This window comes from Quercus robur, chromosome 1 (assembly GCF_932294415.1).
Source record: "Quercus robur chromosome 1, dhQueRobu3.1, whole genome shotgun sequence".
Lineage (NCBI taxonomy): Eukaryota > Viridiplantae > Streptophyta > Magnoliopsida > Fagales > Fagaceae > Quercus > Quercus robur.
This window is the reverse complement of record NC_065534.1, coordinates 15,776,743-15,848,831: the sequence shown is the minus strand read 5'-3', so window position 1 is coordinate 15,848,831 and position 72,089 is coordinate 15,776,743. Positions and strand designations below refer to the sequence as shown.

Genomic DNA, 72,089 nt, shown 5'->3' with positions numbered 1-72,089 from the left:
ATCTAATAGAAACATCACACCACCAGGGCATCGTCCTCCAAAACTCCATAAAACCACTCAAGTAACTTTACTCTCCTATCTCTCCCCAAGCATCGGTGCTCTGTTACTGCTCAATAACCTTGTTGAGTACAACTGATTCTTTAAGTTAATCATCAGATTAACTACATTATTATTGAGATCCTCAACTATGATGCTTGGACTTGGGAACAGGTGTCAGGTGCATGTATGTGTTTAGTCCCTAAGATATGTGGCCAAAACGTATGGTATTGATAGAACACACCACATACATATGAAGCAAATACATGATTACTAAATTTATACAGAGCAAAGGATCACAAAGAGAAGTATTTGTAGTATTAGGCAAAGATCAGACACCCCATACACACACCTGTGTCATGTTATGTTAACACAGGTATGACTGCAAATTGAAGGGTCCAAGCAACATAGATCCTCATAATCCAACCATTGTTGTCAACAACCATTTATGGTGTAAAAGATAGGCAACACCATTCCCACGCCACTATTAACTTCTCATGCTCCATATTGAGTGCATGAAAATTAACACATACATGGAAAGTGGATCATGACAAGCCAAAATGTAAGTGCCAATATGATTTACAAGAAAATTACTGACAATAATTGGGAGAAAAAACTGTTAATATCAAAGTTTGGATGGTATCTTCCTAATGAAGTTGCTTATACAATTGCTATGTCATGCCAACTACATTAATAATGTGTTGTAAACCCATGGGTAGAACTCACCCTTGAAAACCGGCTTATAAGGAGAGGGTGTTCAAGAGCTTATAAACACATGTTTAAGTTTACACTTAAGCAATGTGGGACACTAGAATCATAACATACCACCACGTTCTGTAGCCGATGTCCACAACGACTCACTCTAGCGACAATGACCCAATGGTAGCCCTTCCTCTTTTGGTGACTCCACTCACCTATCAATTATTTTAATCTAGCCTCTAGGTCACCCCCTTCAGGATCCGACCACAAAACCGCAACTCATTTGATCCCATATTCAATGAGTTACACCTAATTACTCGGGGTGTTGGTTGGCTCTAATACCAAATGTTGGGAACCCATGGGTAGAACTCACCCTTGAAAACCGACTTACAAGGGGACGGTGCGCAAGAGCTTATAAACACATGTTTAAACTTACACTTAAGCAATGTGGGATACTAAGATCATAACATAATGGTGCACTACATGCCACATATTGCATGGCAAAAGTATAGAAAAACATGAAGTGACCTCCAATATCATAAATGCTGAACTAGAGGTGAGGACTCCACTATGTCATCTATGGAAGAATTGTAACAATTTGATGGTGAATCAAGAACAAGATTCCAACAGACATGATTCAACTAGGTATTCAAACCAAACTGATGACTGTATGACATACAATAGACCATTAAAATGTTCATGGAGGACTTCATCAGTTATAATTTTGTCACATGTGATAAATAATTATGATGCATGAGTTGTGCAGTCACATGATGAATTGGCAACCATTCATGAAGAAAGGGAATCACACAAATTGTCAGCAGAATAAAGTACCAACTTTGACGTCAGGACAAACACCAAATATAGATAATACTATTAAATACTAGAGGGAAAACACACGCAATAAAAAGCACTAAATAAGCAAAAATGAAAAAGGTCATACCTCCCTACGAACTTTAAGTTCCTCCTGAAGAAGCGGTTGGCCATTAAGATATAACATATCAAAAGCAAATATGCAAACATCAACCTTGATATCACTCACATCCACATTTTTACGAGCTCGAGTGCTGAGGGTCTGTCATAATATACATTTATAAGAATACCACTCAGCTCAACAAAGCCTATTGACAACTACTAGGAGCCATGGGTTAACAAATAGATATTTTCACCAAACAAAGAAAATAAATCAATCAAAAGTGCTCTTCAAAAGATTTTAATTATTTTTTCCCTTGAGAATGATGGAAAAGCACAACAGGTAAATAGATGGCCCTGACCAATAGGATAAGGCACATATAGCAAGATGAATATTTTATATGATAAAGCCAAGGCTAACTGGCTAATCCCTATGCAAATATAAAACGTTTTGTGAGACCAAAAATTAACCAAGAAATCAAGAAAACCATAAGAAGTTTTATTACTTTCTCATGACAATTCCAATGAAGCAGAATGAAAGATGTACCAGTCCTAACATCATCTTAAGCATCTTTTTTTTCTTTTTTTTTTGCATCATTCATTATGAACTTCCATATATTATAGTCGATGTATGAAACTAGAAAATGTTTCTAAGAATAAAATCAGCATATAAGTTATAACACTGTCGTCTACGACTTTATTTTATGACATCTCCCTAATTTTTTTTTTTTTAATGGCGTGGAACCTCACCAAGGCAAGGCCCTTTGGACCCAGCCCTGGGGAGTAAACCACATATACACTACCCCACTGGCCCCCCTATCTCCTCCCTAAAACTGAAATTTTTGAACTTGCAGAAACTCAATACTTGTGGCAGGATCCACTACCATGCAACGTAGTTTAATAGGAATATAAAAGTCCGAAAGAATAAAACAACATGAACTGATGTAAATGTGGTTGTTGCTTCAATATGCTTGGGACATTAATGAACAAATGAAATGCCACACATCTTATCAATATGTAATAACATAAAAAAAAATTCAGGGCAGCGTCCAAAATAGGGTCAATGAGCCACTGCCTAGAAAAAAATTATATGCATTCCCCTTTATTCAATGTTCTGACTTCTTCCATTTTGAACTCTGACAGGGTATTGAGACTGAATTCCTGATTAATGCTGAATCATTGCATCTATAAAGAATGATATAGGAATACATCAGTTAAATATGAAGACACTTTACCTGGAAGGGAAGAATAATCTGTTTTTCACGGTTATAAGCAACAAGTTCACAATCCAGAACAAATGATCTAACAGATGACTTCTTTAACCTGCATACTGATGGTAAACATTAGCAACTATAAGGATAACAAACTGTCTACTAATCGACTGAAGTACTAATTTAACATGCAAACACACAGTGAACACCACTTACTCTAACACATAAATTGACTACCAATACAAATGTTATACCCAAGGCTAGCACGTGACATATTGTGAAGAATGGAACTCAATGATGATAAAGTGATAAGAGCAAAAATGATTGGACATTCTATTGGTAACCACAGGGTCTAGTGACATAACATTGTGAAGAAAGGAACTAAATGTCATAAAGTGATAAAAAAAGATATTAAGTGGAGTTGTAGCCTTAGGCTACAACCAAGTTTGTAGCTAAACTTTATCCTAAATAAAAATGTTTTGACATTTTACTGGTAAATGCAGGATCTATTTTTCACTTATGAAAGTTTACCCACAAACAGAGAAATGAGAAACCTGCTCATAATTTGATATTTTATGCAGATTTCAATAGATACAACTAAAACATACATTCAATATAACAGATAGGAAATATCACCTATAACAGAAATCTACCTTGAAACTGCAATGACAACATCAGGAAACTTTCCAGTGTTCCGTTCAGCATTTCGACTGTATATCTCAACCGAACCATTATCCATGTAATGTATCTGTGCCAAATAAAGTAAGTTATTGCACATGACATATACCTTTAACAGTACAAAGTTGGTGGTTAGTTGTTGGACTAGGTCGTATCACCTGGGCACGTTCTCCATCATACTTATATTCACAGGTAAACTCAGAATCCTGAAATTTACGTACAATCTCCTGTACCGTTTTAGTTGGCTTTGCTAGCATAGGTCCGACTGGGACACCAGGTGTAAAGTTACATGTCTTTGGGAGATTCCACACACCACCACTAAGAAGCGCAGGGACTATTTTATCATAGACAGGAAGTAGAGAGTATGCTTGTTTAACAATCTTCACAGCCTGATGCAAGCACAACCATAAAATCTAACTAAAAGAGAACATTAAAGCAAAAAAATACTTATGCAAAGTCAACCAAAATGGCATAATATTTACATCCACTAAGAGTACTTGTAAAATCTAACAAACTCAGTCAAAAACTAAATCTGACAGCAACAAGGAACATATAAAAAAAGAATAAATAAAACGAGGGGGGGAGGTTATCAGTGATATAGAACCACCCTTTTTCTAGCACCTAACAAAAGGGCTATAAGGCAACTGGTCATTGCTCACAATACAAATGAGCTTCACCTGACAAGATAACAGATGTTGCCTCCTTTTATTGGTAATTACATCTACACCCGGGAAGTCTTGAACCCACAACCTCACCCATGTTGGAGAAGATTTTGTTTGAACTAGAGTCTATTGGCACTAGCAGATTTCACCCATTACCACAAGATCTTGACAAAATTCTGTTTCTTTCTAGAACTTATGAGATGTTGGACCTTTCACCAGACAACATTCTCAGACCCTAAGAAGAACTCACTGTACCATAGACTTGTGGACTATCTACCGGCAACCTCCTAAGCTCTTTGCCAACTATTTTCCTATTTCCCTACAACATTGACAAAATATTGGTGCACCACCACTAATGAAATATTATTTCTGGACTTCTTAACCACAATTAAGTACAAATAGTACACATGAACTCAAAACAAATATTTGTATTTTGTTAGTATTTATTTCTAACTCCATGTCAAAAAAATCACATACTTTCCACTTAAATATAATGGCACAGAATACAATGCTATGACCTACCACCAACCTGACCCCAAACGCATACTGCCATAAGATACAGAATAGTTAAAGTGATAGAATCAGTTTAACATCATAAAAACTGTCAAGAGACATGGACGCTTCAAACTCAAGTGTTATCCCTACAAGGTGATGCCTTTTCTAGAACATTTACCTTAGGTAAACATATACACAAAAGGCTTTCCACAGTGTCAGAATACCTGACATACTGCAGCATGTTTCCAGACCTAAAGGACAGAAACTCACCTCTTCTAAAGGAGACTGGATGTTTGGAGGTGGTGTAGAATCTTTTTGGGTATATACAGCAGCTTGACCCAATGCAGCTAATAGAGTCTGCTCTGCCAATCCAATACGCAACTTTGCCTACCAAAAAAAAAAAAAAAAATCATAAAAACTTTAAAAAGAAGAAAGGAGTCAACAAGTATTTTTTGATAAGTAAAGAAAGGAGTCAACAAGTTGATATCTGATAAATGTCCGATTTGCAACCTGAAGTAGACGAATTAGATATTGAGGCTCACAATCGGTGGCAGCAACAAGTAGTCCCTTGATATGGTTTTTTTTCTTCTCTTGACTATCCTTCCCAGATTCCTTTCAAAAGTTCAACATAAGAACAAGTTAATTACAAAAGGAGTACTTTCTAAAACCAATTTTTAACCCCCCTAAATATTAGAGTCCTGAACATTGCCAAACAAACAACAGTGCCTCTAGATTATATGGCACAGGGTATATCCTAATTAACTAACCATAATTCTCTGTTTTAGGATGTGTAAGCCATAACATGGATCACAAACTTGAGAAATCAAATAATTCAGCATTTTTTGCTCTTTCTAAAGTCAGCCACAAAGGAAAAGTCAAAATCCTGTAGTAAGTTGTCCCGGGGGGGGGGGGGGGGGGGGAGATGTGTGATGTTGGGGTAAATAGCATTAAATAATAGAAGAAACCCACAACAAAAGGCTCAACATTTCAAATAACCCAGCTAAGAAGGATGGTGGCAATTTTTAGAAAAGGATGAAAAATAAAAATAAAGCACCTACAGTAGCACATGTGCTAATATATAGAACCAAACTCAATATGGTAGGACAACCCAAACCAACTATCACAACATATATATATTCTATATTCTAAATCGAAATATTAATTATAGCTACAACCAATAGACACATGAATACTTAAAATAAATTTAAAATACCAATAAGCTATAGCTCCACTAGCACTTCTCCCATAATAATTGGTTGGAAGGTGAGGTTGTGGGTTAATAATTAAAAAACATAAGCTTAAAAATTGAGAATTGATATTTCTTGGAGGTGGTGGGCACATTTTTAAAGAACGACCTTTATAGCCCTGACTACCAAAAATTGGCACCAAAATCTACAAAATTCCTAAAATAAGTTTTTATTTTTTATTTTTTAGCATAAGTAAAATTCCTAAGAGAAGTTAAATGAATCCTATCCCTAGTTATAAATCAATTTCAATGTCAAGACATCTTCAATGCACTAAGCACATAGCAATATTCACATTTGTGTCCTTTCCAATTTAAACTCAGATTCTTCTTGTATCCTGCCAAAAGAAAATATACCCTGTGAGCTAACTGCAGGGCACTGCAAGTTCTCTGTTGTGTGAGTCAAATGCCCTGAAAGAACTAAAAAACTCCACCCCTGATAATAATCCTTATCCAAGACAGTCTACTGAATGAGGATTATCATGAATTCATGATCTATTGGGTCCTGCCTTGCAAACCATAATACAAACCTTAAAATAAAGATTTTCTGGGATCAGCTTTTGCCACCCCTAATGGTAATAAATAAAATACTAAGAAAGCATGAAGCCTCATTATGAAAAACATGCTCACAGTCTCCAATTTTGACTTTGGTTGATTCCAAGTATAATCAGTCTTCTGAAACAAGGATAAACCCATTTCCTGAAGCAGTATATTATTGACATCTTCAACAGAAAACCCTAAATTGCATTCACAAATGCTTCACAAATACAAAAGCAAAAGTAAGATATAATTTATTTGAGAAAGGTTATGACTCTGAGAGAAAACAATCCTCATAATACATCAATCCATGCACAAACAATAGAAGTCTAATTCAAAATAATTAGATTTATGAATTTAACTTTGGAAAAGGAGATATTGTACCTTAGCAATGAGCTGGAATGTATTAAAAACCTTGGTAACAGTTAAGGCATCAGGCTTGCGCATCATAGATTGAGATGAACGGCTTGCTTTCGCAACAAGACCCAAGTCTCCCAAAACCTAACAATTTGAACAAAACAAAATAAAGTAAACTTCAAAAAGAAGGCAAAAAGAAGTGAAGTCATATATACCAATAAATCCAAAAATAGGAGTGGACTCACAAAATAAAACAGAACAGATTTGGGATTCTATCAAAATGAGGTTTCTAACCAGCTGGATTTGACAGATGAGGCAGATTGCAATGTGAACAATGTTTACCCATACAAAGGCAGATCTTGTGAAACTTTTATTAATTTCCACACTGACTGGACATAAACAGACAAGCTATTTGTCTGTAGCCTGAATTCATATAATCTGTTAACCTCCATATCACCACCTGACCAAACTAAGTAAAATTTAGACTTAAATCATAAAACAGATACTGAGTCCAGAAGTCTAGCATCAAAAGAACAGTTCTGCCAGAACTTCAAGCCCATTTGGTCATTTTTGCATATTACTTTCCTTGTCCTCAATAACTTTTCGCCTTCTCTATTGTTATTTTCTTATTTCCTACTTATCAAAAATATATATATATACACACACACATATAGTTCTTATTTCCAGCCCTCCTTTTCATTTTGTTTTCAAGAACCCACCAAATGCATTTTCCATGTTTTCTATTTACTTAAAAACTACATTCAAGCAGGCAATTCAAAACTGACATAACACTCACATTGCCAGGCAATCAGCAACCAGAAAGTCGAAGCCCTCCAATATAATTATTAATCTCAATATTCTTGGAGCCCCCCTCCCCCCAAAAAAAGGAGAAGAACTATATGTAGTTATCAACTAAGTCTAGCAGGACAGTTAACTCTGATCCTAGATAAACAAAACAACATGGGCAACCATAATTCTTGATAAAATACCCCCCCCCACTTCAGCTTAAATTCCAACCATGGGCTAGATTCCTACATTTTTGCAATCTTTTCTCTTCCTACAATAATTAAATCAGCATCCACTTGCTACATTTCATCGGCAATTCAAACCTTTCATCTATGCATTCTATTAGTGACTAAAGATAACACACACACGCACACACTTACACTTTATCATACAGCTAGGTAACCGAAATACGAACCGATAAAACAAATGTACCTGGTATTGCTTTTTAACCTGAACCTCAGTCCTCCCAAATGCCTCAGCAAGCGCCTTAATTATGGAAGCATCCCCAATTCCAAGCTCCAACCCTTCGTGCGCCGGGGCAATCCTATTGGCCGAAAGATACACAATCGGCACAAGATCGTCAGGGGTTGTAACCATCACAGTCCTCAGCATATTGCACACAATATCCGTGATCAAAATCCGCCCCGACTCGTTTGAAATCATGTCGAAAACCAAACAAAGAAACATGAACGGAACACGCTCGCCCTCGCCCCAACTCGCCACCGATCTCGGATCGAAATCCCCAGCTTTCTTCTTCAGTTCCGGCATTTTGCTCTTCAATTGCGCAACCCTCTCCTCCACGCTGATCACCTTCGGCTTCTTCTCCGACCCAGACAATTTAGGATCTTGAGCACAGTTTCCATTCTCTTTCACCTGCTTGGATTCTTCGGGTTTCGCGTCGGAAACGGCGTTACCGGGCGGCGAAGAATTGGGGATTTTGGCGGTTTTGGGGTTTTGGGGAGGGTTGGAATCTAGGGTTTTGCGCTTGTTGGGAGAAGAAGATTGGGGCTTTTTCTTGGAGGCGGCGGCGCGTGCGTTGGACATGAGTGCGTCGAAAGCGGAAGGGGGTTTCGACATTGTGAGGTTAGGGTTTTTGGAAGAGAAGGGTTTTGTGGAGACGAGAAAGGAAGAGAGTGTTTTGAGAGCTGAGCGAGAGCGAGAGAGTGAGAGTGAGACTGTGAGAGTGAGAGTGAAGGGTGGTGGTAGTAGTAGCATGAACGTAGTGAGACTGAGAGCATAGAGATTGAGACCAGAGAGAGAGAGGGTTGTGGCGGTTTTGTTAAGAAACGACGCCAACAAATTTAGGGGAAATAGGCATTGGCGGGAAGTATTAAAGATTTTTTTTTTTTTTTTTTTGGTTTATTTTTAAAATGTTGGAGTTTTTTTTTTTAAATATTATTATTACAATAAATATTATTGAATGTACTAAGAATATTAGTTTATGAATTATTTTGAAACAAAGTTTAGGAGAAAAGAGTAATTGATATTTTTAATAATTTTTTTATATTTTTCATAAAAATGAAATTAAACACTTTCTAAAATGGTTTATTAACAAATGCCCTAAAGGGTAAGACATTTATTAATCAGACCCTGTTATTATTATTACCATATTGGAGTTGAAACCAATAAGTTTCTTGAGTCAAAAGCGATAAAGATTTAAACCTTAAATTGAGGTGATTTCAATTCACATTCTGAAATTAAGATTAGACACCATAATTTGCCAATTCTTTTTTATTGATTTAATTCACAATTCAACTCATCATATGATTCAAGATGATATAAAGTTTACTAGCACATTGTAGATTTCAATTTGCTCAATTGATAAATTTTTTTATGATCGAATAAAATAATTAGGCTTCAAATCACATGGATACCTAAAAACCAAAACTATTATCTACTCATAAGGGATAAATATCATGGTGTATTTTAATAAAAAATAAAAAATTATTTTTATTCTTACTATATTTACTAAGGAATATTATACCAATCAAAGAGTTACACAAATATTAATATCTCATTAATCCCATAATCTTTCTCATTTATTTATCATTATGTTATAATTATAACTCTTATGCATTCTATGTGGGGAGTATTATTACTATTTTGAGGGAGTCTAGATAGCCTTATAGGCATAAACAAATACATATGGTTTAAGAAATTCATGTATAGAGTGCTTATGGTTTTTTTGATGTAAAGTATTTTGTGGGCAAAAAAATGTGTTTCTTTGGTAGAAAGGTTTGAGCTTAACCACTTGTTCAAAGTTGGTCAAATAAAATGGATCGATTCTTTCAACTTTTGGTTATGCTTGAGAATATTGTCTCTTTCAGCTTTTGCTCTACTTATTTCACAAGCATAATCAAAATAGAAGCAACTATAAACACCCTGTTGTATAACTTGAACCCATATTCGTCTATCACAACAATACAAGTGGCCCAATACCAAAAGTCTAACCAAATGGAACATAAAGGCTCAAGTGATTTTCAACATGAACTAGCCTTGTATACAAGGCCTCAAGGCAACATATGCAAGGTTGTCCTATGCATACACACTATTTGGTTGGTAGAGCTTTTTCTTTTTTTTTTTTTTTTGAGAATCAACACCGAACACTTTTATTAAGTAGTTGCAGAATCTAAAATAACAAGCTGTTCTGGAACATGCTCCATCCACACTAGTAAAGGAAAAGAAACAATTGCTCTCTTAGCCAAAGCATAGGCTACACAATTACCATGTTGCCTAGTATGAGAGAAAGAGAAGGTTCGAAGCGAACCCACAATAGACAAAGTGTCTTTGATAATCTGGCCAATAGACGGGTGGCCCCAATCTACTGTCCATAATGCCTTGCACACCACTTTCAAGTCCCCCTCAAATTCAGACAACGAGATACCCAGTTCAACAATAAATTTTACAGCCCTTCTTGCAACTAAGGCTTCTACCATCTCCACTGATCCTGGGTAGGTGATTTTTTCAGTAAGGGCCACAATTACCCCTCCCTTTGCATCTCGAACAACAACTCTGATACTTGTCTCCCCTAACTCATTGAACATAGCCCTGTCATAATTTGTTCTATACAAGTCACCCACAGGAGGTCTCCATTTTATACTACCCTTGGAAGATTTTGGTGTAGTCTTCAGAAGTTTCAGCTGAAAGTCTGAGAGGTACTCTTTAGCTGCTTGAAATATTCTATTAGTCGCCAACCCCTTCTCATTTAGTCGCAGCCGGTTTCTATGGTTCCAAATAAACCAAGCCACAACTGCAAACAACTCAAGATTGTCTGTCTGTTGCCCAACCAAGTGGATTAGTTCCTGTACATCCTAAATTCGAGGGTGCTCTGTTCAAACCCAGCTGAAACAGGGAGTCCAAATGTGGTGAAGCAGCTCGCAACTCCAGATGGCATGGAATGTACTCTCCTAGGCCGAGTGGCAAGCACTGCATTTGGCATCATCTAGTATCTTCCTCTTCTTCAAATTTTCCTTTGTTAGCAGAGCATTTAAACAAACTCGCCAAAGGAGCAATTTCATTTTATTTGGGATACATAGCTTCCAAATGCATTTCCAAAAAAGATCATGCTTCAACCTATCTGAGCTCGATGCAACACTTGAATTTTCTTCCTCACAAAGGAGCTTATAACCCGTTTTAACTGAGTACTCACCACTACTATAAGCCGGCCATATTAGACAATCTTTTTGAACTGTCGAACACAATGAGATAGTTTTTATCTGGTCAGCTTCAAAACTCAAGAAATGCTGTTGTAACATGTTCTGATTCCAGGTCCTTGTGTCCGAGTTGATGAGGGCAGCAACTTGTGCACCTTTCAATGCAGGCATATGTGGAGATACCACTTTGGCTGAGCCCTTCCCAAGCAGCCAGTTGTCATTATAAATATTTATACTTTTTCCATCCCCAATCCTCCATCTCATACCCATCGAAATCACCTTCCTGGCTTTGAGGATACTCTGCCAGGCATATGATCCTCCCGTTACTTGAACTTCAAAAATCGACTCTTTTGGAAAGTATTTTGCTTTGAAAACCCGAGAAAATAGGGAATTTTGGTCCTTTAGTAATCTCCAAACCTGTTTTGCCAATATTACATCATTAAATTTTCCCAAGTCTTTGAATCCCATCCCACTTTCGGACTTAGGCTTACATAAAACCTCCAATTTTTTCCAATGAATTTTTCTTTGCCCCCCCCTCCTTTTGTCCCCAAAAGAATTTCCGGATTAAAGCTTCAATTTCATCACAAAGGCCCCCAGGTGGTTTGAAACAATTTATCGCAAAAGTGGGAATTACTTGCACCACCGCTTTGAGCAAAATCTCTCTACCCGCTTGAGACAAAAGCTTCTTTTTCCACCCTTGGAGTTTGCTCCATACTCTTTCTTTTATATAGTTGAGGCTTTCTTTCTTTTTCCTCCCCACCACGGCTGGTAAGCCAATGTATTTTTCATATGCTTTTACCTCAGGTACCTCTAAATAATTGGAGATCTGGGTCTTGGTATCTTCACTTACTGCTTTACTGAAGAAAATGGTTGTCTTCTCCCGATTAAGCTTTTGGCCTGATGCTTTCTCATACAATGATAGAATATTTTGAATAACCTGCAAGTCTAACAAAGAGGCTCTGCAAAACAACAAGTTATCATCTGCAAAAAATAAATGTGAGATTTTTGGCCCCCTCTTACATAAAGAGAAGCCCCTTATACAATCATCAGCTGCTGCCTTTTGAAGCATCCTATTCAACCTTTCTGAACATAACATTAAAAGATATGGAGACAAAGGATCCCCCTGCCTCAGACCTCTTGAAGGTCTAATATCCCCCCTTAGTTCTCCATTCACCAAAATTGAGTATGACACAGTGCTAATACACTCCAATACAAGAGACACCCACTTCTCACAAAAACCCAATTTCTCCATAATTTTCACCAAATAAAACCACTCCACCCAGTCATACGCCTTACTCATGTCTAACATCATAGCCATAAAGCCCCCCTTCTTGGATTTTTGGTTCTTCATATGGTGCAAAGTCTCAAAGGTAACCAAAATATTATCAGTGATTGCTTTACTAGACTGAAAAGCACTTTGAGATTCATAAGTAACACAAGGTAAAAAAATTTTGAGTCTATTTGCTAGCACCTTAGAAATAAGCTTGTAAAGAATGTTACAAAGAGCAATAGGGCGGTAATCTGAAACTCTTACCGGGCTTTTGACCTTTGGGATGAGAGTGATAAAGGTCCGGTTTATTGATGGTGGTATTGAGCCTGTGTTGAGACAAGTGAGAACAGACTCCGCCACTTCATCACCAATGGCCAACCAAAAGTGGCAAAAAAATAGTGGAGGCATCCCGTCTAGTCCAGGTGCTTTTAAATGGTCCATATGTTTTAAGGCAATTTCCACTTCTGCTCTCTCAAAAGGTGCCACAAGTTCTTGGTTCATCTCCTCTGTTACCACCATAGGAGTAACACATAGATTTCCACCTATAAAAGTCCATATTAACCCCTATCGTGGATTTTAAGCAAAAATTATATTTTAAAAAATCACTACAAATGTGAAGATAAAAGACTGAAGGGACTTCTTTATTTTTAGCTTATTTTGTTAACATTTCAAATCAACCAAAACTTCCCTTAGATTGTTCATCCACCAGTCAACTATTTTTTCTAATTCCTTTTGTATTATGTTTGGCCAATTTTTTGTGTCTTATCGATTGAATGGAATGGTCAAGCTTCAAGAGTCTTTGTGTCAAGGTAAGTTTTCATTTTATTTCTTGTTTATTTTCCACTTTTTATCTATTTTTTCCCAAATTTGTTTGTTTTGTTTTAATTTAGTTGACTGATAGTAAGGCAGTAACATATTAAGATTAGAAATGTAGTTTTATTTTTTATTATTATTTTTTTCTTTCTAAATTACGGTAGAAGTTTATGTCTTAGACTCTGTATCTCCATGAGTCTACATAAGAGCATGAGCATCTCCAGTAACCTTTCCAAATTTTTGTACTATTTGAACAGTGAACAATTACATTTACCTTTTACTTATCTACTTTTTCAAATACATTTTTCAACAGATTCTCTATATTTTTCCTATTCTATTTAAATATTATTTCTTCATTCTTTCTTTAATATTTAATTTTTTTGTGATATTTTTTTAACAATCTTGTGTAGCACTTGTGGCAATGATATAATGAGTCGTAGGATTCATCTAATGTTAATGAGAAGTGTTATGTTCCTATGTAGTAAGTTGTTATGTGTTTTAATTTGAACCCATTACTAAAATTATTTTTTTCTCAACTGTACCAATAACAACTCACTATATAAAATTTATTGTGAAAATATTATGGTAACATTTCTCAAATTTAATTTTTTATTTCTTTATTTAATTTTTTCTTCTCTCTTCACTTTTTCCATCCATACGTTTGTTCTTTTTCTTTTATTTTTCTCTTGTTTTTTCTCCTCCACACTCGTATCCCTACTTCTCCTCTTCATATTCATTTTCTACCTTTTCATCTACCTATATCTCTACTTCTCCTCTTTATTTTCATTATTGCTTTTCATTTTCTACCTTTTGGTCTACCTTTATCTCCAAGTGTCTCTCTCTTTCACTTGGACTAAAAACACTAAAACATGCCATTCATCTTCTCATCACATAGAGGGGAAATCACCACTATGCTCCACCAAGGGAGAGAAAAATAGTCATCGTCCTCTGTCCTCTATTTCTAGATATTGTAGGTTAGATTTTTTATTTTTATTTTTAAATTGCTTTGATTTTATTAGCTTTATGAGAAAGAGTTTTCTATGATTAGAATGCATTTTGTATTTTATTCATATTGTGTGTTGGAGTCTTTGTAGCCATTGAGGTTGAAATAAATGCGGAAAATTTAATTTACTGTGCTAAATTTTTTTATTCAAATTTATTCAAGTGTGGATTATTTTATATGAGAAAAATGGTTTGGAGTTGCTACGGTGTTCTTTAGATCAAGAGAACTACCATAGCAACGTCAGAAAAAATTTGGAAAAGTTTTACTATTAAAGAGTTTGTTGGAGCTTATTTTTTGGGTTTGCTCTCCAAAAAATGACTTTAGCTAATCTTCTGAAGATACTCTAAGCACCCTAGAAGGCCTGCATACGCAACATTTGTCATACATACAAATGTCTTTTAAAAGAAACTCAAAACATTCTTGTTTGATTGCTTAAATGTTATTATATGGTTTTGTTTTATCATTCATATATATATGTATACACACACATGTATATATATATATATATGTGTGTGTGTGTGTATGTATATGTAGTGGTATGCCTAAGATATGAAATATATGCTAGAAATATTATCATAGGGCTAATCGTAGCAATATATAAATGTGTCTTGCTTGTGTGATTCAAATGTTTTGTTTTGAAATCATTGTATGATTAGAAAATTTTAGGGGAGTCATAAGCATAATAAGGCTAGTACGTATATTGATGGAGGTCGATTCATTTGATTGGGTGAATTTGGCTACCTAACACTTTCTCAAGTCCACACTATAACTCTAGACCTAAAATATGGTTCTTTAAAATTATGCATAGGGTTTAAAACAATTATGAGACTAAAGCCAATTGTCAACTCCCATTCATGGCCTAATCCCTGAGTTAGTGGCTTGGCCCAATTATTGAGTTAGTGACATACTTTATACTTATGTTCCCCGCCCCCACCCCCACCCGCCCACCCCACCCCACCCCACATCAAGCTACACCCAATTGTAAATAGTCACATGACGCTTAACAACATTAAAAAAGGTTGTGACGCCCTGGGGCGCATACAATGACATTTAAAATCCATGACTTTCAAAAATTTTGTATAAACAACACAATCAAAATAAATTCCATAAGGTTACAAATTTAAATGAATTGAATGATTTAATTATAAATGAAATTATATTACCTAAGTTTAAGAGATTTAAAATTGAACTTCAACTAAAATTCCATTGACAAAAGTTTTAAATAATTTAAAATAAAACTTAAAAATTTATTTAATAATTTTGGTTATATAACAAAACTCTATATATATATTGAGAAGAATTTTTGTGTTTAATACGGTAAAACTTACACACTTTCTTAAAGTTCTTTTTACTAAATGATTCAATATATCTTTGTAGCATAAGTTGTAAAATTAATTTATTTTTGACATGCGACTCATCAAACATAGTTTCAATGATTTCAATTTATTTTATTTATTATATAGTTAATATATTCTCAATTTGCATTTTATATTAAATAATGCGTGCAGGGTCATTGTTCCTCACTCCCTTGAGTTAACAGTGTTATCTTAAGGCTAGTGGTTTTTCTTTTAAGGGGTTTTGGGAAACACATACAAGTTCCTCGTCCTTTCTACGAAGGGATGGACAAACTGACCAAGCACTAGTAGGGATGGCAATTTTGCCCCGCCCCGCTTGACCCACCCCCCCTTCCCCCCAGGCGGGTTTTCCCCGCCTCATAAAGACGGTGGGGCGAGGATGAGATGAGATTTTAGACCCACACCACTTGGCAGGGCAGGGATGGGTTTACACTTTTTAGACCCACCCCGCATTAATAAGGGTTAAAATGTAATTTTTTCATACCCTAAAACCCTACTATTTAAACAAAAATATCATCAGCTTATTTTATTCTACCTAACGTGGCTCTACCTCTTTTTTCTCTCTAGCAAAGTTGAAAATAAGGTACCAATTTTAAAATTTTTTTTTTTGTCTTTATTAGAAACAAATTTATATACTATTGAATTACTGATTTCATTCATGATTCATACGTTTTTCTCAACTTACTTTTCATCATGAACATAATATATATTTTTTTTAATGAGGTACGAGTCTAAGGCTCTAAATATTTGTATTGTGTCTGTGTCATTGTTTTTGTAATTTTGTGTGTCATTCTTTGTGCTTGTCAAAATCCATATCTATTTTATGCTAGCTGAGTTTTTGTTTTTGAATTTTCCTGTTAGAAATATGAGGTGGTGAATGGAGAACGAGATGATGAGGAATATGTTTCCCTATTGGTTTGATTGCCAATATGATGGCATCAATCATGTATTAGCTCTAGCTGATGGTTCTCGTTCTCCACACAAAAATTATATACAATTTAATTTTGTTTTCTGTATTTTTATTAAAAAATATAAGGTACAAGTTTGAAACTTTGTCCCATTCTCTATGAAATAGTCACAAAATGGGAGGAATTAAATAATGCTCACTACTTAGTATAAAGGAGATTTGTTTTAGTGTTTTTTAGGCCAAAGAAATATGAATATCATTTGTGTATGTGCTGCTGGTGCTATGATTTTTTAATTAAATTGTTTAACGACGTTGCTAAATATAGTTTAATTGTTTAACGACGTTGCCAAGGATTTTTTTTTTCTTTTTCGTTCCCATTATTTTATATTATCTTTGTTGGAGAAATATAGTTTGTCCATTACTAAGTTGTTAAATTAACATCAGGAAAAAAATGACTTCACATGAAAACATTGGTAGCTCCAATCCATATGGCAGCAATCAATTTCCTTTGATAGTAGATGAAGATAATGCAACCCCATCATCACCTCTGTTGAATATGCCATACGATGTCTAGGCAGTCCAACCTAGCAATGAAATAATTCAAGAAGAGGGGAAGTACAAATCAATTGTTTGGAATCATTTTAAGAGAAAGAAAGTTGATGAGAAAGACAAGGCTGAGTGCAATTATTGTAAGAAATTGCTAGTAAGGGGATCCAATTATGGCACTAAACATTTGCATGACCAGTGAAAATATGTCCAAGGAGAAAGTTTCAAGACATTAGGGATATGAATCAAAAAAATTTGGTAAGGGATCAAAATAAAGTGGATTCAATGGCCAGTGTGAATGCTTATAATTTTGATCAAAATGTATCAAGAAATGAACTTGCTCGTATGATCATCTTGCATGAGTATCCCCTCTCTATTGTTGACCACATTGGTTTTAGAAAATATTCAACTTCTCTTCAACTATTGTTCAGGATGGTTTCTAGGAACATAATCAAGAAGGACATTTTGAGCATCTATGAGAAAGAAAGGGAGAAATCAAAGCATGAAATTGATAAGAATTAGGGTAGAATTTCTATTACCACTGATATGTGGACTACACAAAACAAAAAGCGAGGGTTTATGGTTGTAACAACACACTTCATTGATGGTTTGTGGAGATTACAAAGCCGAGTTATAAGGTACTTTTTTTAAAGTATATATTCATTTTTATGTTTCAATTAAATTCTTTTCAAATGTTTTATGAACTTTTATCATTGTTGGTTCTAATTATTTAAATTTCTCATTTAAGGTTTATTTATGTGCCATCTCCACATACGAAAGAAGTGTTTTCTAGTGTCATTCTAGATACTTTGTTGGAGTGGAATATTGATAGGAAGTTATCTACTATGACTATGGACAATAGTAGTACCAATGATGTAGTTATAAAGATTATCTTAGATAAGCTTCAACGTGGTGCACTTATTATGCGTGGATTAATGTTGCATATGCGTTGTGCAACACATGTTCTTAATTTGATTGTTCAGGATGGTTTGGATGTAATTGGATCATGCATTGAAAAGGTTTGAGAAAGTGTGGGATTTTGGACTGCATCAACAAAGAGAAGGCAGAAGTTTGAAGAGATAGCCCGACAAGCATATGTTGAATGTACCAAAGAACTAGCCCTTGACTGTAAAACTCATTGGAACTCTACCTATCTCATGCTTTCTATTGCTATAAAGTATCAAAATGTTTTTTATCGATTGAACATATGTGAGTCATCTTATAAGTGCATTCCAACGGAGGAAGAATGGGAGATGGCAAGTAATATATGTGAGAGATTGGTAGTGTTTCACAAGGTTACAGAGCTATTTTCAGATAACTCATACCCTACAACTAATCTTTTCTTTCCTAAGGTGTGTGAAATAAAAATAGCTTTGAATTCTTGGTTTATAAGCGCGAATGATGTGATTAGGAGTATGGCATTTAAAATGTTGGAAAAATTTGATTGTTATTGGAATGTGATTCATGGTGTTATGGTCGTGGCAACCATTTTAGACCCAAGATATAATATTGAATTGTTAGAATATTATTTTCCAATAATTTATGGTGATGAAGCTGATAATGAAATTCAAAGGGTTAGAGATATTTGTTATGAAATGATTTGTGATAACAGTTATGGGAGAATGGGTAGGGAAGGTACTCATGGCCCTTGTGTGGGAGAGGATCCGCAAGTTGATGACTCCTTTATGGATTTTGAAAGATGTCTTAGTCAGAAAAAAAGGGGTGAGAATATTAAATTGGAGTTGGACCATTACCTTGAGGATGATTTAATGCCAAGAACTATGGATTTTGATATTTTGGCATGGTGGAAATCTAATGGGCCAAAGTATCCTACTTTGCAACGTATTGCAAGGGATATCCTTGCCATTACAGTGTCAACTGTTGCCTCAGAGTCATCATTTAGCACAAGTGGTTGATTGTTAAGTCCACATCGCATTAAACTTCATCAAAAGACTGTGGAGGCATTAATGTGTGCTCAAAATTGGTTATTGGCTGAAATTAATGGTAATTAAATTAACTAGTTTAATTATGCAATGATTTATGTTGCTACATTCTTTATTATATTTTTCAATTGTTTGATTGAATTTATTTTATCTTTTTTTTAGGTTCTTCATCTACCATAGATGGAATTGAAGATACATTCCAAAATATCCTAGATGATTATGATGATGAAGAAGAAAGTGGTGTCACAATGATGGAAGAAAGTGGAGATTCTTTCTAAAGAACTTGGCAATTTTTATTTTGTTATGTATTAGGAGTTTGGATTATTTTATTGTGTCATACTGTGAGATTTTTGTTGTGATAGAATAAATTTATTAGATAATATTATTTAGTATTAGCTAAAAATTAGTTTGATTTGATAGGATAAATTTATTTATAATTTCAAGTATATTTTTAATATTGAAACATGTCATTTTATTTGAAAAAATGGTAATAGTTGTAAGGAAAATTAATAAGAAATAAAGTTTTACGGTATAGGGTGGGGTTTCGCAGGTCTTCGCGGGGCCTTAAAGGGCGGGGATGGGACAAGAAAAATCCATGCGGGGCAGGGACAAAGATCCCATCCTTTAGCCCCGCCTCGCCCCATTGCCATCCCTGAGTACTGGAGCTCTCTATCACTATCTGATAGGAAAGGTCTACGTCTTATATTGAAGAAAGAACAGGTTGTCACTTAACACATTATTGCAACACGATTTCTGACAAAGCGCGCCCTAAACATCAACGCCATTGCTAGAACTTTCACACCCTTATGGAGATCTAAAGCAGGGTTTAAGATAAAGAATAATGGTGACCATATAATTCTATTCTCTTTCGACAATGGGGTAGATGTGGACAAAATTCTATCATCGGAACCGTGGAGTTTCGACAAACATTTAATGGTGCTTTCCAGATATATGAAGGACACATCCTTGGAGGAATGTGACTTCAACAGGGTCTCCTTTTGGGTGCAAGTCTACGACATACCACTGCGTTTCAGAAACAAAGAGGTAGCATAACAAATTTGCGAGCCTATAGGCTTGATCCAACACCTAAAAGATCCCCCCGACTGTGACAGAGGTAGTTTCATCCGAGTGAGAGTCTCCATTAATATCTCCATACCTCTCTGTCGAGATCGGCTTATCACCCTAGATGACAATAAAGAACATTGGGTATCTTTTAAGTATGAATGTCTCCCCAACCTATGCTACTAGTGTGGATGCCTCATGCACGACGACAAAGACTGTGAGACGTGGATAGACAGTGAAGGCTCCCTTTAGCCCGAAGACCAACAGTTTAGGTCGTGGCTTAGAGCTCATCCGTTCATAGCCTCTCATAAGAACGTAGTTTTAGTTCTGAGGTTCTTTACGAAGAAAAGAATCGAAAACCCAACTCAAAATATAGCAGCTCCACCACCCTAGCCCCACTAGGCGGTCCATACGATGGTCTTGGAGACATCAACTCCCTCTCCAATGATAATTAATGATTTCAGCAAAGTTTTGGCTAGCCATGATCAGCCTAGAGAAAAATCCGCTATTTCGATCATTTCAGAATTTCCAGCTTCGGATCTCCCTCCGAAATCTACTCTCTCAACGGATTTTGAGCGCTTAATCTAGAAGATTGATAAAGGAATTTGCTAGTTTGATAGGATGGACATGCACTCAGTGCTTTCAAAAGAAGTAACTAGCGATACAAAAGGAGTCCAGTCAATGCCATATGTCAAGCCTAGCCCACTTTCGGATAGAGCTCCTAACAAGCCCACTCAGTCTCTCCCTTTGAGAGACATAACGAATCTGGACTCACCCATCCCGTCCATTCAGGCCCAAGCAGGAAAAAAGTGGGCTCGCATCCAAAGGCCCTCTATCATCTCTGATAATCAGGAGCTTGACCTAGCATTAGGAAAACGAAACTCCCTTCCTCACTCTGACTCCATCACTCCTCCAAAATGCAAAGTTATTAAATGTCCCTTCACCGATGAACACCTACCACCAACGGTGGTGGTTGATCACCAGCCCCACCGGCAAAAATGAGTTGGCTCTGTTGGAACGTGTGCAGGCATAGGAACCGGCACACGGTTCGAGAGCTCAAAACTTTAATTCAAGCACAAGATCCTGCTGACCTGTTTTTGGCCAGACTTGGGCAGACAAAGATGGGCTACGAAGACTTTGTGGTGAGTTGAATTTTGATCATTCATGGATTGTTACGCGAGCTAACAAATCTAGGTGCCTAAGCCTTTTTTGGATTAAATCGCTCCACATCGAAGTGCTCTCATTCTCCTCAAACCATGTCGATGCCATTGTCAGAGACAGAGTGGAAGGCAGATGACAGTTCACGGGAATTTATGGCCTTACTGATACGGCCAAGAAGCACGAAACATGGTCACTGCTCCGCCAACTCCATCGACGACTCTCTCTCCCCTGGTTGTGTGTAGGGGATTTTAATGAAATTCTTTGGTCTCACGAAAAATTGGGGCTTGGTTCGAGACAAGAGAACTTGATGAAGGCTTTCAGAGACGTATTGGACGAGTGTGGACTCATGGACTTGGGCTTGTCGGTGATAAATTTACTTGGAAGGGAAAACGTTCAAGTGGAATGGTCCTTGAGAGACTAGATAGAGCAGTTGCCAACAACGATTGGTTCGCCCGCAATCCAGGCACAAAGGTTCAGCATCTCCATTCCCATTCCTCGGATCATAGACCAATCATCGTTAAGCCAGAGGGGATCATTCCCAAACTGAACAAACCATTCAAATTTGAGAAGATGTGGTTGAGCAATAAAGGGTGCAGTGATACCGTCAACTCGGCGTGGGGACAAACATCTTTGGTTACCACCATGCCCTAAATTGCAAGTAAAATTAAAACTTGTGGTGATAGACTTTCAATTTGGAGTAAACAATCTTTTGGGTGCATTAAAAAACTAATTGAAATTAAAGGGAGACTGCTTTTTAAGGCCGAACAGGCAGTTGCGAAGGGAGGAGACTATGTAGCGGACAAGGCTTTGCAATTGGAGGTCAATGCTCTCTTAGATAAGGAAAGCCAAATGTGGGAGCAGCGAGTTAGAGCTTTGTTCCTAAGATGTGGTGATCGAAACACAAGCTACTTTCATAGTAAAGCCTGCCATAGATATCGAAGGAATCGGATTTTAGGTTTGAGAAATAGTGCCAATGTTTGGTGTACTGAAAAGAGTCAGATTAAAGAGATAGCAGTTGAATACTAGAACTCCCTGTTTTCTTTGACGCGCCCACATGACTTCAAAGAAATCCTTGATACAGTCCACCCCTCAGTCGCAGATGAAATGAATGCCCAACTTATCAAGCCCTTTTCAAGAGAAGAAGTGGACACAACTATCAAGTAGATGGAACCCATCACTGCCCCTGGCCTCGACGGTATGCCTCCAATCTTCTATCAGTCTTTCTAGACTTTGATTGGTGATGATGTATATGCTGCAGTTCTGTATTGTTTGAATGACTGTAAAATACCGAAAGAAATCAACCACACTAATATCACCCTGATCCCAAAAGTAAAATCCCCAGAGAGCATCATGAAGTTCAGGCCCATTAACTTATGCAATGTAATATACAAGCCAGTGGCTAAAGTCTTAGCTAACAGACTTAAAACCGTCCTTCCCTCTATCATATCCGAAAACCAGAATGCCTTCCAAGTGGGGAAAGTCATTATAGACAACGTCCTTATGGCATTTGAAACACTCCATTACATGAAACACCACAAAACCGGTAAGTTGAGGTTCATGGCACTGAAACTTGATATGAGCAAGGTATACGACCAAGTTGAATGGGCTTATTTGGAGGCTCTGATGAGGAGGATAGGTTTTAGTGATAGGTGGATGGCCCTAATAATGGAGTGTATAACAACGGTAAGCTATTCCATCCTAGTCAATGGTGAACCCTCGAATGTAATTCATCCTTCTAAGGGCATACGGTAAGGTGACCCACTTTCTCCCTATTTATTTATCCTCTGTACAGAAGGGTTGCATGATCTATTACATAAAGTAGCAGAAACAGGTCACATTAGAGGAGTGTCTATTTGTAAAAAAGGACCAAGATTGACACATTTTTTTTTTTTGCAGATGACAGTGTAGTCTTTTGCAGAGCCTCCCTATCTGAATGTCATAAGATTCAAGATATGCTATCTTGCTATAAGAAGGCCTCGGGGCAGAAGTTAAATAGGAGTAAAGCATGTCTTTTCTTCAGTAAATCCACCCCAATAGTCACACAAGACCAAATAAAAGAATTCATGGGTGCTCAAGAGATCAAGCACTACGAAAAATATCTCAGGCTACTAGCTTTAGTCGGCAAGAAAAAGAAAGCAAGCCTAGCCTACATCAAAGAATGAATATGGGCAAAACTTCAGGGTTGGAAAGAATAGCTCCTCTCCCAAGCAGGCCGTGAAATCCTTTTTAAAGTTGTCATTCAAGCCATCTGACCTACTCCATAAGCTGTTTCAAGCTACCCATTACACTCTACAATGACATTGAAGCTTTAATATGAAGATTCTGGTGGGGGCAACGAGGTGATCAATGGAAAATTCACTGGACAAGTTGGAGTTCTCTTTACAAACCAAAGAGTTTAGGAGGTATGGGATTCAAAGAACTCCAAAAATTTAATGATGCTATGCTCGCTAAACAAGTTTGGCGACTGCTGGACAACAAGGACTCCCTATTCCATAGGTTCTTCGAAGCAAAGTTCTTCCCACATGGAAGTATTCTGGATGCCAAGGAAGGGAATGGTTCATATGCTTGGAAGAGCATACTAAAGGGGAGGGATGTGATTCGCAAAGGAATGCAGTGGAGAGTGGGTAACGAATCGAGAATATGCATTTACCAGGACAACTGGCTCTTGGATCCTCATCTTAAACAAATATTGTCTCCTCGGGATTTTCTGGATAGTGAAGCACATGTTTTAGTATTGATTGATGGGGAAAGACGATGCTGGATCCATGAATTGATTGATAATCTCTTCCTGCCTCATGAAGCTAGACTAATCAAATTTATTCCTCTTAGTATTGAGGAATGTGATGACAAAGTCTATTGGCCCCTAAACTTTAGTGGTGATAACTCTGTTAAATCTAGGTATAGATTACTTATGGAGCAAGAAGCCAATGAAATCCCAAGGTCATTGGATTTGTCACAAACTAAAAGAATTTGGAAGGGTGTATGGAGCATGAAGGTCCCAAACATAGTGAAAACTCTAATTTGGTAGGTAGGGCTAGATTCTCTACCTTCTCAGGTTAATCTGATGAAGAGGAAGATCCTGGATGATGCAGTTTGCCAAAGTTGTGGAATGGAGTAGGAAACGGTCTTACACGCCCTATGGTTGTGTCCAACTATATCTGAAGTTTGGGTAGCCCACTTTGCTTGGTTGGTCAGGTAGACCAGGAAATGCTCCATCTTCTTGGATGTTATTCAAATGTGCCAAGAAAGGAGTGACCTCTTCGAATTGTTTGCAATGACAACTTCACTAATCTAGACCCAAAGAAACAAAATGAGTGTGGGGGAGGCAACAATCTCATTGGACAAGATCAACTTCATGGCTTGGGACAACCTCTAGAAATTCTAAGGAGTGAATCCCCCTCCCCATTGCCCCACCTCTCCTCCCAAACCTGTCAAATGGAATCCACCACTCATAAATTGGATGATGATTAATTTCGATGGGGCTATGTTTAAGAACGAAGCCTTAGCTGGGTTGGGTGTCATTATTCAAAATGACAAAGGTCTAGCAATGGCTGCTTCCTCACAAACTATTCCATTACCTATCTCAGTAGAGATGGTGGAAGTGTTGGCAGCGTGTAGTGCCCTCTGTTTAGCTAGGGAGCTACAATTCGACCAAGTTATAGTTGAAGGTGACTCAAAACTTGTGATCAAGACACTGAACAGTGAAGACTACTCCTCTACCAACTTTGGACATATCATTAGGGACATCAAAATTGCCTCTTCAGCCTTTAGATATTTGGTTTTCTGTCATACCCGCAGACAAGAAAACAAAGTAGCACATAGGCTTGCTAGATTAGCTTGTAATTTTTTCCCTTTTAATGTCTAAATAGAGGATGTTTCTCTGGACACAGCTACTATTTGTCATTCAAATTTTTTTTAATAAATCTTCTCTCCCCCCTTTTTCTTCCTGGAGCGGATTCTCAAAAAAAAAAGAAAAAAAAAGAAGGTACTAATAATTGTAAGTAACAAGTAAAACCTCACATCCTCCTTGGAGAAGACTCAGAATAAGAAACGTAAACATTAGGGCTAAAGCAGTAAAAAGCAGTAAAAGAGTAATAGAACAATAGTAGAATAAAAACAAGAAGAAAATCAAAGAATTGAATTCAAAGCCTGGAAAAAGCTGACAGAGAGAGAAAGAGAGTAAATGCTTAAAGAGTCCACCGCATCAGCCAAAAAATTACCTGAAAAATATGAGCCAAGCTAGCTTAAGCTACTTCCTCCCCCCTTTCCCCTTTCTCTATCTCTTCTTCGAGTCTTGTCCCTCTCGGTCTCTCTCTTCCCCTCTCTCCCCGCAACTGTATCATCGTTTTTGAAAATGAAGTACACACAACTCGTCAAAAAAGGATATAACAACACTTAACTAACACAGTAAATGCGGGCGTCCTCTACCGTTTTCCTTTCCTTCTCTCTCTCTCTCTCTCTCGATCAATCACAATCATCTCGTCTTTTCCTTTCCCCTCTCTCTATCTTCTTCTTTTCCCACACCATTGCCCAATCCTTGACCGTTCTGTAATTTCCACGTACAACTCTTCTGATTCGCCACTCTTTCTTATTCTCTTTTTTGTTTTATTCACCGTTTGATTCCTCAGATCTGATTTCCACTTCGGTTTTTAGTTTTTAGCTTTTTTTTTTTAACTATTATATTATATTGTTAGGGTTTCTCGTTGGCCACCCAAGCTTGTTCTATATAAAAACGGTGGCGTTTTTGGATGTGAGACTGAAGAGAGTGAGAAATGGAGGCGAGAATGAAGAAGTACAGAAGAGAAGTGAGTCCGGAGAGATCAAAAGTTTGGACGGAAAAGTCGCCGAAGTACCAACAGAATCCCCGGAATGTCAAAGTCGCCGTCGTTTACTATCTCTGCCGTAACCGCCAGCTCGAACACCCTCATTTCATGGAAGTTCCTCTCTCTTCCTCCGATGGACTTTTGTTGAGAGGTACCTAAAACGCCATCGTTTCACTCTCTCATATCTTTTGCTCTAATTTTGTTCATCTTTTTGAAAATTTTGTTTTTTTTTTTTGGTAGATGTTATTGATAGGCTTAACGTTCTGAGAGGAAGAGGCATGGCTTCTATGTATTCTTGGTCTTGTAAGAGGTAAGGAAAAAAAAAAATAGTGACTCTGTTTGGATGCTAAGAAAATAATGGAAATGGAATTTGAATATTAGTTATTATGATATTTGGTTTTTTATATATATTATATAATTGTATATGCCAAATGCAGAAGCTACAAAAATGGATTTGTGTGGCATGATCTTAGCGAAAATGATCGGATTCTTCCGGCTCACGGGAACGAATATGTTCTCAAAGGCTCCGAGCTCTTCGATGAATCTAACTCTGGTAATAGGAGATAAATTGCTTAATGTATATACTAATTAGAGAAAATGAATTAAGAAAATCTGAAATCTAGAGTTTTTTTTTTTTCATTGCAGAACGATTTAGTCCTATTGCAAATATAAAAATGCAGAGTTTGAAACAATTACCGGAGCCCGTTTCGTCTAGAAGTCATGATGACTCGTCTTCTTCTTCTAGTATGAACGGGAAGGAGATAAAACATTCCCAAGAGGATGAGCTGTCTCCTTCGGTTCAATTACCCGATTCGACTTGTGTGTCTCCGGAGTCTAGAGTTGGAAAGAATTCTTCATGGGGTGGTTCTTTGAGCTTGACGGAGTATAAGGTTTATCAGGGTGATGGTTTGGCTGATGCAGCCACGCAGACTGAGGACAATGTAAGCAGAAGTAAGGCCAAAGAAACTTGTACAAGAGGTGTTTCGACTGATGATGGGTCTTTAGAACCTGAATGTAGTGATGTTTATCGAAATCAGGTTTCACGTGCAAAAGAGAATTCTGAGATCTGTAGGGAATCGTTTTCACCTCCTCCGTCTACCTCTAGTGCATCTTCATCTGGGGGCAAGACGGAAACTTTAGAATCATTGATTAGAGCTGATGTTAGTAAAATCAACAGTTTTAGGATTCTTGAAGAGGAAGATATAAGAATGCCAGCCAATGCAAGGCTAAAGGCTACAAATGTGTTCATGCAGTTGATCTCATGTGGGTCAGTATCAGTGAAGGACCACAGTTTTGGCTTGATTCCAACCTATAAGCCCAGGTTTTCCCATTCAAAATTTCCCTCCCCATTGTTCTCTACTTCATTAGTGTTGGGGGAGCTAGATTGCTTGTCAGAGAATCCAAGGCTGATGGGCATTAGGTTGGAAGACAAAGAATATTTTAGCGGGAGCTTGATTGAGACCAAAATGCTTAAGGAAGAAGGAGAAGGAGTTAATTCTCTGAAACGCTCTTCTTCTTGTAATGCTGACAGGTCAGTCCGGTTCCAGTTCTTTTTCTTGCACTGTTACATCTTTTGAACACATCTATGGTACACGAACATTAGGGATTTGTCATAGATTAAAACTAAATAGTAAGTGCAAGAATTGTTAATTTGATTGATTGGTGCATTTATTTTAGGGGAAACTGCTGAGCCTTAGCCCAAGTGGTTGGGGGCGCAACTGAAGTTTAATTTTACCATTAATATATATTTTTTCCCTTAAGAAAATATTCTGGATTGGAGTATTTTGTTCAAAAAGAATTGAAGTTCTTAAATTTTGAGTTCCTTCATCCAGCGAAAGCTTGTCTGATCAAGTCTAACTGGATTTGAACATACTGTTCGCTATTATAACAAGATGGGGCAGAATTCAGTTAACAAAGATACCTATATCCTTCATCTAAACCATTTGTTTTGTGGACCACCTTTCCTAATACATGTGTGTTTGGGATTGTTAACCATTTCCACTTGTGTATAAATACTTGGGGCTCAGGTCACTTTGATGCTTGTTCAGACTCATTAATGTCTTACACAAGCCAAAAGTAAATCATGCTTGATTTCCAATATCAATATCTTAAGGAGCTGAGCTAATGTAAGATCGTGTTCAGCTCACTTGGCCTTCTGCATAGCTGAGCAAGGTGTTCTAACTTCTAATATTATAGGTAATAGCAAATTTAAAAGACTTGCAAAAAGAGCATACTTTTAAAATAGTTATAAAAATATTATATGGCCAGTTGAAAATGTGCAATTGAGAATTGGAATAACTTGAGTTGGTGATTGATTAGTTTTGTGAAGATGCTTGTGCGTGAGTACACTTTGTAAGAACTAATTAAATTGATCCTGAAACATGCATGGATTATACTTATCTAAAATTCTAAATAAAACAAATCCAGGGAACGCGCATTGAGTCTTCATTGAGAAATTTAGAACTATTGTTTTAATATCCAATTTAGGATATAAGTGGCTTTGTTTATCCTGATGTAGTTGCATTGATTGACGGATAATTTTGTTGAATTAACTGGAGTTATTGGGATAGATATAGTGGATTAATGGGTCAAGGGTTGTTAATTGAGATTGTTTGGCATCTAGTAGGAGTACTTATTAAAAATAAAAAATAAATCATTTTGTAGGGATAATGGCAGTCATAACATCAATGTTGACCTTCCATGTGTGGTTAATTCCTTTGCAATTTTCTGCAAATAGAGTGAAAAGTATGAAACTGAATACCATTTGCATTTGCAGGATATATAAGCAATTGGATCCGATTGAGCACAAAGAGGAGTCAACCTCAGGACGTTCCAAATGTATCCCACGATCAATTAAGACTTCATTGAGCAAGCAGCCACGAAGTGAATCTATGAAGTCACCTGTTTCAGATAGACCAAGAAACTCTTCGGACGGAGCTGACAGCTCACAAACCGTAGCTCCCATTGTATCCAACGGTGGTAGTAAGAGAATTACAGAGCCTTCCTCGGGGAGAAAGCAATCAAAGAGGCTAGATTCCTTTAGAGAAGAGGAGAAAGTGATCAAAATCGAAGAAAGTTAAGTGTTGAGTCTACCCCAATTTCTCAAATTAGTTTCTCAAAAATTATCATTGTCATCCCACTTTCTTGGTAAAATGTTGGTTAACAGTTTGTTTAATTTTCTCCTACAGGCTTGCTTCAGGAGCTCGGGTTATAATCGAATCCAAAGCACCTTGTGAAACCACTGTTGGCAGCTCATAAAAAAAAATGGATTCCTTTTTCTTTTTGATTTGAGAAAGGTTGTCCTCCACTCTGTAAAACTCCACGGGTTTTCAGGTTTGGTTTGAATTTGAAATGATGGTAGATATGTTGTCGGGGTCCACTTAATGATTCTGTAAAATCTGGAAAGTAAAAAAGAGTAGTAGCAAATCACTCATTTGCAAAGGGAGCTGTGGCACTGGGTAGTGCAGGTATGGTCCTAGTGGACCAACTCCTCATATTTTTTAAGCTGGTTTCTGGACCAGCTTTCTTAAATGGGATTGTTTCTTTCTTCTTTTCAACAGTTGCAATATCTTCCTTTTGCTGCCTTTGTTTTCTTAAAAATATACTTACTGTCTGCAACAATAAAAACTAGGGAAAAAGGGTGAATAGTTTACTCTAAACGTTTACCACGTGAGGTAAAGGCATGGGTTTACAGTCCTATTGCACCGGACTTGTTAAGATCATAACACGCTCTCAACGCACTAAATCCAAGCCTAATCATATATCACATGTGGGTGCTGATGTTGTCAATGAAGCCTATGAAAATTAGAGGTGGGCTTGGGGTGAATGTTTCTTTGAGTGTTGAGTATAATCCTTGGCATGATTAGCTCTTCCTGGGATACCTCTGCAGCCATGGGCGTTGAAAAGTTAAAAGGGGCCTAAAAAGCTTCTTTTGTTAACTCTTCCTAAAGCTAAATAGTGATTTACTCTAGAGCAAAACGTTTTTATTTTTAATTTTGGGTTAACTCTAAACGGCATGAGCTTTGGTTTTTGACTTTTATTAACTTTGCATTCAAACGGGCCCTAGGGGAGACTGAAGAGGTTGACTAGTGGTTGTCGTGTTATATTGCTATTCCCAACAATTTGTTCAGACAATTCTGGATCTGGGTTTTAATAAAAGAAAAAAAAGTAGAGACTAGAGAGGTATGGGCCACCGAAAGTTTTATTCGCGTGTTTGGACAACTTTAATATGATGCTCGGAGTCTAGGGGGGGAGAGAGAGAGAGAGAGAGAGTGTGTTGAAGTAGCTTTCTCTGGACGTGTGCATGTTGTTGCTTTTTCTTATCTTAACTTTATGTCAAGGCAGAGAGGAAGCATCAAAAGACTGACAATTATCTTTAATAACTTCGGTCAGAGCATAAAAGTGGGCCTCAGAGAAGCACTTACAATAATAAAGTTAGAACTGTTTTTTTCTTTTGAGAAGCAGTTAGAACTGTTAATTGAAGTGGTGTGAAGCTGTTTCTTGCTACAGCTAAAATGGTAATTGGCCTTGAAGTCTACACTGGAATCACTATTGCTACCATGTTCATGTCAGCAACACCGTTTTGGGGAAATATGTGGTCCATGGTTATTCATTTCTTTTTCCCCAATACAATTCTTTTATTATCTCCACTGTTATCCAGTAACAACTTCAGAGCGGTTTTAGTGAATTTTCCATAAATTAACATCATAATGGAACTTGTTCAAGGAAGTTTTACTTTTACCTCATTGCCAAGGATTTCACTGGATTACATATGGATAAAAGCTTAAAATTACTAGCGTTTACTTGATATATCCAAATGGAACAAGCAACAACTAGGTTCTTCGCTTTTTGCCGTAATTCTTTTAGGTTTTCTTTCACATTCAATAGGTTTGAAACATAAATGTTATTTACTTGAAATTTCTTGTCATGCTCTAAAAGTGCAATTGTCGAGGTGTAATTTTTAATGGAGTCAATTCACTTTTTCTAGGTGGGACTCATTTTATTCACCTCAACAATTATCTTAAGCACTTGTTTATGTACTCTATTTTTTTATTCAATTCAACATTAATAAATAGTAAATACGACTTTGCTTTCATCTCTTTGGACCAAAACCAAATGAGACTAAGCTCAACTAGTTGCAATTTTTAACTAAAATGGGGTCTATAGACTCTATACCAATGGTCAATACCCTTTGCATCGCACAAAATAGTCAGTCCCATCACATGCCACCTACCACTTCCTCTTTGTTTCCCTTTTGGATGGTACTCTAAAAAGTAAGAGATATCTCTTTTGCTATAATTTTTGCCATGCTGTCTCACTTGTTTAAAAATGATTAATTCATGTAAAAGTAATATAGACAATCATTAACCATACGTTATATTATAGTTGAGATAAAAATTATAGCACAAAAATGATGATATGAGGAAAATGTGCCTTAGTCCATTTAACAACACGATAGGTGTTGTTCATATAAACGGTTGAAAAACAGTTTTTTAAATTTAATAAGCATTTACAAAAAAACTATAAAAAAATGTGATTGCAAAATGGAGTTTTAGATTTTAAAAACTTTTTTTTAAGCTCCCCAAAGCTTAACCAAACAGCTCATTAGGGGCTGTTTGGTATATGTATTTAAAAATTGAAAATTATTATTTAAAAATATATATAAAAATACGTGTGGGTAAAAAAATATATGAAAATACATATAATGTTTAAAAATTTAACATTTTGAAAATTCACAAAAAAAAAAAAAAAAAATGACTTAAAAATTATGGGGCTATTTTATTTCGCCACCAATCAGTTCTTTCACAAGAACAAAGAGACAAAACCCAAAATTCCCTTTTACTACCTACTATCCTTCATTTATTGTACCTCTTAAATGCCTTGGTACAATGAAAATGTTGGAAAGACAAAATTAATGCACATTGCGTGGTGGTCTGGTGTCAGGTCTTTACACGCGGGTTAATTTGATGCACTCTCTCTTTCTTCACACTATTGGTTTACTCTATTTCATTTGCAAAATTTACCTCTGAATTCAAAATTTCAAAGTGCTGAAGCTGCCTTTTCTTTTACCATTTGTTTCTGGCTTTTGGGCTTTTTATCTTGTGTACTATATTGTAATGGTTGGTTGCCTTTGGTCACCATGAGTAGTCTCCTTTCAATACTTTAACATGTTTTTTTTTTTTGAGAAATCAATGCTTAACATGTGGCCGACCATGAAAAAGGACCCCAATATTTTCATATGTTAACAATTAAATTTGCAATTGTTTATATGATTTTTTATTTTTTGGGTCCTATTATTAATTGCCTTAGGGACAACCAATAAGGTGAAATTTTAATGTAGCCGATCTATTTTCAATAATAAAAATCTAAACTTTTATTAACTTTTACTACTTTTGTTACTTACCAACGTAAATTTAAACCCATTTTATTCTCCTCAACAATTGTGGCACTCATTAACAAGTTAACATACTCCTTTATATTTTTTCTCCAAACTTTCAGGAGCGGCTATTTTAGTGGCTTTGCAACCAGTATTAATAATGCTCCTAGTTTTATTGGTTTGCCTTCAATCACACACTTTGGTAATTCAGAATTATAGTCTTATTCGAGCTTTAGCTTGCTAATCTTTACTTATATTGTATGCTTGTGTAATATTAATGTCATGTCCACCTGATTTTCATCATCGAATGTGTTGGTTTCTCTTGGTTAAAATTTAAATAATGCATGCTTAATTATTGTTAGAATATTGTTAGAGTTGTAGGTTACTTGTAAATCACATATTGTCGACCTAAATAAAATAAAATAAAAATCATCATCTAGGTGCTCTAAAGCTATAATCAGTTTCTTCTCAAGATTAGTTTGCTAGCATATTCATTAAGCTTCCTCCACCGTGACGCTTTCATGTTTTGACTTCTTTCAAGCTAACATCACATCACTCAACCTGAGTTTGAGGGGGGCTATTAGAATACTATTAAAATATAAGTCCAATGAGCTTAGGCCTATAGTTGTAGGTTACTTGTACATTATACCTTGTCTATCTATATATAAAATATACCATTGTACTTTATTATACACAATTTACTATACCGTTATTTAGACTTTCACAATTTCTTTGTGCCAATTTCAAATTTAGTTTAGCAATTATCATTTCAAACGTGTGGGTTTCTTTCATGATTAGTAAATTGGTATCAAAACCTGCATGCGCTGCTGAGTTTGCTTAGCTCAAGAACCAAAAAAATAATAAAAAGAAAGAAAGTTTGCATCCACTAGGTATAATTTATTTCTTAGCTTATTTTGACTCTTTGTTTAGTTTGAATAACGTCATGTGTGTCTAGGTCTAATCTTTCTTGTTCATATATATATATATATATTTTAATAAATACATAAAATTTCAACCTATGATGTCTATTTCATGATGATCATCAGACTAAGACATCAATTGACTTTTGGTGTAGGCGAGATTCGAACTCAAAATCTTTTTTTTATTTTATTTTTTTATTTTTTATGATAAAAAACAGTACCAGACTACCAGATGAGCTACTCATACTTCTTAAATTCAACTTTCACGGTATTACTAGCCATAGTTAAGTGTATATATTGATTGTTCATTTGGTATAACTTATTTATATTGATCCCTTTCTTTTTAAAAAAAAAAGATTGACAAACATATACTTGGAGATTGTAAATGTTTCAACTTTAAAATGATTAATGGGGGGTTTAAGTGATGGAAAATGATAATGACATTTTTTTTTTGTGTGGAACTTCACGTATGTGGTTTGAAGTTTGAATCCTTCATCTTTGTCTTCTATTATCTACCTATTAAAGAAAAAAAAAACATTTCAGGTGATTACTTACATACTCAAATTAATGGGTAAAACTTAAGTACGATACTACAATTTCTTAGATAAACTATATTACGGTCTCAGTTAAATCCAAACATATGACTACTTTGACTAATGCAACATAAAGAATGATATTTTTTTCAAGTAAAAATTTAAATTAATTGTAGTTATATGTTTGAATTCAATTAAGAACCTAATATATTTCACTTAAAACTGTAGTCTGTACCTAAGATTTGTGTTTGTCCCGAGTATTAATATCTTAGAATTTTTTTTTAATAACATCTTAAAAAGTTGTCATATACCCATTAATTGCATATGACTTAATCATGCTACATAGTAGTGCACTTTTTTTAATGGAAAAGAGTTTCGACTTTACGACTTGAAGGTTGAAACTTTCCCTCTCCTCCACATGCCAATTCAAATTTTATTGTAAACTCAGTGATCCTTAACAGACAAACCTATAAAGTGTTTACTAAAAGTTTTGACTTTACTACTTTAAACTTTCCTTCTCTTTTACATGCCAATTCAAATTTTATAGTAAACTCAGTGATTTCAACAGTCAAAACGTATAAAGTGTTTACAAACTTCATCATGTGAGATATATAATATTGGCACTTCTAATAAAGATTTTCTCCCATACAATTTACATGGAAAAGGGAACTGGTGATTGATAGTGTTTAAGTAATATTTTAGAAAAAAATTATGAGTAACTTCAAAGGAAAAAGGGTTGTGCTTGATAAGGTCTAGAAAAAGTGTAACAACCCTAGCAAAGTAGATTGTTTATTTTCTACACAGTTCGATCAAGTGGGTTGGCCAGTACTTACTGCAACTGACCACGTAGATCCGCCAACACCTACTATGCTTGGTCACATAGGTCAGACAATGTATCTAACATGACCATTGACCTATGTATCCCTTTCATTTGGTTGGTCAGTTAGTACAATTATTCTTAAATGAAGTGTCCACTACCCTCATCACATCAACATTTATTGTGCCATAACAATAAACCATTTCATTCAATATTGAGCACTGTCTCATCTACCCCCAAACTTGGAGTTGCTACCTTAACACATGTCCTCTCAACTGACCTAAAAGGAGGATTAGCTGATAAGTCTACAACCTAGTTTCAGGGTGATTCCCCAACAAACATCTCTAAATGATGCTCTATAAATACCATTTTACTCAATAAAACAATGTATGTAAGGAAAACTTTATGCATTTTAACTTGAAACAAGAACAGTCATTAAAAAAAAAAAAAAAAAATTACATAATAGAATCATATAACTGGAACAGATCTTCCTCCATGAATTGGAACAGAATCATATAACTGGAAATGCATTCTTCATTAGACCAAAAAACCTGTTACATGATTTGGGTGTCTTCTAGTTGTAATTTGTTTAATTGAATTGCCATTATTTTTGGGCGGTCTGAGTCAAATTGCATACAAAGACAGAAGGATATTAGCAATAGACAAACCCAAGCAATGTGCTTGTTGCATCTTGGCGATTAGAAGAGAGTGCGGGGCCTTTGGATCAAGCAATGAAGTACCTTTACTAACAATCTACACCAAATAAGTTCCAAGTTTCGCTAGGATGTTTTAAAGTCCAAAGCAAAATCGATCAGTCAGATTTAGTTATACAATCTGCTCACATCTCTTTTATGCATCCACATGGATAATTATCATTGTACCAAAATTCATAAAAGAAAATGGGCTGCAACACTGAATAATTGTCATTGTAGCAGGATTAATGTTTCAACAGGGATTGAGAGTCGGGCGCAGGAGACGTGAAAATATCCAATAGGACCATAGGATAAACTCATAAACATAAACACCCAATGAATCAACTGAATACAAGAAGTATCAATTCTCTTCAGAAAAGAAAAAAAGTATTAATTCTCTAGATTGTAATGTTTTGCTTCTATGCTACCTTGTGAGAAAATTTTCAAGTTACATGACACATATTTTACTGTATTGCTGAATGGCATTATCATTGATATTTAGCACTGAATGATTAATTACCTTCAATGATGGAAGGAGGAAAAACTTTCAGAACCCAATTCCAACTACAATTCCAAAATGAAAAGCTGAAATAATTCTCATTGAACACGGATTTTAAAGAATGAAAGAAGGAAAGAATGACATTCATGATAAAATTGCGTATACAACACCAAAGCTTGGCTTCATCCAACGTTTCAGAACATGCTTTGCAGTTTACCCCCTATCAACACATTAACAAGACTATAATAATTGACTAAAATAATGGAGTAACAATGCTGAAGAAGAGTTGTTTCTCCCTGCTCTTGAGCTCTCACAATAAGAATTTGAGTACCATGGAGAAAAGCCAGCTGGATAAACAGACTGTGATCTTGGCAGTGATAGTGCTACCTAGGAGTGAAAAACTATCATTAATTTAATCTAAGAGTCTTCATCAACCAGCATGTCATCTCACTATCTCAGTCACGCTTGATGCGCATGAAGCAGTTGGATCTCCTTGTATCTGTCTAGTATTGTAGGATTTGCAGCTTAGGCATTTATGTCCCACAATATGGAATTGGACAAGTGAGTTTGCCCCACAATCATTGCAGAGAATCCACACCTGAATTTATATGGAAAACCTCAATTAGAGAAAGATGCGACGAGTTGCCATTAATGAATCAAAGGTTTTCACTCTATGCTTAGTTACTTACCATCTTATTTTGATATGTTTCAGGCATTGGAGTTGAGGCAACCTGCATTAAAATTTTAGTAAAAGAATGTTAGGACATGAAGCACAACATCATTTGCACAGGTTCATCTTTGTTTGGAAAACAAGAGAGTGGAAACAATGTCTATTTACCACTTGATCAAGCTTTTCCCAGTGACGTGTCATATCACCAATGGACTTTGAGCAGATGGGGCATGAGTACCTGCAAGAAAAAGGAAATCATTCTTCTAGCTTAACGCGCGAAGAGAAGTTGAAAAACAAACAGGCACATCAAATAAATTAGAAAAGTCTGGAATTATACAAAGGAAGATTGTGCCAAATTTATGAATTAGTTGCATTCTTTTCTTATTGCTGTTATAATATATTGCTTCACATCTTATGCATAATGCATAGCGTGTGCAAGTAAATGAGAATCAACTGCTTACCGGCAATGTTTCTCCATCTCTTTGACGCATTTATAATGCATTGTGTGCCCACAACGTAAGATAGTAATCCCTTTCGTAGTATCAAACATATACTGCAAAGCAAAATAGAGAACCTCATACCACTGATAATATATATAAAGATAATGTTTTCGTGTTCATGTTTATTTATCTTTTTACTTTGAACAGAATGTATTAATATCGATATCAATGCTTTAAATTACCTCAAAGCAAACAGGGCAATCATGGTGCAATGGTCTATCCAGGCAATGATGTCTATTTTCCATTGCCTTAGAGTAGCAACATTCTGAAACAAAAATAGCAAAATAAGAAGAAGAACCACTACCACCACCATTGCAACAAAAAATTAGCAAATGATCAAGAATTAACTTATCCCTCACTTACCGCATTTCTTGCAGTGGAAGAAATTTTCCTTGCCTCCAGTTCTGTAGAATAAATTAACAGGAGATGAGTTTTATGAAAGATGAAGAAAACATGTAAAATTCTTTAGCTATTAACTAATTAAAAAAATGGTAAAAATGAAAATGAAGTGTGAACTCTTTTGAATACTTTGTTGCAAACTTTACCTGCAGATTCCACATTCATCACAGTGGAATTGGTTCTTTGAAGTCTGAAAGAGCAACAAAATGGTTGAATAAGCTAACATTGAACTTGGCAAAGTGAACAAAAAGATAATCAATAAGGGTGAATGTGACACTCTGTCATCGTTTTCTAATGAATCCAACTCAGAAATTTGAACTTACATCATCATCAAAGAACTTGCATATCGCACAGAAGTACCTTCCCATGCAAACGCCACAATTTATGCAATACTGTTGCACCTGATTAGAAGAAGGCAACAAGGTCAGTACTCACAAAACCTTTTTCTCAATACTGACTGTATTTTGAATTTTAGTTAATTTTTAGGAGCTTACATCTTGTTCTGTATCACATAGGGAGCAGATGACCTGAAAGTCCAACAAAAGATAATACCTTTTAGAGAAGTGAAAGAAGAAAAATGACAGATCATATCAATGAGAAACAACAAAAAACACCAATTTTATTATCACATATACCAAACCTCAAAAGAAAATAATATGGTTTTTATATTTTTTCTTGATTTATCTTGGTAATTTGAGTCATTTCAAAAGCTAGTCAAGTGTCAATGTTACTCCCTCATAATTAGAAGAGTAATTTTAGAGACACAATATTTTTAACAATTATTGACATAGTTTGTTGTGATTAGAACAACATCACTTTCACTAGGTCCACTACTGACACTATTTTTATTATGCACCAATTAAAATATATCATGTCAAAAATAGTGAAATATGTCGTCGCTATACTTATTTTATCATAAAATCCATGGGACCACCAACCACCAAAGCATCATGCTAAATGCAAAAATTTTGGTTTTGCACCATACGAATTACCTTTTTTAGAGACAAAAAGAAAGTGCAAAGCGCAGAACATTTGAGACTATTCAGTGTGACAACTGACAACCTCTTGCCAAATGAAGTCCAATTCTTCCTTTAATTTTCTAGTTCTGGCAATGGTAATATATTTAATCCTAAGCAAAGTGATGCTGTGTTGCTATGTAACATGACTCAAATTACTATCATAAGTCTCTGTTTCCAACCATGACCCGGAGAAACAGCACCATATTAATCACAAAAGCAATTTCCAAAAAAGGTACCCATCAGTTCAATTGAAATTCATAAACAGAGGGGAAAGAAAGAAAAGAAAAGAAAATTTCCGACCTTCACAACTTCCTGGCGTGGAAGATCATGTCGTTCAAGAAGATCAACGTCCAAAGAATTCTGCTCATGTAAAATTGAAGAGAATTAACTTCAGGATAAGAATATAAATTTTTACAATTACACACCCAAAAAGAAAGAAAGGAATAGATTTATATTTATATGAATATACCTTAGCTTCATTATGGCAATGTCTGCAATCGAAAATCTCATTGCAACAAGGTGCTCGGATCTTGCATCTCCTCTTATAATGTGAGCACCTAAGCTCAAACACAAAAAAAACCCAGATTTTGAATGAGAAAGTTAACTAAAACCAAAAGACTCAAATTTCAATTGAAATTAGAAAATTGAGACATACCCGTAATTCCCAGAACCAATTTCCATCAAAGACAAATCGTCATCACTAAATTCAGAAATTCCTGAGCTTTCAGAACTCAATGAAACCTCGGATTCACTCTCCATTCTCTCTTAATTTCCAATTTTTTCCTTTTCTCTTTCTGAACCCAATAAAAAGATTCAAAAGAAAAAAACCAATCAATGAATCATTCAAAAGGTGTGCATAAGATTACTAATCAAAACAAAAACACAAATCAAGAAAAAGCAAGAAAAACAAAAAACAAAAAACCCACCTTTACAATGATTCAGTTTTCAATAGGAGAAGTTAAATAGGATTAGAACTCATATGCCACACCACACCATCAGGACAATACAAACGTGTATATATATACTTCCCAAGAGAGAGAGCTGACCTTTTTTAATTACTTGAAAGTTGAAACAGCTAAAGATATATAAAGACACAGTTGTTTCCCTCTGTAAAGATCTCTTAGTTGTACAAAATCCTAGATGGGATTTACGTGTTTTTGAAAATTTTTATGTGCAATTTACGTAGGGACTCAGAAAGTTCATCATATAGATAATACGATGTAAAAGTAAAAGCCACGTGGTTAAAACCCATTCCAGATTAAGATTGACGAGGTGCAGATGATAGTTCTGCTGCTGACGTGGTGGCACGCCACTGCTGACCTTTAAAAACGATGAATCGATGATATCTTTGACTTTTATTATTGTTTTTCTCAATATTGCACGAAATTTGAAGTTGGCACTTACGTTAGCTCCCAATTAAAACAGAACAAGTTTTTAATATTTTTCCCATATAGCAATAAGATGAAGATGAGCGTGTTGGGTGATGAACTAAGAATGAGTCGGATTCATTCGATCCCAGTAAAGTATTGTCCTTTTGTAGTTGCAAAATTGCAATCACAGACAGAAACTTTGTTGGATTGCTCTAACTTTCCCATAAAAGAGTATCAACTATCTAAGTGAAATACGTGGCGGAAAGTTTGTGATTAAGATTGAGTGTTTTTATTGCAATTGATCAGTTTTCTAAATGCAATCACAAATGAATAAGTTAAAAAAAATATTTGTTTATTTGTTTTTCAATAGAATGAAATTCAATAAATTCCTTCTTAACGGAAGTGCAATAAAACTCGTTAACAAAAGATGTAGAATATTTGATGTGTGGATTATTTTGGAAAATTGTGATTTTGTATGGTAGTATACACTATACACTCTTTCTTTCTTTCATGAATTTTTTTAAAAATAATCTTTGTTTGAATTTAAATGGTTTTACATTATGCTTTATGCATGTAAAAAGGGAGGGAAATAAGTAATAACCTTGTTTATTCCCTTGTTAGAAGATAGAGCAACTCTAGCTACACATTTAGATGCTTGGATGGAATCCCATCCATTTGATTTGGACTCTCTATTGCAAAAGGATTTGATTCATCACATAATAAAGTACTGACCTTTTTTATTTTTCTAAAAAAAAAAAAAATTTAAAAGGTTTTACATTATGCATTGAGTTGGTACAGTAAATTCTCAAATGGTTCTATGATGAGCTGTCAATTAGTAATAGGCAAGGCTGTCATAAGAACAAGAATATTTTATTGCTTTGACTAAAAAAAGTAAACGCATATTGAAGTATCTAAGTACAAATTCATAAAATTTCTCAACTAGTTGTTTTTTTTTTTTTTTAATACCAGATAAAATTTTTACTCTAACTTAATTTAAGTGTATATATGTGTGAATTTTTTTCCAAAATATTTAAATTTCGGTCCTTATCTTTCACACCCCACAAGCATTTATATTTGTGAAGTGATCACCGTACCAAAAGTATACAATTAAATAATTTGAATGATGGGGGCTTGGGTTATGCTATTAATGTTAGAAGATGTCCTTTAATAATTAATTACTATCCTCTAAATGAGATTCATATTGCCAACAGGAAATTTCAGGAAACAGTTGGCAGCCGCTGTAGCTGGACCGCGTATGGGATTGGTTGGTTTGATTAGCTGAACCCCGAGTGGAAAAGCTTAGGAGTTTAGGACTTCTTTTTCATTATTATTATTATTTTATTTATTTTTATAATAGAAAAAAAGAGCAAGAGTTTAAAACTTCAGTCCAGCATAAACATTTTTCCATGTAATTTCATAACATTTATGCAATTTTATATCTAATTTCATAATATTTAAGTCATCAACAAAAAGTGGTGGTCGATATAATTACAGAAGAAAAGTGTCTTACCACTCATATACGCACTGAATGAAGCCAAGACTCCAAACTAGGAGGTGAAAAAAAATATTCATAAAAAACCAAATTGGCAATTTTTATAGAAATTGTTTTTAACCTATTATTCCCGTTTTTGATATTTGCCCAAGACACCAATTTAGTTTTTGGTGTAAGAGGAAACTAGCATTGATTTGACATTAACATTAACAAAATAATAATGTTAGGAATATTGCAAAATTTATTACATAAGCCTTACATATTATTGTATTATCAATTAAAAAAAATCAATAATTCATTTATCATGTTGTTGTTTTTTTTTTTTAGAAGAATTTATTATGTTGTTTAAGTGGTGCTAATCATATTTTTGTTGTAGTAAAATTTATAGTCGTTCTAACATTTTTCCTTAACAATATATCAAACACAAAATAAATGTTTTTTTTTATAAGTAAGATAATTTTGTTGCAAGGAAAAAAAAAAGAGTGATTTTGTTTGTGACATTTTGTTTAAGAAAATGTTAGAGGTATTACAATTTTACTACAATAATCTTACAAACAAATAATATATAATTTTAGAGGTAAATATAAAGCCGTAATTGAATCAAGCTGATCATGAATAACTTGAATTTGGCTCATAATTTTAAAATTTTTTTAATACAAATGATGATTAAAATATATTCTAAGAGCATACAATAACGACCCTTATAACATTTTCAGGAATATCATTATCATTATTTTAAATTTCACGTTACAATGGGTCCATGAGTGAGGTGTTTAGATTATTGTGAAAATTGTTGACTAATAAAACTTCGGCTTGATGCGTCCACAGTATTACTGAATTGGAAAACCGGGTGTGCGTTCCCCTAGATATTTATGAGGACATTTATGAGGGAGGACCTCCAGTGGAGATAAGTGGATAGAGTCTGACTTGTTTCTGACGAGGACTGTGACCCACTACGTGATCTACTGATCTCTGTTCTTGTCACTGTGTAATGTGTAACACGTGGCCAATAATGAGTGGTCATAACTGAAAAGTGAAATAAAGACGCAAAGATAACAGTTTTGTTGTCTTATTAGTCAGCAGCCTTTGTCCCGTTAACGTTGTTGGTGGTGTGTCACTGTTCATCCAAGCCCAAGTTTTGAGTTTTGATTTGAGCTTTCCCATTCTGGGCTTGGCCCAGTTGGAATGGGCTTCAAGCCCATGATAGCTTACTACAATTATGGTAATCTCTTGGGCTTGGATAGTGTTTTTTCAGGTACCTTATTATCCAATTCAAACGCAAACCCATTATTATTATTATTATTATTATACCTTATAAGGTACTGAGGAAGGCTTATTTAGCAATTCTAGCTCTTGATCCTTCATAGACCAAAAGGAAACATGGGCTGCTGGGAAATGTTTTGTTTTGGACTGCAAAGCGCACCATATTTAGGTTTTGGAATTGATTGTGTTTGTCTCTCACATTCATGAAATGGTGTTTCACACCCATGATTTCCTTCAAGAGAAAGTCTAGGGACACAATATTTTCACAACATCCTCAGCTATTAATGTGATAATTTGTTGTGTTGGTAGAGCAACCATTTTTTTTAGCTTTTGTTAAGGGGAGCCTAAGAGCATCAGCATTCCGAAATTCCAATTCTACTCTATTTTACCATTCCAAAAAGCCACTTTATCATTATGCCATACTATTTTACAATACTTCCAGCATCCCAAACTTTTATTTGCCTATTCTACTCATTAAAATAATATATCTACATAATAAAATAATATATCTCAAAACCCAAATAAAAACAAAAACCCAAATCCCCACCTGCTACCACCACCACCACCACCACCACAAGCAACCATCAACCCATCACCGATCCCAAACCCATCAACCCATCAACAACCACAGCACCGATCAAACCCATCAGCCCAACAAACCCATCAGCATCGATCAAAAAAATCCAGATCGCAACCCAGACCTCTTCCTTTAGCCATCGGTCACCAAAAAAAAAAAACACACACACACATAGAACCCAGATTGCAACCCAGAAGAATCGGATCGCAACCCACTTCGGCGGCGCTTTTTGACACTAGATTCTCCACTTCAGCGCCTACAAACTCGTGTTCATCACTTTCCTCCTATTCATTGCGTTCATCGTCACGCTATCCAACGGCATCATCACGAAGAGATCGTCTCGTGTCACGGAGAGATCGGCTCGTGTCACTCTGAGCACCGGCGATTTGCACGGACTCAACGGCAACAATAGACCGAAATCGACGACGTCTGGTTTTTGGACCTTGCATTGGAAACGGACCGAAGGTGTGATAGAGAAGAGGGAGAAATAGAGGAAAGTGTGAGAGACAGAGAAAGACAGAGAGAGAGAGATGAGAGATGAGAGAGAAAAAAAAATGGAATAAAATATTAATATTATTTTTGGCATAGTGCTACAGTGCTATCTTACATGTAAGATAGCACTGTAGCACTATGCCAAAAAAATTTACACTTTCCCACTTTTGGCATTCCGGCTGCTGAGTCCAATTGTTGCTCAATGCTTAAATTTTGTGGACATTTGGCATATCCATGTCCCATTGTGGATGCTCGGAAGCAATAAATGGTGTCTTACCAAACTTCTCTATCCTGATAGTTGGTCACGTGAGAGATAAACTCCAACAAACTAATAAAGTACTTAGAGCATTCCCAGTAAAGCACTTAAAAGCTAAAAAAAGCTATATTTAGCAATTCATTCCACAAAAAAATACTACAACAATCAAGGACGGATCCAAGATTTTAATTTAGTAGGGGCCAGAGTATTAAAAAAAAAAAAAAACTTCAAATAGACATCCATATAGTATTAAAAAATTATAGATACACAGAATCGTTATTTCTAAATACATTAAGATGCAATCATTTACCAACAAAAACAAAAACAAAATAATGCTTTTTTTTAATACTAGGCTAGCTAGGATTTTTTTTTTTTTTTTTTTTTTTTTTTTTTTTTTTTTTTTTTTTTTTTTTTTTTTTAAGTTAGAGCATTCACAGTGGTATTGCTAAAAATTTTAGATTTTAGCACTTCAAAAAGTCACTTTATCTATTTTACCACCTCATTTTACAATACATCCAATATCAAATGTTCTATTTTTTTTTTATCACTTCATTTAAAATAATATAAACAACTCATTAAAATAATAAAGGAAGAGAAAAAATTTGAGTTTTTTAATTGAAGGAAGGGATATAATCTTAATAAAATATTGTATTTTATTTTTAACAACTTGGTACAATCAACTAGTATTTATACCAATTTGCTATAGTTACAAAAAATTTAGCTTTAACTTCTCTAATAACACATGATTTTTTGATTCTTTGGTGGTAAAATAGTTTTTTTTTTTTTGTTAAAATACAATCACCATTGTGAATGTTTTATTAAGTTTTTGAGTTAGATAGTTGCTATTTGGGTGAGGCTAGCTAGATTTAATAAGAAAAAGAGGGGTCTAAAGTTTTGGAAGGGGGGCCAACTATAAAAATAAAATATATAATAACTATATATATATATATTTATATATATAAAAATTGGACCCAAGGGGGACCTGGGCCCCTTTGGGCCCCCACTTAGGTCTGTCCTTGACAACAATGGTACTATTTTTAAAAATTTTGGCAAATGAGCTACAGTCGACTTATGTCTGGTAGTCTACTGTAGCTCAAAACTTATAACAAAAAATATTTTTATATTCCTTAAATGAAGTGGTTGATTGCTTTTGGTGTTTGTAGAGGTTATTTATTATTTTATTATTTTAACGAGTTGTTTTTATTATTTTAAATGAAGTGTTAAAAAAATAGAACTTTTGATCATTTGATATAAGGTGTATTGTAAAGTAATATGTTAAAATAGATAAGTGGGTTTTTGAGTATCTAAAAGCTAAAAATTTGAGCTCATTTGATGTGAATGCTCTTAATAATTATTTGTAATAATGATTGAATTGGAGGAGACATCCTATAACCAGTGGTGGCTCCAATATTTTTTTTTCCTAGGGGTCAGTGGTGGAGTTAGGAATTTGTCATGGAGGATGAGTAAAAAAATAAGAAGATTAATTTTTTTTTTTAGCATATACAATAATCTAAAATAGTATTCTAAATACAATTTAGTATATAATACAACTATATTATACAATAATCTAAAAAACTTATTAATAGTTTAAAGATTGGTAAAACAACAACCATTGAATACATAAATAAATATAATTAAATAATTAATCATACATTTTCGTCAAATTAATAATAACTTATTATAATTTTTTGCAGTGGCGGAGCCGGGATTTCAATTTAGGAGGGGGGGGGGGGGTTTAAAGACAATATTAAACAAAAAAAAACCTTAAAAAATCAATCAAAATCAATAACTTGATAAATAAATAAATAAATTAATTAAATGATATTTTTTAGTTTGAAAAATAAAGAATAAATAGAAGATATAAAGTTTCAACACTTTTTAGTATCTTTGATTATTTTATAGATGGGAATTCATATTTTACCATTAACAAAATAATAAGATAAAAAGCTTTGTCTTTTTCTAGCTTATACCAAATTTAATTTGCTCAACTATATTTGACATTTGACATTTTTTTCTTAAAAAAAAACTGTATTTGACATTTTTTTTTTCCATATTTTGAAACCATTGAATAGTCACTAACAATTAAAGTAAAAAATTAATCTAAATACATAAAGTTTAAATATCTAATTTAATTCTTTAAAATAAACTGATAAAATCAATCAATTTAAACTTGTTAAGAGTATATCAATAACTTGTAAAGTTGTATACACTGTACACATGTCTTGTTTATTTTTAAAAAATACGTAGAATTAAACTTATTTTTTCTCTCTTCTTCAAAATATTTAAAATTTGGGTTTATAGCAAAAATATAAAGTTCGAAATTAAAAAGTCGCAAAGGAGAAAAAAAGATAGTAGAGGTTTGAGGGTTTCAAACTTTCAATACAGGTATTGGGACATTAGGTAGTTTTTATTTTATTTTATTTTAAAATTGTGTAAAATTTAAGACCATAACTATTATGTAACTCATGCTTACGCACAGACATAATGAATTGGAATAGTATTATTGATATTAGTTTGGGTTATAAAACATATAGGATATTAGTTCAATTAGGACATTTGGAAGTACTAAAATAATTTTTTCTTACAATTTTCACGATATTGGTTGCGCCAAGTTTCTCATTACACTGCTATTATGTATATAATTTTGAAAATCACTATTGGATACTACATATGCAATATTAATTCACAATCAATGTCCATGAAATTCTACTAAATACAACACAAAATAAAAGAAAAATTGTTATAAATTGCATGCCAAGTCACTAAGGAGAGAAAAATTGGTACAATTGCAAAACCAAAGGAAGCATAACTGCCATCACCACCATAAAGAACTCATGACCATGGTATTTCTCTTGTAATTTTTTTAAAGGAAAAATGAAATTATATATTATTTTTATTGAATAGGTGAACGAGTTACAAATTTGAATGATTATAGATTTTTATCTTTTTGTTTTTTAGTAGGTTTTTATTGAATAATTTGTTAACTTGCTGTTGTTTGGTCTAGTCTTGTTTTTGTTTTGGTTATTTTTGTACGTTGTTATTTGAGCTAATTTTTATTGATGTTATTTAAGTTTTTTTTTTTGGTTTAAGGATCTTATGCGAAAAGTTGTTATTGGTAGGTAAAAAAATGATATCAGTATTGGATCTAAATTAGAATTAGTAACATACCATATAGGATTTATTGTGAAAATATTGTGAATGTAGCGTTACTTTTATTATTTTTTTAATCCAAAATTTTGTGATTCTTAAGTCAGGGTATTCAACATTTTTATTAGGGTGGTCACAATATTTTGTTTAGTGTGCGTGTGTGTGTGTATATATATATATATATATATATTTTTTTTTTTTGCAAGTTAGTGTGGTCACCCTCAATTAAATGCGGAGCTACCACTAGTTTGAAGAGAACATTCATGTGTAGTTTTAGTCACATGAGTTTTTTAACGAATCACATCACTTATTTAAATAATACATATGAATAGTTTTTTAATTCACCATGTGCTAGATTGGAACTGGTATCTCCAAACTAATTTGAAACCAAATTTTGTTAGTGGTAGCTTTGGGAATTTTTTCTTGGTACTGTTTTTTAAAGAAAAATGAAATTATAGATTATTTTTATATAATGAGCTGAATGAGTTAAAAATTTGAATGATTAAGGATTTTTATTTATTTGTTTCTTGAATGGGCTTTTTGTTGAATAATTTGTTCACTTGTTATTTGGTTTAGTCTTGTTTTTATTTGGGGGTTTTTTTGTTTGTTATTTTGGCTAATTTTTATTGTTGTTATTTGTGGGGCCCAATAATTTATGAGTCAGGTCCACTTGCTCGTGGGAAGTCCAAAGGCCCAAGCCAAAGAAGATTACGGCCCAAGCTCAATAACATAAAGCCCAAATGGCCCGAAGATGTTGCTGTGGACAGTTCAGTCCTCGGCAGACCCAAAATTCCACCGAGAAGAGGGGCAAAAGCGGTATAGGACCAGACTGGAAAGGAGACCTAAGATATCTCGGAAAAGCTGCCCTCATTACCCATCCCAGATAAGACTCTGCGTCCAGCAAAGCCGGATTCTTCGGCTTTATCAACCATCCCCAACAATTCTGGGATTAGACTGACGGGACAAATATCAGTCTTGTAAAAGTTGACCCTACACGTGGACGAAGGACAGCAAACGTAGGCTAGTATAAAAGAGAAAGTAAGTAATCTGGATATGAGGAAGAAAAATAAACAAGGGACTCCCATCCCACTGGGAGAAAAGAGAAACTCCAGGGAGGAAAACACCTGAACTGTGTATGCCACCACAAAAAAACTCACCGCTGGGTAACCAGGGGAAGACCTTAATGCTCCTCGGAATAAGTTCGAGGAGCCCTACCTTCGAGCTACAAAGCTATGGGGTCTGGGTGCCCAAGCTTGACCCTCTCTTTTATAATAGTGCCCCTAAAACCAGGACCGGATCACTGCCCCGTGATCGATGGCTAGCCTTTCAAGCCCACTCTCTACAAATCATATTGTGAGGGATCTTTCATGTACGAGCCTAGCATCATTATTGGGCCGTTAAGAAAATCGTGTCCCTACATTATTATTATTATTATTATTTTTTTTTTTGGGTTTAAGGGCCAAAATTATTTTTGGTGTAATGTTATGTTCACAATATTTTCATAACAAATCTTATATAACAAGCTATTATTGGTAAGTTTGAAAGTGATGTCAGTGTTGAGCCCAAATTAGAATCAGTAATCGTTTACTGCATAAGATTTGTTGTGAAATTGTTGTAGATGTAGCATTATTCTTATTTTTGTTGAACACAGATTCTTGTGATTTTCAAGTCGGGCTGTTCAACATTTTTATTAAGGTTGTCACAATAGGTTAGTTTAGTATATATAATGTTTTTGTGTGGCAAATATATATACATTTTTTTTTTTTTTTTTTGTAAATCAGGGTGGTAGAATTGCCATTGTATTTTGTCATTTTAAAAAATGGTCTTGTTAGGGTGCCTTTAGAACAATTGTTAGCAAATCATTTAAAAAAAAATTTTAGCATCACTGTTATGGAAAATAGAAAAAACTGTTAAAATATTAATTATTTTTTTTTTCCATACAAGCTTTTTACAAAAGTTCATTAACAAAAGCTGAAGGCATCTATTAATATTTCCCTTTAAAAAATTGCTACCAAACAGTGTATATTTGAGGACTTTGTAAATTAATTACATAATATATAAACTTTCCCATGGGCCAATCATTATGCCCATCATACCTGCACTATTAGGTCATTATCATTTACCGAAGGAAATTATTTATTAATCCTATATTACTCTCACGTGAATATGATTGCCACAAATAAAGGGTCAAACCTTAAACAAACTTATTGGGTCAATTAAACATGAAGCGAAATTTGCCTTGATTCCATATTTTTTTAGATACATATGAATTTAAATTTATAACTTTCATTTCATGATAATTGTTTTTTACCATTAAGACACTAATGAATTTTTTTCAAGTATAGACTAGATTCGATCTTAAATTTTTTATTTGATGACAAAAGACAATATCCGTTAAGATTCGTAACATTTCCTATATGCGTAAAGTTTGGAGTTAAGATGCATATTAAAAATATAACCTTGCTATCACAATATGTCCTGGTTCATGCCATCACACATTAAAGGCAATTCCCTAATAAACGGCATTCCTAATGCTAAAGAGTAGGTCTGGAATCTCCGAAGCCAAATCTCTCATTAAGAAATAGAAAACAGTACCTAAATTAAGAGTAAAAGACAAAAGCTAAAGTGAGCTAAACCCATGGAAGAACGTGTTAACAAACCTTCTTTCTTGTTCCATTAAGAAAAAAAAAAAAAAAAATCTAAATACATAAAGTTTAAATATCTAATTTAATTCTTTAAAATAAACTGATAAAATCAATCAATTTAAACGTGTTAAGAGTATATCAATAACTTGTAAAGTTGTATACACTCTACACATGCCTTGATTATTTTTAAAAAATATGTAGAATTAAACCTTTTTTTTTCTCTCTTCTACAAAATATTTAAAATTTGGGTTTATAGCAAAAATATAAAGTTTAAAATTAAAAAGTCACGAAGGAGAAAAAAAAGATGGTCGAGGTTTGAGAGTTTCAATACAGGTACTGAAGGACGTTAGGTAGTTTGTACTTTCAAAAAAAAAAAAGTGTAAAATTTAAGACCACCATTAATTGAAACTATTATGTAATTTGATGATGCTAAAAAATCAATAGTGAGCTACACGATCCTCACGTGCTTAGAGAGCACTGGTGTGGTGCCGGCCAAATACTCTTCGAAGGTCAAGTTATAATTTCTCGCAACTCTAGAGTGCCAGAGCTGATAAATTATGCGTACCTTGGTTAGTGAGGGTATTGGGGCTTTTATAGTAGATGCGTACCTTGGCTAGAAGTCATTTCCATATAGGAATCCTTATGAGCATATTCTTCAGAATCCTTTCCTTATAGGAGTCTTTTTGATCACCATTACGCGTGGGACACAATAAATTTCCTTATATATATATATATATATATATATATATATACGTGGAGACTAAGTTAGGGTTTCGTCAGAACCGTCAGCCTAGTTATTCCCTTCATCTTGGCGATGTCAGCCTCCAACATAAGTCAAGAGTTAATGTCGTCAGCTTTGTAGACTTCTTGGTTCGTTAGGTGTAGACATACACAAGGCCGATAGGCTTATTCGGGGTGTCACTATACCCCTTGTCATGTGTAGTCCGAATACTACAAAATTACCCTTATCATAATCCATGCTTACACACAGACATAATGAATTGTAATTGTGCTATTACTGTTAGCTTGGGTTATAAAACATATAGGATATTATTTCGACTAGGAAATTTGGAAGTACTAAAATAGTTTTTTTTAATACAATTTTCATGATATTGATTGCGCCAAGTTTCTCATTATATTACTATTATGTATATAATTTTGAAAATCACTATTGGATACTACTTATGCAATATTAATTCACAATCAATGTCCGTGAATTCTACTAAATACAACACAAAATAAAAGAATAAATTGGTCCAATAGTATCTCCTAACTTGAATGGGGATAGGTGCATGTGATCATTTAGCTCAATTACAATTTGTTATGTTCAAGATCCTAGCATACAAAATATCTGAATAAAAATAGTATAAAAAATATGCTCATTAGTTCAGAACAAAAATAACAACAAAAATCTAAACAATTTAATTTGTATGGAAAGCTAACAAAAGCAAAATTCAATTTTGAATCTAATTAAATTTTCTCTAAGCGTGCACACACACACAACCTAGTTAGTAATGGACCATATATAGTCAAGGTATATATATGATTATGCTTTTTATAGTTTATTTATATTGAATTCCCCGTTTTCTACAATGAATTAACTAACTTGACCCAAAAAAAAAAAAAATTAAAAAACTTACATTAGATGAAACACATGACGCAAAATTAACTCTAATTGAATTCTACTTTTTACACTGAATTAACTAACTTAGTATAAAAATTTAAAAACTTAAATTAGATGAAACATGTGGTGCAAAATTAGACTCTAATTGAATTTCAATTTGAAATCTATTTTTACACTGAAATAACTAACTTAGCACTAAAATTTAAAAACTTAAATTAGATATGACATGTGGCGTAAAATTAGACTCTAATTGAATTCCAATTTGAAATCTAATTGGATTTTCCCTCAATTTTACCAATATATATATATATATATATGGCATGAGAAAAAGTAACAACCAAAAATAATAATAAAAGGAGAAGAAGAAGAAGAAGAAAAGAATATAAAGTTAAACACTAAAGTGCCGAGTATGGTAATAAGCTGAAAATTTGGACAATATATAAGCTTAAAAAAGAAAATAGAATAATACTAGAGATACAAACTATTTTATAACTTTTGTACAAATTGCTGATGTGTCAAACTTCCTATTGGTTTTCATCTAAAGTAATATTACAACCACAAACCATTTTACAATATTTTTACAAAATGTTGATGTGACCAGCTTCTTATTGATTTTCATCTAGACCCACCATTAATATCATTTTTTCATTTATCAATAATCACTCACTACATCAGCACTTTGTAAAATTTTTTGTAAAAAAATTTGTATCTCTAGCATTATTCTTTCATTTAAGCCCACCATTAACATTAATTTTTCATTTACCAATAATCACTCACCGCATCAGCAGTTTGTAAAATTTTTTGTAAAAAGTTCATATCTCTAGCATTACTCTTTTATTTTTGAGTGTCACAGTTGTTTTTCTATAATAACAATTAACAAGACATTTTTGTATTTTTGAATTTTCCTATGTTAGGCAAAGAATTTAAGAAAGGAATTTAAATGCTATTACATATGGGACTTTTTAGGAGGAGTCAGGGGGCAGTTCCCCCCCCCCCCCCCCCCCCCCCCCCAACCAAAAGGCGCGTGCTTTGCCCTGTTTTTATATAATATCAATTAAATATATGATAGAGAAGAATAGTAATACCACTAGGAGTAGGATAGGGAGTAGATGTGAAACTAAGGAAAAAAAAAAATACCTAATATAATTTTTTGCTTTTGAAGTATATAACTTTTTAACCATACACGTGGCCCCTTTCTTGGAATTGGAGCAAGCACTAAAAGATTTCTTGGGTTTGGAAATCTATTAAGTATTTATCAAACTATTTGATCAAATAGAAAGAAAAACTAAGAAAACATAGAAGGGAGAAAGAGAGATACAGAGAATAAGAAAAGAGTCATAGATGTAAATATAGATTTGTTGGTTGTAATGATGGTGTAATTTTTTGATGATGAAGAAGAAAAGTGTAAGGAAAAACAACTTCATTTTGCTGTCAACAGCAAAGTTAGTTAGAGTCCAAAGAGAGGATTTATTTATTTTTAATGAAGGAGCAAAATTTTGAAACATTTTTTTATTTCTTATAAAATTAAATATTTTAAGAGTAGTGCTATTGACACAATATTTTCACAAAAATTTAATCTAGGAGGCAATTTGTTAAAGGTAGGTAAAAAAGTTGTCAATTTTGGGTTCAGATAAAAACTAGTTACAACTTACCACATAACTTTTATTATGAAAGTAGCATTAAAATGATCATATTCAAATTTATTTTTTCAATTGGGTATAAACAAAATTTAGGGTCAAGTTGTTCAAAATTTTATTTTAGAGGTTGAAAACAAATATATTTATATATAGCAAGAGTTCCCAATCCCATGCCAACCCCGATTGTCTATCAACATATCAAGAAAGGTCTGGCCAATCAATGAATCCCATGAGATCCTAAATTTTCTTTCAGTATGAACATTAGAAATAGTGAAAAAAGAGCTCTTTGTTCCGATAGTGGTTACATGCAAGCTTCCCTTTCTCGAAATATCTTTGGCTGCCATTGATAATCACCAAAAACAAAAAGGATCTGTTCAATGGGGTAAATCAGTAAATGAGTCCATCAAAATCATAAACCTTGATTTTATTAAAAGTAAAAAAAAATTCAAATTCAATATAAAAAAGGGAAAAAAAAGTATAAAATTTGTGTTCAAAGTGCCAATTGACGCTCCAAAATTTGTGGTATCACGAGGAATTTATCTAAGAATTTTTGGGATTATAAATAAGGTCATATCACCAGAAACTCATATGTTCTAGATAAGTCCATACTTTTTCACACTCTTACTTTTTAAATAGAATATTCTATTTAAAAAAAAATTTAAAAAAATTCTTACACATTTGTACAAACCTCAAAGAATACTGTTATTTATACAAACTTGAAGAATGGGTGTGTCATTTCGTTCGGTATGTCTGCTGTCTTTTATCAAAAGTATCGGGCTATTGTTGGAAATGATGTCACAAATATGGTTTTTAATGTGCTTAATTCTGATGCTCCTATAACTGACATAAACAACACTAACATTGCTTTGGTGCCAAAAGTGAAAAACCCCACTAGAATGAAAGATTTTCGTCCTATCAGCCTTAGTAATGTATGTTACAAGCTAATTTTTAAGGTCCTTGCAAACCGCTTGAGAACAATTCTTCCACAGATAATCTCGGAGAACCAAAGTGCATTCATATCAGAGAGGTTGATAACGGATAATGTGCTTGTAGCTTTTGAGCTAATGCACTATCTAGATCACAAAAAACATGGAAAAGAGAGTTTTATGGCTGTTAAACTTGATATGAGCAAGGCATATGATAGAGTTGAATGGGTTTTTATTGAAAAGGTGATGAGGAAGCTTGGTTTTCATGGAAAATGGATTGAATGGGTGCTGAAATGCATCACAACTGTTACATATTCAGTCTTGATCAATGGGGAAGCTCACGGTACGATCTGTCCAAGCAGGGGGCTTCGACAAGGAGACCCTTTGTCTCCCTATTTGTTCCTCTTGTGCACAAAAGCTTTTTCAGCCCTTATTGTTGAAGCAAATAACAGCCAAAGTCTCACTGGAGTATCTATATGTAGGGGTTGTCCGAGGATTACCCATTTGTTCTTTGCGGATGATAGCCTAATGTTCTGTCGGGCAGAAAGACAAGAATGCTCCAAGTTGGTTGAAATCCTAAAACTCTATGAGGCAGCGTCGGGACAAAAAGTTAATGCAGATAAGTCTGCAGTAAGTTTCAGCCACAATACAACCCCTGAAGCAAGAAGTGAAGTCTTGGAAATTTTGGGACCCATGCAAGACACAAGACAAGGAAAATACCTTGGCCTCCCATCGGTTATTGGCAAGTTGAAGAATCAAGTTTTTGCAGAAATAAAAGAGAGTGTTGGGAAGAAATTATCGGGTTGGAAGGAAAAAATGCTCTCAATGGGTGGGAAGGAAATTCTCATAAAAGCAGTAACTCAGGCAATCCCCACGTATACCATGAGCTGCTTCTTGCTTCCAAAGGGCTTGTGTGAGGATTTGGAGGGGATGGAGAGGAATTTCTGGTGGGGTCAAAGAGACTAGGAGACTAAAATGTCTTGGGTTAGCTGGAGGAAAATGTGCATGTCAAAGACACATGGAGGTATGGGCTTCCGCAATCTCCATGCTTTCAACCTAGCAATGTTAGCAAAGCAAGCTTGGCGCATCTTGGTTAATCCAACATCCTTGGTTGCTTGAATATACAAGGCAAGGTATTTTCCCTACAGTGACATTTTGGGATCAAAGTTAGGGGGCAGCCCTTCTTATGCTTGGCGGAGTATCCATAGTATCCTGGAGGTAATTAGGAAGGGCACTAGATGGAGAGTGGGGAATGGAAGGATGATACATATATGGGACGACAAATGGCTGCCGTCCCCAACCACATATAAAATCTGCTCCCCTCAGCAAAATATTGGTGACTTCCCAATGGTATCATCCCTAATAGATGAAGAAACGAGGCGGTGGAAAATGGACAGAATTAGAAGGTTTTTCCTACCTTTTGAGGCTGAAACCATACTTAACATTCCGCTTAGTTATAACCTGCCAGAAGACAAAATTTGGGTAGGAAACAAACGCGGCATGTTTTCTGTCAAGAGTGCTTACTACGTAGCCTTGCCATTGGTGGAAAAATTTGAATTGGGTGAATGCTCGATGGAAGATTGTAGAACCCCACTATGGAAGGAAATGTGGCAGCTCAAACTCCCCTCAAAAGATCAGAATTTTTGCTTGGAGAGCATGCATGGAAGGACTGCCAACGAGATTGAATCTGCATAAGAGGGGGATAAACACTGAAGTGAACTGCCCTTTATGTGAGAAAGGTGTAGAAAGTACTAGTCATGCCTTACTGTACTGTGAAAGAAATTGGGATGTGTGGTGGAATTGGCATGAGTGCCCGATTAGCTTGCTGGCAGAGAATAAAACTTTTGTGGATGTTGCTTTGCAGATTTTGAGCAGGGGAACACCTCATGATCTGGAAAATCTTTGTGTCACGGCTTGGTCTATATGGTATAGAAGGAACAAAATGGTCCATGAATCCCTTTGCCTTGCTCCATCCCAAATCTGGGGGTTTGCGCAACGAACCCAAGAGGATTACAAAGGAGCTTTGGTTGTACACCAGATAAGACAGCAGCATTCAGATGTTGGGTGGACAGCACCACCCCCGGGTTTTTACAAGATAAATGTTGATGGTGCAATTGATGAGAATAGAAGGTTGTCCAGTGTGGGTGTGATCATTAGGGACTGTGAGGGAAGGGTAGTAGTAGCAAGAAGCAAGGTGTTGAATGGAATGTATGAAGCAGAAACAACTGAAGCTTTTGCAGTTGAAGAAGGTATCCTTTTTGCCCGTGAAAGAGGACTCAATCAAGTTGTCATAGAGTCGGACTCTTTGTCAGTTGTCCAGGCTATCAATACAAACTCAAACATGGGAGAGCTGGGTTCAATTATTCAAGGAATCATTGGCTTACTAAGGGAGTTTAGAAGCTGGAATGTGAAGCATCTGAAAAGGGAATTCAACAGAGCTGCGCATGAATTAGCACAGTTAGCAAAAGTTGCTGGGGCTACTCAGTCATGGGATGGAATAGACCCACCTTTGCTGCAAAGTTTGCTCATCTTTGATAGGGCGAAATGTTAGTTTTATTGTATTTTGTCTTTTCTCCCCTCTGTTGTACTTCAATTTCGGATTCAGTTAAATGAGAATTGAGTTTTCCTCTCAAAAAAAGAAAAAAAGAAAAAAAGAAGAAGAAGAAGAAGAAGGAATATTCAGTTAGGAAAGTGATAGGGCTTTATATTGTGTTTTTATCCCCCCCCCCCCTCCTTTTTTTTTGGTGCGTGTGTAGGAATTTACCCAAAAAAAGACTTGATATTGTGTTTATAAATCTAAAGATATTTTAGGACAAATAAATAATTCATATAAGATTTTTAATTAAGAATAAGTCAATATACCAATATAAATATCACATATTCGCGAGAATCGTATTAGATATCCAATCAAATCAAGCACAGTAGTAATTAGTAATTACATTCATGAGTATCTAGATTTCCAAGTATCATGTTCTGAGAAGTCTAGATGCCTAATAATCTAGATGTCTGAAAATGTAACTATCTCTATGTTTAGCTTCACTATGAATGTATCAAGATTCTTGCGAATACGAGATTCTTATATTTGGTTTATTATTACAAATCTTATAGCTATTATTTATTTATATGTATCAATTTTATTTTATTATTATTTTGTAATCTTCCTCCAAATAAATAAATGGAAAACAAAATATAAACTATAAATCATAGCAAAGTCACTAAAATTATAGTGTAAATTTATGGATTGTTAGAAATAAAGTCTTATTGGAATGTGTAAACTTTGGGCAATGAAAAGGTTATTTGGGATGTGTAAAAGGGATGTGTAAAGTCTATAGGGAGATGTATATCCATAAGTGTCTATAGGGGAGATGTATATCCATAAGTGTACTCATTATCCCATAAACTCTACAAGCATTTTAAGGTCCTATATATATGTGGGATTACTTTACTTTATTGTACACATCTAAGAGAGATCAAAAGAATTGTGGATGACCACTTGAATATAAGAGTTTATCAATATATATTTCTTGTTTCTTTTACTTTGTTTTATATATTTCTATCATTTTACAATATGGATGACATGTATAATACAAAAATAATTATTTAAAATTTGAATTTGAATTTATTATTTTTAGTTTTATTTCTATTAGTTAAAGGGTAGGAAGGAAAGGGTAAAATTGTTGGGAAATTATTGTGTATTCCCGGAGTACCATAAATGCGTACTCTTTCCTCTCACATGAATGGTGAGTCCCACTAATTAAATTCATGGTGGGATCTACAATTTATGTGAGAGGGGAGAGTACGCATTTATGGTACTCTGAGAGTACATAATAATTTTCCAAAATTGTTAGCGTGGGAATATGAATTTCCATATTCTTCTAGGGGCGTTTGATTTGGGAAATCTACATCAACCTGACATCCAAATTTCTCGAAATTTGGTGTCTATGAATGTAAATGTTTTTTATATTTGGTTTGATTAGGATTCTAATATGATTATGAGAATATATATATATATATATATATATATATAATCTTTGTTGAGAAGAAAGATTTCTAAGAATATGATATGCTTATATTTTGTTTATTTTTAAGAATCTTATAATAGTTGTTTATATTCCCAATTTTTACTTTGGTTTGTAAACATAATTATCTTCCTCTAAATAAATAATGAAAAAAATCTATAAATCATGACAAATTCAATAAAATTGTAGTAATTAACATTTTATAAATAACATGTATAAAGGAAAATAATTATTTAAATTGTCAATTTATAACAATAAATTTTTAGTTTTATTTCTCTTAGTTAAAGAGTAGGGAGGAATAGGTAAAAATGTCAGTTTATGAAAAAAAAAAGTAACTTTTTCTAAACATGGGAATGTGGAGACACATGTTTTGTTGGGTATCCACATTCTTAAAAATATGGGGTTGAGTGAGAATTCAGATACGTACTAATATGCATTTGATTCCCTTGTGTGATTTGCAACCAAAGATAATAATATTAGGAAATTTTTTAATAATATTCCCAAGAATTCTAAAACATGCACTACCCTACCAAATGCCATATAGAAATCTCAAGGGAGGAGTGTCATTTCAATAAATCTTAAGGGATGGTGTAATTTACTTTTATATATAATACATTTTTTTGGAACATATATATTATACATATTGAGTAACATATTTACTTATTTATTATGATTTTAATGACTATTACATTATATTAGACTTTTTTATCACCTGCAGTTTCTTTTGTGAACCATCAAAAAACTAAAATGTAAAAAATGTGATAGTCAAAGTAGACTTTTTTATCACCTGCAGTTTCGTTTGTCAACCATTTAAAAAGTAAAATGGAAAAAAAAAATGTGATAGTCAAAGTCCAATGTTGGAAGTCTAATGTTACAATTTTGTCGAACCAGAACTTGTGATAGAAGTCAAAGTTTAATGTTGGAAGTCTAGATTTATTAAATAATACTTTGAATGAACATTTTGAATTCTCATGTCAAACATAAAAAATGTTCATTGATCATATAGAAATATGGATTTTTTTTGTAAAAAATTTAAAAAACATATAGAATTTTGTTCAGTGTTATTTGATTAGGGTTTTAAATATTGTGGAAAATATGTCACGTTTATCAAAACTTTGTTTGAGTGAGACTGCTATAAAAGATGCAAAAACCTTTCAAGTCTCCCTATTGGAACTCTTGAAATTTTCAATCTTAGTGGTTGTATTAGGGTTTCTCATGATAAAATTTTGCATATCAAATGAGAGTCTAGGTCATGAAAAACTATTATAATTTGATGGCATGTTAGACTAGACAATTTCAGATCTTTAATTTTAGTAGGCCATGAGATCAGAATAAATTTTATCTCATGAAAAATTTGAAAATCTTTACATGAAATAATATTTTCCATGCAATGCATTCTCAGCGTAGGTATGTCATTTGCATCACATAAAATAATGAGAAAACTCAAAATAAATTATAGTTTTCATTATTGAATGTCACTCACATGTCATAGATTAGCTTCATGCATTTGTCTCACATGAAATGAAAATGTTTTTATCAGAATATAAAAAGGACTACAAGTAATTTTGAGCAAAAATCTTTGAAATGATTGTATGTATCATTTTGAACTCACATCTAAGTTTGCATTTTTGTGCATTTTCATGCATAATAACAACGTTCTTGCAGTTCTAGATTAAGTATGTTATTGGTGCATGAAATTGTGATTGGTTTTAAGTTCATGTCTATAATTAATTTTGTATATTGTTTTGGTTTTTATCAATTTCAATATTGTGGTGAACGATTAATGAGTTATGTGGACTATTTGTAGTTTCCTTTAATTTGTTTCTTTATTATGGTGTGATGTATGAATAATTTTAAATATGTTTATATTGGTTATTGTTTTTTATGAGTCTGGTTTTCAGAATCGACAGGATTAGGGGGGGCGTTACTTGTTCTTCAACGGTTCATATGAATCCCCGACTTGATAATATATATAATAATTTTTTATTAGTTTAATTTACATTTAAAAATAATTTTGCACACCCTAATTTAAATTCTGCACACTCTGACGCAGATCAGTCTACTATAAAACCAAATAACAATAAAAATCAGGTCATCCCAAAATCAACCAATAATATAGATCACAAATCTCTCTCTCTCTCTCTCTCTCTCTCTCTCTCTCTCTCTCATAAATTTTTTTTTTTTTTTTTTCTTATTTGACTATTAGTATCTCAACTCTAATGGCCTGTTTGGATGGAGGGGGGAAGGAGGGGGAGTAGAGTAGTGTTGGCTAAAAAGAAGCTAATTTTGTACTGAATCTACTATACTCCCCCTCCCTCCCCCTCAATCCAAACGGATCATAAGAGTAAATAGTGAGTGTTTGTGAGCTCTCTTTTTAGTATAAATTTATTTTTATTATAAATTTATATATTATTTATGTGAGTATGTGTCTGTGTGCATTTTTTTTTATAATGTTATTTGTGTGAATGTGTGTGTGTGGGCGTGTATATATAAATGTAGGGATATTGGGCCTAGGAGCTCATTATCCATGTATGTATTGGGCCTAAAACCCAAGCCGAGGACTTGAGATCGTCCGAGAAGGGGTAAACGTTATCAAGGGAGTCCGTGTTAGTGGATGACGAGGTCAATTTTGGTCATAATGGCAAAAAGGGTTGGTCGAGGACAAATGTCACCTCGGATAAACAAAGCTGAGGTCTGAATAGGTGGTCTGCCATCTAGAGGGACATTCCCGGAAATTCTGTAGGCATAGATAAGTATTGCAAAAGCAAAGTATATAGAGGAGTCCTAAAATATCTAAGGAGAAAACTGCCACCACCACATTAAGGCTCTGCAGCTAACTTTATGGCTGTATTAATGTGGAGAAGACCCCTGAACAGGGCTATATCGGCCGCCCCAATGCACAAAGGGTGTAACGACCCCGCCCCAACTATGTAGATGTTGTCCGCTTTAGGGCCCATACCCCTCAAGGTTTTGTTTTTCTCCAGGTTGCGCTGGGGAAAAGGCCTTTACACATTGAAGGGAGATCATTCCTTATAAACACATTCCCGTGTGCTTCCCTAGGCGATGTGGGATTCCATAGAATGCAAGACCCCCCTTTTTAGGTCACTACAATCCACCCCCCTTACGGGCACACGCGTCCTCACGTGTGGGGCCCACACTTCCGGTTAGGGCATGGCTTTGATACCATCTATAACGACCCCGCCCCAACTATGTAGATATTGTCTGCTTTAGGGCCCATACCCCTCACGGTTTTGTTTTTCTCCAGGTTGCGCTGGGGAAAAGGCCTCTACACATTGAAGGGAGATCATTCCTCATGAACACATTCCCGTGTGCTTCCCTAGGCGATGTGGGATTCCATAGAATGCAAGACCCCCCTTTTTGGGTCACTACAAAGGGGCTTGAGAGGGTGTCCAATGGGACATGCACTTAAATAGAGGCTTAGATGGTCGACAAGTGGAAGGTCAAGATCGTTTAAAGGGAACTATATAATAGAAGAAACCCACCGTGGAGTGAGGATCGGAAAAATCAAAAGAGAAACATAATAGCAATCAAGAACCAAATCTGTAATCAAACTTGTGTGAAATATATAAGAACTCATCTCCTTGGATTGTGCCGAGGACGATTTTCCCTAGAAAAATCAATCTATCTTCTTGTTCTTGTCATTTTATCTTACTGTCCAACTCATTTTAGCCCAGTTTTCTAATTCACTCTCTACAAATTCATTGTTTTGGGCCTAAGTCCATTCATCTTGGCCTGAGCCCCAAATTTGGTCCTTACAATAAACATAATATAAATTTATATAATTTAATAATTAGTAAATATAGAGGGTTTGTCACATGTGTGTATTGTTATCATATTATAAAGTTAATGATTTAAAAAAGAAAGAAAGAAAGTAAAGTTAGTGATTGTTCAAGCATTTAATCGGTTAAGTAGATACATAGTGAATTATTTATATATGTATGGATGGATGTAACTATTTGAGTTAATAATTGATTCAATGCCTGTGGGTTAAGTTTTTTCATTCAGTTAAATTTTTTTTAATAAAAATAATGACAAATAGATAATGACAATTGCATAAAAATAAATATGTTATCCAAAATTAACAAAATAAGGTGGTTACACCTACCTACAATGACAATAGATAATGACAACTCATAATGAATTTTCATGTAAGTATTTCAAAATATGAAAACTTGTAGAAGGAAATTATAAAAATTCATGTATTTGTGTGTGACTTTTTTTTTTCCTTCAGTAATTCGATATATTTAAGTTCTCTTTTTATTAAATTTTGTTTAATTTAAGTTTCTTAATGAACTTCTGAAAGGAAATCCTAGAGCCACCATAAGGTAGAGTGAGTGCCTAACTTCATCCACTCCGTAACTTAACCTTCAAACTAAGTCTAAAGGATATAGATTAGGTTTTATCCATGCAATTTCCTTTTGGTTTTTGTTGATCTTTATTATTATATTTTTACTAGGAAATTAAGTCTTGCAAGTCTTATTTTTTCTTAGATTTTATCAAGGATATAAAGTTGTGTAAATTTCTTTCTTTTCAAAATTCCTTATAATATTTTTCATGTGCTGGTAATTTTTCTTTTGGAGATTAATTTTTTTTTTCCTTGTAAGCATTATAGATCAAGAGGAAATATTTATTGTTGAATCTCTACTTTGAAATTCGTTACTGGGTAATAATAAAAATCTTGATTCTCTCATGTCCCAGTTCTCAAAATACTAATTTATGAGAGAGAGAATTTGCTACAATTGCATGGCAAGTCACTAAGGGGAGAAAAATTGTTACAATTGCAAAACCAAAGGAAGCATAACTGCCGTCACTACCATGGTATTTTGTAATTTTTTTTAAAGGAAAAATGAAATTATAGATTACTTTTATTGAATAGGTGAACCTGTTACAAATTTGAATGATTAGAGATTTTTATCTTTTTGTTTTTTAATAGGTTTTTTGTTGAATAATTTGTTCACTTGCTGTTGTTTGGTCTAGTCTTGTTTTTGTTTAGGTTATTTTTGTATGTTGTTATTTGGGCTAATTTTTATTGATGTTATTTAAGTATTTTTTGTTTTATTTTGTTTTGTTTAAGGGGTTAAAGGATTATGTTAGGGGGGCCATAATTATTTTTGGAATAATGCTATGTCCACAATATTTTTACAATAAATCTTATGCGAAGAGTTGTTATTGGTAGGTAAAAAAATGATGCTAGTATTTGATCTAAATTAGAATTAGTAACATACCATGTAAGATTTATTGTGAAAATATTGTGAATGTAGCGTTACCTTTTTTTTTTTTTTTTAATATTTTTAAATCCAAATTTTTGTGATTCTCAAGTCAAGATGTTCAACATTTTTATTAGGGTGGTCACAATATTTTGTTTAGTGTGTGTGTGTATTATTTTTTTTTTTACAAGTTAGGGTGGTCACCCTCAATTAAACGCGGAGCTGCCACTAGTTTGAAGAGGACATTCATGTGTAGTTTTAGTCACATGAGTTTTTTAACGAATCACATCACTTATTTAAATAACACACATGAATAATTTTTTAATTCACCATGTGCTAGATTGGAATTGGTATCTCCAAACTAATTTGAAACCAAATTTTGTTAGTGGCAGCTCTGGGAATTTTTTTAGGATAGTCACTAAGTGTGTGTTTGTGTTCAACTTAATTCACGTCCACGTTTCCCTGCTGCGTTTTTGTTCTTTTTTTTTTTTTTTTTTTTTTGGTTTTCACGCGATTTGTGGTATTGCGGTTACTGTTCATTGAACAGTAACCGCAAATGCTGACTTTTTGCGGTGAACAGTGCACATGTGCACTGTTCACGGACCCACAAATTTCATTTTTTATCAATTTTTTCATTAAAAATGGGTCCCACAGCACTATTAACACATTTAAAAATTATTTTGCTACAGTGTTTTCAGTTTTCAGTTTTCAGTTTCAGCAAAATAAGTTCTATTCAAACACACCCTAAGGATAATTCAAGACTACGGTATTTTTCTTGGTACTGTTTTTTAAAGAAAAATGAAATTCGAGATTATTTTTATGTAATGAGCTGAATGAGTTAAAAATTTGAATGATTAAGGATTTTTTTTTCTTGAATAGGCTTTTTGTTGAATAATATGTTCACTTGTTATTTGGTTTAGTCTTGTTTTTATTTGGGTTTTTTTGTGTGGTTATTTTGGCTAATTTTTATTGTTGTTGTTATTTTTTTTTTTTGGGTTTAAGAGCCAAATTTTTTTTTGGAGTAATGCTACGTTCATAATATTTTCACAAAAAATCTTATACAACAAGCTATTATTGGTAGGTTTGAAAGTGATGATAGTGTTGAGCCCAAATTAGAATCAATAATTGTTTACTGCATAGGATTTGTTGTGAAATTTTTGTAGATGTAGCATTACTCTTATTTTTGTTGAACACAAATTCTTGTGATTTTCAGGTCAGGTTGTTCAACATTTTTATTAAGGTTGTCATAATAAGTTAGTTTAGTATATAAATTTTTTTTTATGTGGCAAATATATATACATTTTTTTTGCAAATTAGAGTGGTAGAACTGCCATTGAGTTTTGTCCTTTTAAAAAATGGTCTTGGTAATAGGTGCCTTTAGAACAATTGTTAACAAATCATTTTAGGAAAATTTTAATATCACTTTTATGAAAAATAGAAAAAGTTGTCAAAACATTATTATTTTTTTTTCCATACAAGCTTTTTATAAAAGTTCATTAACAAAAGCTTAAGGCATCTATTAATATTTCTCTTTAAAAACTGCTGCCAAACAGTGTATATTTGAGGACTTTGTAAATTAATTACATAATATATAAACTTTCCCATGGGCCAATCATTATGCCCATCATACCTGCACTATTAGGTCATTATCATTTACCGAAGGAAATTATTTATTAATCCTATTCTAGTGTCTTATTACTCTCACGTGAATATGATTGCCACAAATAAAGGGTCAAACCTTACACAAACTTATTTAGGTCAATTAAAAATCAAACAAAATTTGGCTTGATTCCATATGTTTTAGATATGCATGAATTTAAATTTATAACTTTCATTTCATGATAATTGTCTTTTACCATTAAGTTAAGACACCAAAGAATTTCTTTCAGGTATAGACCAAATTCGATCCCAAATTCCTTATTTGATGACAAAAAATAATATCAGTTGAATCAACTAGGATTCGTACGACATTTGCTATAAGCGTAAGGTTTAGAAAACAGTACCTAAATATGTCCTAGTTCATGCCATCACACATTAAAGGCAAGTCCTTAATAAATGGCATTCCTAATGCTTAAAAGTAGCTCTGGAATCTCTGAAGCCAAATCTCTCATTAAGAAATAGAAAACAGTGCCTAAGTTAAGAGTAAAAGACCCAAGCTAAAGTGAGCTAAACCCATGGAAGAGCGTGTTAACAAACTTCTTTCTTGTTCCATTAAGAAAAAAAAAATTGACAAGGTGGACCTACAAACGTGTCGCCTCTTGTTTGTAGCCTCGTCTCGCGTGCTAGTATTGTCGTATTGTGTGACGCATCTCCAATTAAAATAGCAATGGTCAATTACAATGCGATTAAGCATTTATAAGCTTGATTATATAAAAAAAAGAAGCATTTATAAGCTTACTTTGAAAGTTTGAATATGTATATTATCTCAATTAGGAGTTGGTGTGGTGTCCCATTGTGCATCCAATCATGGACAGCGACGTCACCGGACTGATACATCAAACTCGATCTCTACAAATCTTTGAGGATTTATAACTATTTTATGCCAATCATTTCACTAATGGTAATTAAGGTACTCAAGTAGAACTATAAATCAAGAGTAATTAATGTTTTAGTCCAATGGTAGAACGCTATCATCAGAAGTGGACGCCAGTAAAACTATAGAAGTATTGCATAATTATGTTGTTACAAGGTACTTCGATTGAATTCGAGTTTTATGGTAAAAAAATCTAATAGCATTTGGTGTTCCATAATAATTATTTTACTACAAACCCTTTTCCTTTCTCCCCTAAGAAGAACTCCAGAAGTCTTGGAGAACTTAGAACTATACTCCAGAAACATGCAAAAAGTTATGTTGTTGCAAGTTGCTCCAATAATTAATCCATTTCAATTCGAACCTTTAGGTGGATTAATTATTGCAGAATATTATAATTTTGAAGTCAAAATATAAAATCAAGTCTAGAAGAGCCAATCCAAAAGAGAGGATGTGAACTTATAATATTCGTAAATTTATTATATATAATTTACAATCAAACTAAGGCTTTGTGATTTCTTATTGGGCGGTATAACACCAACTGCCCCCATCCCCAATCTTAATATGTTTGTTCAAAATTTTTTATAAAGGTTTTGGTTTTATATATACTCGAGTTAAATATTCTCACTAGTTAATTGTAATCTGTTTTTCTTGGGTAATCCGCTAGGCGACTTAGTCATTAACCTAACTGTAAATCTGAGGGTGGGATGTTGGAGTGAAGGAGGATAATGCCTACTAATTTAAGCCCACTTTAGCCTAAACGTTTTTCCATTTATATAAAGAATGAGACTTTCATGCTCATGCTCTGCTCATGATGATAACTCTTTATCATCAGATTAAGATATCAATCAGTTTATGTATAGGTGGGGATTGAACCCTAGATCTCCTATTCAACTATCAGAGACTTTACCAATTGAACTAATTGAAACTCACTAAATACAGTATAATTTGAATATACAACAAGATGCTAATAATTTCCTTTTGGTATAGCCTTATATATAAGATATGAACTTAGGTCTATTATTAAAAAATAAGAGACTTTATCAATTGAATTTACCAAAACTCATAAAAAGGTAAGAATTTAGGAAATCTTATTTTACAATCATTCATCTTACTACCCATTAATATATTGCATTTTTATAAATTAATGATTTCATTTGCTCCATGATGATTAGTCTTTATCATCAAGTCAAAACACCAATTAGTATTTTGAGTAAGTAGGGAATGGACCCTGGACAGGGACGATGCTAGAAATCTTCCCCTGGGAGGGCCGATCTTATGACCAAAATGAAATTGTATAAACTCATGTCAAATAATGAAATATATACACAACACACACACGCTTACGTATGTTTTTTCTATTTTGCTTGAAAAAGTTAGTTGATATTTTGTGAGAGAGCTAAACTTAATTATATAATAGAAAAATTATTCATTCAATTTCTTTTTTTTAATTTATTATTATTATTATATGTTTTAAGATCATAAATTTTACTTATATATATATTTTGCTATATATTAATTTATCTCATATAAAATTGAATAAGTCATATGTTATCAAATAATTGAAAAATCTACAAGTTATAAAAAAAAATTTTTGAATTTAAATTAAGCACTTATATATGTTGTATTTCTAATATATTTTTAGTTTTATTAATGTATTATTAGATAATTTTTGTTTTGATGAAACTTTTAAATGTTTGAATTTTTACTTAAAAAAAAAATCATTTATCACTCACAATACTAACAAATTTTGTGGAATACACTAGATGCCTAGCATATATAACAATTATTTGACCCATAAATAACAAAAATCAACAATCAATTTTGGAAACTATCATTACAACCACTTTCTGAACAACTCAATTTTCTTTACCATTGACATCTCATGTAACTTTGCACTAGATCTTTCTTATTCCAAAGATCAAAAAATTAATTACTACAAAAAAAAAAAGAAGAAAAAATACTGAGCTATTCAAGAAAATAATGAAAACTTATAATTAAGTGTATTGATACAGGGGTCCAAAAATTGTATTGCTGGAACTAGGTTAACAAAGCTTAAAACTCTTAGACAATATTTTATTACTCATACCAAATAGGTATTTTATTTTAAATTTGAGAATGAATAATCATGTATCACAAAATAATAATTTTGAGTGGGATTTTTATACCATATGTATAATCTATTTGTAATTTTTTTTTATGAGATACTATAATTTTATCACCTTTTAAAAGTTCCATAAACCTTTAGTTTTTTTTTTTTTTTGGGGGGGGGGGGGAATTCATATATTTTTAGGGGGCAAAACTGTTAAAATTCTAATTTAAACAAAATATACATATAAAATATTTTTAAAAACATGGGTCAAGGGGGAGCCATGGCCCCCCAAAGCTTATATTCAACTCCATCCCTGACCCCAGATCTCTTATTCGATAATAAAAAATTTACTAGTCAATGTAATTATAACCCACTTGGTGGGATTAGTATGGAAGAAAAGAAAAAGCATGCATATCACTATCACATATTTGAATCACAATATGATTTATAAGGTATGACTTAGTTTTCTATTTTAGAAAATTGAGTGTTGAAAAATCTGGTACTTAAAAAAATGGGATTAAAAAATCTTGATAGAGATAAAAAAAAAAAAAATCTTTCTTTAGATCAATTATCTACTAGAAGATTTATCTTGTATGAATCTCTATTTGTTTGATACAATAATAAAAGTCGTATATGTATACTTTTTTTTATTTGTACATACGTTACTTTTAAAGTATAATACGATGTATTTGGATTCTTTATAATATTCTTTATTTACTAATATATTTTTTAATACAATAGATATATGACAAATGTGTCTTTATATCGGATAACTACGCCCTCGAGCTCAAGATTTCAATTTTTTTGGAAGAAGCAACCTCAAAGATGGACCAAAATTAAAGCGGTTAGTGTTGACCTAATAAAAGTTTATTCCACTTGAGTTAGGTTAAAATCACAAAATGTATATGCACTGTCACCATCTTCAAATATCACTTTATTATACATTATTTAGACATAGAAATGTATATAGACAAAAGGCAATAATTCCTAGATAAAGTAAGGGCTCGAAAGAGATATCTCAACTCTACAGTAATTTTTAAAAGTGTGCTTTTACTGTCATTGTGGCAAACAGACAATATAGATGTGTAATAATCACATATAATTTCTTGAAAAAAAGTATATAACATTTCAATTGCATACATCGTAAATACTAGATACTGCTTGCATTGCCTTGATAAGCATAAAGCAATATAACATTTTGAGCATAAGGTATTTCCTTCTTCTTCTTTCTTCTTCTTCTTCTTTTCTTTCATCTCATATATGCGTTGGATTTACATGTCGTTTTTTCCTCCAAGCTAGAAGAAAGACTTCATATTTTAATTTCTAAAATGAACACAATTTCCCTTTAAAATACTTTTAGAGAAATCTCCTAAAATCCAACATGACGGTTAGATGCCATCTACTTGTATTTTAATTATAAGACTTTTTAAAGTGTTTTAAACAAGTTACGTCACTACTACATAAGTCATATAATTAAAATTCACAAAGATAGAAATGGCATGAAATGAGTTGTTTAAACTCTTGTGAGAAAAGTTCTATCCTTTTAAAATTCTTATTAAGATATATTAATTTCAGCATATTTTATGATTTCATAGACTTTTGCACTGCATTGCATAAACTCAATAAATTTGCAACTTATTTGAAATATATGACCATTATATGTCTGTAAATGTTTTCTTTATGTTATTAGATTATAAACAACCATAATATAAATTTTAGGATCTTAAATTATCATGATTTTACAACTACTAAAATTAATTATAAAGCCACTACAAAAAAATTGGACTATTGTGGCAGGCCAAAACCGTCGCTAAAGGACCATTTGGCCTATTGCAGCGGTTCCTCTTGCCAGCCTTGCACTGCTTTAGTAGTTCTATTGCGGCGGTAACAAAAAACGCCGCTATAAGTACACCTTTTAGTGGCATTTTTGGTTTTTTGTGGTGGGCAGAAAACTGTCGCCATATGTTGTTAGAATTTATGTAAATTGCCTTTTAGCGGCGGGAAAAAGGCGCTGCTATAAAGAACCAATTAAACAGACTCATTGCACTTTTAGCGGCGGGTTGAAACGTCGCTATAAGACTTCATTTAAATCATAATATATGCACCTTTAGCGGCGTTTTTTGATTGCTGCTATTGGTTTTTATTTATTTATTTTTTTTTCAGCAGGTATTAAAACCACTATTTTTTTTACAAACCTGTAATAGTTTTAGCTCTACTAACACAATACCACAAATGCAACTAATTAACAACACCACAAATGTCTCCAAACTAACATAATATTAACATAAAAATATATTATCAAATACATATAACATTGTCTATAACTATTATCAAAGTTCCAAAGTTTTTAAACAAATCCTGTAACACTTTCGCAAGAAGATGCCCTTGGTACACTTTGGTCTTCAATTCAAGTTCCATCTTCTCTTCCACCACATCATTTGTTTAGTATCCTTGGTCTTCAGTTCAACATGGAATTCCTCCTTTTTGACCCTTTCTTCTCCACCAATGGATTCAGATTTGTTTTCCACCTCTGACATTTTTGCCAATAGTATAAATGTAACTTTTTCACAATCTCAAATTCCCTGAAAGATGCAGCAAACCAATTGTTTTTTATATATAAGAAAGATATTCTTATATAATAGTTGCTAAACATAATAAGCTATGCATATAATATGGGTAACTTATCCATAATAATCAAACTTATCCATAATAATCATTTCCTTACTAAGTTAAAAGCTTTTATTTTTTCCAAACATATCATAACTTAGGAATCTCAAAACTGGTTTTGAATAAATGGATATTCATCATTTGTAAACAAATATCAAATATGAGTTTACTAAAAGCATTGATGAACATAAATACATCTACTAAGAACATAGACAATTAAATTTTCATGGCATAATCCATCATCTCAATCTAGCAGCTGGGTTGCTAGAGTCTCAAGCAGATCTCTTCACCTATCCTCCCTTGCTTAACCTAAATCAAGTATAGGAGCTAAATTAACTTTAACTTAATATTAGTTTCAACTTAACTCCAACCATAGCTCACAATAGTCTAATCAACACTCATGACCATAATTCTCTTATGTTATCTTAACTAATCCAATGAGAACAACCAAAATTTGTTGAGGTAAGCAAGTTTAAATGATTAAGGAGTATTGCTTAGGATTTCTTTGAAGAGATTTCATTTGGTAAGTGCAAGAATCGGAATAACACATGATATTCAAAAATATTTATTTTGATGATGGCATACAGATATGAACCTCAAATTGAGAACAATTAGTAGTTTGATTTATTTTGGCCTCATCCTCAATGTCATGCACTCTCAATTACAGAAGAAGGAAGCATTATACCATTTCAAGAAGGTATAATGAAACTAAACTTGATGTGTATCTAAATATTTATCTAAAGTGGCTGCTAACAAAACCAGCCCAAACAAAGAAACAAAGACTCAGCACATTCTAAGCCAAATTCACCATATTGGCCTCCAAAATCATTTTCAACAGCAAGGTAATATTAACAACGCTCTTAGAGCTAATGATCACAATAGAAACAATAATGTATCTTGGTTGTCATAAAATTTGGAAAACTAAAACTAAAACACATGGTAAGTTTTGGCTGGTAACATTAACCTTAAGAAAATGAAGAAATAATAAGGAACAAAGAACAATTATGCATGAACTAAATCATAAGATGATATTGCACAGAAGACAGAAACTATTAAAGCATATATCTTTAACCAGCTCCAAAAATTGGATCAGAAATAAGTTTGGTTGAGTAGTGAGTCCAGTGACAGGGATTTAAGAAATGTCAGCTTACTTGCTTGGGGGTAAACGGGCTCTACTGCATCTACATTCACACATAGAAACTTCTTCTCCCACTCCAAACCAGTGCATGTGCTTAACTTGAAAATATATATATTTTTCTTTTTAGAGGACCAAAATAAATAATACACTACTATATAAAAATAGGCAATAGATTGCCAGTTCATTTGACATAGTGCTCATTTGGCACAATATATTTACAAATTACAATTATAAATGCCAATGTGGATATTAAGTTAGCTCCAAAATTTTATTAAGGTATGAATTTATCTAAACATAAATGAGAAATCTCTCTCTCTCTCTCTCTCTCTCTCTCTCTCTCTCTCTCTCTCTTTTATATATATAAACCAATTTGTAGCTCAATTCATTTACCCTAGTTTACAAATTTTGC

General features: G+C 33.8%; 3 protein-coding genes and 1 pseudogene across 4 annotated transcripts in view; 2 read left to right on the top strand and 2 right to left on the bottom strand.

Annotated features, from left to right (window-relative positions):
* Positions 1-8,914, bottom strand: part of LOC126723009 (DNA ligase 1) — a 12,889-nt gene extending 3,975 nt beyond the window's left edge. The window contains exons 1-8 of the mRNA XM_050426192.1: positions 8,049-8,914; positions 6,858-6,974; positions 5,204-5,305; positions 4,964-5,080; positions 3,695-3,925; positions 3,512-3,606; positions 2,883-2,970; positions 1,679-1,810 (exon numbers count right to left, since the gene is read on the bottom strand). Coding sequence (XP_050282149.1) covers positions 1,679-1,810; positions 2,883-2,970; positions 3,512-3,606; positions 3,695-3,925; positions 4,964-5,080; positions 5,204-5,305; positions 6,858-6,974; positions 8,049-8,831 — 1,665 coding nt within the window. The 5' untranslated portion in view covers positions 8,832-8,914. The remainder of the gene's footprint in view (positions 1-1,678; positions 1,811-2,882; positions 2,971-3,511; positions 3,607-3,694; positions 3,926-4,963; positions 5,081-5,203; positions 5,306-6,857; positions 6,975-8,048) is intronic.
* Positions 8,915-16,592: 7,678 nt separating this feature from the next.
* On the top strand, positions 16,593-16,679 carry LOC126692781 (small nucleolar RNA Z102/R77; annotated as a pseudogene).
* An 8,807-nt stretch (positions 16,680-25,486) lies between these two features.
* On the top strand, positions 25,487-29,711 carry LOC126723002 (protein SOSEKI 3). The gene is made up of 6 exons (XM_050426181.1): positions 25,487-26,303; positions 26,393-26,462; positions 26,590-26,705; positions 26,798-27,683; positions 28,929-29,227; positions 29,341-29,711. Exons 1-6 carry the CDS (start codon positions 26,102-26,104, stop codon positions 29,364-29,366), a joined length of 1,599 nt encoding a protein of 532 aa, XP_050282138.1. The 5' UTR covers positions 25,487-26,101; the 3' UTR covers positions 29,367-29,711.
* Positions 29,712-36,101: 6,390 nt separating this feature from the next.
* Positions 36,102-39,777, bottom strand: LOC126722989 (E3 ubiquitin-protein ligase RZFP34-like). 2 transcript variants are annotated; one of them, XM_050426169.1, is made up of 13 exons: positions 39,624-39,777; positions 39,233-39,371; positions 39,047-39,134; positions 38,878-38,937; positions 38,053-38,085; positions 37,882-37,959; positions 37,705-37,748; positions 37,523-37,563; positions 37,342-37,424; positions 37,121-37,212; positions 36,828-36,897; positions 36,679-36,720; positions 36,102-36,587 (listed from the first exon to the last, which is right to left on the bottom strand). In XM_050426169.1, exons 2-13 carry the CDS (start codon positions 39,334-39,336, stop codon positions 36,432-36,434), a joined length of 891 nt encoding a protein of 296 aa, XP_050282126.1. In that variant the 5' UTR covers positions 39,337-39,371; positions 39,624-39,777; the 3' UTR covers positions 36,102-36,431. The 2 variants fall into 2 exon arrangements, with proteins under 2 accessions (XP_050282126.1, XP_050282119.1); XM_050426162.1 differs by having other exon boundaries at positions 39,504-39,759.
* Positions 39,778-72,089: the final 32,312 nt, after the last annotated feature.

Coding starts and splice junctions, on each gene's coding strand:
- LOC126722989 (XM_050426169.1), bottom strand. CDS start 39,336: ATGGAGAGTGAATCCGAGGTTTCATTGAGTTCTGAAAGCTCAGGAATT. Junction 38,938..39,046: donor ATTGCCATAATGAAGCTAAG/GTATATTCATAT, acceptor TTACATGAGCAG/AATTCTTTGGACGTTGATCT. Junction 36,898..37,120: donor GAGATGGAGAAACATTGCCG/GTAAGCAGTTGA, acceptor TTTTTCTTGCAG/GTACTCATGCCCCATCTGCT.
- LOC126723002 (XM_050426181.1), top strand. CDS start 26,102: ATGGAGGCGAGAATGAAGAAGTACAGAAGAGAAGTGAGTCCGGAGAGA. Junction 26,463..26,589: donor TATTCTTGGTCTTGTAAGAG/GTAAGGAAAAAA, acceptor TGCCAAATGCAG/AAGCTACAAAAATGGATTTG. Junction 29,228..29,340: donor AGTGATCAAAATCGAAGAAA/GTTAAGTGTTGA, acceptor TTTCTCCTACAG/GCTTGCTTCAGGAGCTCGGG.